Source organism: Neomonachus schauinslandi, chromosome 2, assembly GCF_002201575.2.
Source record: "Neomonachus schauinslandi chromosome 2, ASM220157v2, whole genome shotgun sequence".
In the NCBI taxonomy this organism is placed as follows: domain Eukaryota; kingdom Metazoa; phylum Chordata; class Mammalia; order Carnivora; family Phocidae; genus Neomonachus; species Neomonachus schauinslandi.
In genome coordinates, this window is record NC_058404.1 from 93,802,394 (window position 1) to 93,874,482 (window position 72,089).

Below are 72,089 nucleotides of genomic sequence, written 5' to 3' on the forward strand. Positions count from 1 at the left end.
GCCACATCTAAAATGAATCTTTTTGGGGTGCCTGGGTGGCTCAGTCATTAAGCATCTGCCTTCGGCTCAGGTCATGATCCCAGAGTCCTGGGATCGAGCCCCACATCGGGCTCCCTGCTCCACGGGAAGCCTGCTTCTCCCTCTACCACTCCCCCTGCTTGTGTTCCTGCTCTCACTATGTCTCTCTCTGTCAAATAAATAAATAAAATCTTAAAAATAAAATAAAATGGATCTTTTTACCATCCATCTGTTCTAAGGTCAATAATCTTTCTCTTAAATTCTTCAACTCTTCCCAAGCTTCATTTCAAAATCCTCCATGTTCGTTTTTCTATTGTTTCCTCTCATTTATTCATCTGCATTCATCAATTCCCTACCTTTTTAAATTAATTCTCAGTAAGAGGACCATCCATCCACGAGTAGCCAAAAAAGGAATATAGAAATAAAAATGCTTAGACCAGAAATCATTATCTGGGTTAGCCTGTGTAATTAGCCACCAGTATTAACATTTTCCATAGTAATATACCTCAAATACAAACGAACTGACCTGATTACCTTGAATATCTAATTATTAGACATATATATTAATTACATTACAAAGAGTTTTTTGGCATCATATTTATTTTGTTGTCATTAAAATAACATTATATAACATATATTTAGTTAAAAATTTTGAGGAAAGGTGTGCTGGGTGGCTCAGTCGTTAAGCTTCTGCCTTCGGCTCAGGTCATGATCCCAGGGTCCTGGGATTATGTACCGCATCGGACTCCTTGCTCAGCTGGGAGGCTGCTTCTCCCTCTGCCTGCCCCTCCCCCTGCCTGTTTTCTCTCTCTCACTCACTCTCTCTCTCAAATAAATAAAATCTTTAAAAAAGATAAAAATTTTGAGGAGAAGACAAAATATGGGAAAATAAAGCTTTAATTAACAAATTAATTTAGTTCTGTTTAATGTGGTCATAGTTGTAATACACAACATACATGTGCATTTCAAAAATGTGTCATCAGTGTTTGTTGAATTTAGGAACAGATACTTGAAGCTACAAAGTTCCAAAAAAAGATGTAAGTTCTGTTGAGCTGATTTCTAATATGAAAATAGGAATCAGCATGTTGGATTTCACAGCTTTTACTATTGATACTAAATAATAGGCATAGTTCCTAAGTAATATATTTGTATGATGCTTATGAGCTCTTCAATTTACTTGAAGCATAATACTTCTCACAGCAAATAACAGCCCCGTCTAGTTGCACAGTATGCACTCAGAAATCTCCAAGTTGTAATACCTTCTGTTAAATGTATCTGTAGGTGTTAAGCCTTTTTACTTCCTTTTAGTATTATGTTCTCAGCTGTCAGCTAAGATGTCTTTTATGTTGCATTTTGTAATCTCTTTAAATCATTAGTCATTTTAATTGGCAGATATTAAAAATCTTTTAAAAATCTGATTAGAGTCATCTCTGTTTCATAAAGATTTTTCTTCAGTGTTCATTTTCAAGCCTAACATCTGCAAATAGAATCTAACATAATGGCCTTCAGGATGTTCCCTTTATGCTTGCAAATAGTATTGCTGTTAATAAATATGTAGGGATTATTTTGTATAGAATTTACCATGGTTATTGCTTTATCAAAATATAAAATTTGTTATGAATAATGACTTTAAGAATTGTGTTAATTAATTATAAAAATAGCAAACAATCCCCAATTAATAAGACTGCCCTAACTATAAGTACAGGCTTGCTTATGGCCAATTATTATTATTTTTTTTTTAGTTTTTTCTCCAGAATTTAAACTTAGTACAGTCTCCATAGCTAAATTCTAACTAAAGAATACTCTTTTCAAAAAGTACAAAATAATCCTTGTAACTAAGAAAGCTAATAGTTGCAAATAGTTCATATAATCTCATATTTTTCCATTTCTTTAAAAGGTTCTCAAAACCTTTTATTGTGATGTCAGTTGCAATGTTTCCCTGTCTTGGTGAGGATAATAATAAATGTCTGCTCCATTGTTGTTTGTTGTTTTTTGTTGTCCGATTTTATACATTATCATCCTATTTTTATGAAGTTCCAAAACTGATCTACCATTATATGCATTTAATATCATACATTACTATTATTCACCAAAATATCTGGATCTATTCCTTATTCAGAGACACGGAGTCTTATACTCCTTGTCCCTTTGAAGATAAGCATGACCAAATAACTTCCTTTAATTTAAACCTAATTTTCAGAAATAGATACTTAAGAGGGGGAATTAAGTTCTTCATGCTCTTTTTCCTCAAAGTGGTAATTATAATATTTGTTGATTTTGAGATCACTCAAGAATTAAACTAAATGCTGAATCACTATATAGAGGACAGCTACATTGGACAGACACCTAAACCTGGAATGGATTTTATGTAAGAAATAAGTTTTGTTTTGAAAAGCCATTGAGTAGCACTTATTCATGGTAAAAACTCTAAGTAAACTAGAAATAGAGGTGACTTACACAGCTTGATCAAGAACAACTACAAAAAGCCTACGGCTACTATCAGACTTAATAGTGAGAAACTTGATGCTTTGCTACTAAGATCAGGTACTAAACAAGGATATTCCCTCTCACTACTCCTTTTCACCATCATACTGGAAGTTCTAGCTAATTCAATAAGACAAGGAAAGGAAATAAAAGTTATATGGTTAGAGAGGGAAGAACTAATATTGGGTGTAGGGAAGGAAGAACTAATAATAGAAGTAGGGAAGGAAGAATAGACAAGTATTTTTAAGGCATGGAAAATATTCTGGTATCAGAATGATGAATACATGCCGGTATGCATTTGTCCAAATTCATAGAATGTACAACACCACCAGTGAACCATAATGTAAACAATAGACTTTGGGTGATAATGATATGTCAATATGGGTTCATCGCTTGTAACAAATGTAACATGCTGGTGGAGGATGTTGGTTATGGAGAGGCTATGCATGTATAGAGACAGAGGGTATATAGGAAATCTCTGTATCTTTCCCACAATTATGCCATTAACCTAAGCTGCTCTAAAAAAAAAAAATCTTAATTAAAAAAAAAAAATGAAAAAACAAACAAAAGCCACTGGGCCACTTGTTTACATAATAGTGATACATTTTCATAACAAGAATGCCTTCTTTACTTAGACCATTCTACCTCATGTCTTCCCGTCATACTTTTGGTGCTTATTGCTAAATGTTCTTCAAGTACTGTTTCATTTCTCACCAGTATTAAAGTTATACCAAATTCATTTATGCCCAGTTCTGTCATCCTGTTCTTTAGATGTTCCCTATTATGCTAGAATTCATCTATCCTTCCTACCTATTCCTATTCCTTCTATAACCTATGTAACTGGTTTCCAAAATGGTGACTATATGTTTTAGTTGTTGCAAAAGTAACTTACAGAAAGGAAATATTATGAGTTCAATTCATATGTGTTTTTTATGAGAAAAGAGAAAATAAATTTTACACATTTTCTTATGACTTCACATATTCTATATCCAGATACTCAGTTGCTCTGCATCTCACATAGTAAATGATAAAATCCTAAGAAAGTAATGAGAGGTCCTGTGTGTGGAGAAGTTGAATGTGGGATCTTTCGGCTCTTATTCTCTTTCAGTGCATGAAACATATTGAGTTAAAATGTATTTTGAGTTCATCATGTTGAAGATAATACTACTAAGAACTACAAAAACAGAGGACTTCTAGAGAAGATAGAAGAGTAAGAGGATCCTAAACTCACCTCGTTCCATGAATACAACTAGATAATACCCACATCAGTGTAAATAACCAGAAAACAACCCAAAGACTGGCAAAACACTCTCCACAGCTAAACATAGAGAAGAAGCCACATCAAAAATGGAAGGAAGAGAGGAGACATGTTCTAGAACCAAGCTGACCTACAATACTGTCTGGGGGAGAGTGGGCCACCTCAAGCACAGAGAAGGGAGAGGAGCAGACTCCAAACCAGGCATCCCAGGCACAGGACCTGAACTGGGAAGACAAATCTCAATAACGTTTGGCTTTGAGAACCAGAGGGGTTTAACATCACAGGATTTTACAATCAGTGAAACTTAATGCCTGGAACTTTAAAAATCAGCAGCTCCACTCTGGGAAACCACAGGGCAAGATAGAACTGAGTCCCTGCCCTTATAGCACAACAGCTCCACTAACATACAGCTAAGATACAAGCAGCTGTTTGAAAAATGCCTAGCATATATGGGACACAGATTTGTTTACTAATCTCAGAGCATGTGCTGGAGGGGTACGGATCTTTGAGAGACTTCTCCAAGAACAAAAGAGCTGGTGGGCACCATTTTCTTTTCTCTCCCCCAGCCTAGATACACTGACACCTGCAGGAACCAGCACAATGCCAACACTCTCCACATAGCTTGCAAACAGTATGCCTTACCCTGCAATCTCCTACAGACCCACCCCTCCAACATGTTCTCAGCAGTTTTCCACATCAGCACCAGGTCTCCTCCCACAGAAGACCTGTGCAAACCTTGCCAACACCATATACCCTGTTTTCTGTGGGCGCACCCCCTCTAGCCCAGCCTCAGCAATAGTACATCCAAAGTGGCACCACCAGCATGGCACTGTGCAAACAGCCCCAATGGGGGCCAGCACCACTCCAGATGACTCCTGTCTGGGGAAAAGGGGAAAGTAACCACACAAAACTGTTCCACTGCAGCCCCAGTAATGGGCTGCAGATAGAATTCTGGTCTGACTACAGGCCTGCCTACTAATGAAAGCCACATGGGTGGCTCAGTCAGTTGAGCATCTGCCTTCGGCTCGGGTCATGATCCCAGGGACCTCAGATTGAGCCCTGCATTGGGCTCTCTGCTCTGTGGAGAGCCTGTTTCTCCCTCTGCTGCTCCCCCTGCTTGTGTTCTCTCACTTTTTCTCTCTGTCAAATAAATAAATAAAATCTTGAAAGAAAGAAAGAAAGAGAGAGAAAGAAAAAGAAAAAAGAAAGCCTCCCAGGGTACAAAACAGGGAGGGTGCCCTACAGTTCAGCACTACCACAGCTCTGGCAAGCACCTGATCTGATTCAACTCAAGATCAAGGTGGCCCCATACTGGCCCATTTACAATACAAGGACCACACCCTACCCATAACAGGCAGAGAGCCATGGTAGATGATGGGACTGGAAGCAAAAGTGGCTCAGCCACAATAGTAGAGCACACACAACACACGTAAGAGATACCCCTGAAGTGCCCGGTTCTGGTGAACAAGGGATGTTGTATTTCAGGGCACTACTGGACCTCTTCTTCATAAGGCCACTACTTGCAAAAACAGGAGATGTAGCTATCCTTCCTAACACATAGAAACAGACACAGAGAGGTAGACAAAATGAGGGGAGAGAGGACTATGCCTCAGATGAAAGAACAGGACGAAATCACAGCAAGATAGCTAAATGAAATGAAGATAATATTTCTGACAGAATTTAAAGTAGTGGACATAAAGATACTCACTGGACTTGAGAAAAGAGTGAATCTCAGTAAAACCCTCAACAAAGAAATAGAAAACAAAAAAGAACCAATTAGAGATGAAGAACTCAATAACTGAAATTAAAAATACAGAAGAGGGAATACATGGTGGACTAGAAGAAGCAGAACAAATCAGCAACCTGGAGAACACAGTAATGGAAATCAATCAGGCTGAACCAGAGAAAGAGAAAAGATTGATAAAGAATGAGAATAAAGGAACTCAATGACACCATCAAATGTAACAACATTTGCATTATAGAGATCCCAACAGAAGAGAGAGAAGAGGGGGCAAAAAATTTATTTGAAGAAATAATAGCTGAAAACTTCCCTAATCTGGAGAGGAAACAAATCCAGATCCAGGAGGTACAGAGAGCCCCCAACAAAATCTGTTTAAGGAGGTCCATATCAAAACACATGGTAATTAAAATGGCAAAAAGTAGTGATAAGGAGAGAATTTTTTTTTATTCTTTTTTTTTTAATTTTTTTTATTCTTATGTTAATCCCCATACATTACATCATTAGTTTTAGATGAAGTGTTCCATGATTCATTGTTTGTGCATAACACCCAGTGCTCCATGCAGAATGTGCCCTCCTCAATACCCACCACCAGGCTAACCCATCCTCCCACCCCCCTCCCCTCTAGAACCCTGTTTGTTTTTCAGAGTCCATCGTCAAGGAGAGAATTTTAAAAGCAGCAGAAGAGTTACATAAAACAGAAAACCCATAAGACTATCAGCTGATTTTTCAGCAGAAACTTTGCAGGCCAGAAAGCAGTGGCACTTTCAAAGTGCTGAAAGAAGAAAAAAAATCTGCAGCCAAGAACACTCTATCCAGCAAGGCTTCATTCAGAATAGAAGGAGATATAAAGAGTTTCCCAGACAAACAAAAGTTAAAGGAATTTATCACCACTAAACCAGCCCTACAAGAAATAGTAAGGGGGACTCTTAGTGGAAAGGAAAGACCATAAGTAATCATAAGAAAAGTAGGAAGTACAAAAGCAATAAAAATAAGTATATCTATAAAAATCAGAAAAGAGACTCATAAAATAAAAGGATGCAAAGTATGACACCATGTATCTGAAACATGGGGGTATAGCAATAAGAATGGTTTCAAACTTAAGTGACCATCAACTTAATATAGACTGCTTTATGCAGAAGATATTATATACAAACACAAAGGTAACCACAAATCAAAAACCAGTAATAGATATACAAAATTAAAGACAAAGGAATCCAAGTATATCACTAAGGAAAACCAACCGATCGTAAGAGAGGAGAGCAAGGGAGGAAAGAAACAGAGAAGAACTACAAAAACACTCATAAAACAAGAAACAAAATGGCAGTAAATACATACCTATCAATAATTTTGGAATATAAATGGACTAAACAGTCCAATCAAAACATTTCGGGTGATGGAATGGATTAGAAAGAAAAAACTATCCATATGCTGCCTACAAGAGACTCATTTCAGACACCTTCAGATTGAAAGTGAAGGGATATAGAAGCATTTATCATGCAAATGGATATGAAAAGAAAGCCAGGGTAGCAATACTTATATTGGACAAAATAAACTTTAAAGCAAAGACTGTAGCAAGAGACAAAGAAGAACATTATAATTTTAAAGGGGACAATCCAACAAGAAGATATAACAATTGTAAATATTTATGCACCCAACATGGAGCACCCAGTTAAAAACAAACATAAAGGAGCTAAACAATAATAATACAATAATAGTAGGAACTCTAATACCCCACTTACATTAATGGACAGATCATCTAAACAGAAAATCAACAAAGAAGTGGTGGCTTTGAATGACACCTTGGGCTAGATGGATTTAACAGATATACGCAGAACATTCCATCCTAAAAGAGCAGAATACACATTCTTTTCAAGTACACAAGGAGCATTCTCCAGAATAGATCACATATTAGGCCACAAAACAAGTCTCAATAAATTTAAAAAGATTGAAAGCATACATGCATCTTTTCTGACCACAATGCTATGAAACTAGAAATCAACCACCAAAAAAAATCTGCAAAGAACAGAAACACATGGAGATCAAATAACATGCTACTGAGCAATGAATGAAGAACCAAGAAATCAAAGAGGAAATAAAAAAATACATGGAGACAAATGAAAATGAAAACACAATGGTCCACATTCTTTGGGATGCAGCAAAAATTATTCTAAGGAGGAAGTTTATAACAATATGGGCCTACGTCAAGAAGCAAGACAAATCTCAAATAAACAACCTAACCTTTTACCTAAAGGAGCTAGGAAAAGAACAAACAAAACCCCAAACCAGTAGAAGGAAAAAAAATAATAAAGATTAGGGCTGAAATAATGAAATAGAAACTAAAAAAACAAACAAATAAAACAATAGGACAGTACAATAAAACCAGGAACTGGTTGTTTGAAAGATCAACAAAATTGATAAACCTTTTTTTTTATTTATTATTTTGTTTTTTGTTTTTTTATTATTTTTTTAAATTCATAAACTTTTAGCCAGACTGATAAAAAGAGAGAGAGAGGGAATAAGAGAGGGAGGACTCAAACAAAATCAGAAATGAAAGAGGAGCAATAAAAACCAACACCACAGAAATACAAAGGATGGTAAGAAAATATAATGAAAAATTATGTCAATATATAGGACAACCCAGAAGAAATGGATAAATTCCCAGAAACATATAACCTGGGACATATAACCCAAAAATGAATCAGGAAGAAATAGAAAATTAGAACATTGTTTACCAGCAGTGAAATTGAATCAATAATCAAAAAACTCCCACAAACAAAAAGCCAGAAACAGATGGCTTCACAGATGAATTCTACCAAATAGTTAAAGAAGAGTTAATACCTATTCTCAAACTATTCCAAAAAGTAGAAGAGGAAGGAAACCTAAATTCATTCTGAGGCCAGCATTATTCTGATACCAAAACCATACAAATAAACTACAAAAAAGGAGAATTATAGGCCAATATCTCTGGAGAATATAGATGCAGAAATCCTCAACAAAATATAAGGAAACCAAATCCAACAATACATTAACAAAAATCATTCACCATGATCAAGTGGAATTAATTCCCAGGATGCAAGGATGGTTCAATATTTACAAATCAATCAATGTGATACATTATATCAAGAAGAGAAAGGGTTAAAACCATATGATCATTTCAATAGATGCAGAAAAAACATTTAACACAAGTACAACACCCATTCATGATAAAAACCCCCAACAAATTAGATTTAGAGAGAACATATCTCAACACAATAAAGGCCATATATGAAAAACCCACAGTAAACATACTCAGTGGCAATAAACTGAGTTTTTCCCCTAAGGTCAGGAACAAGACAAGGATGTCCACTCTCACCACTTTTATTCAATATAGTACTGGAGTCCTAGCCACAGCAATCAGATAAGAAAAAGGAATAATGGCATCCAAATTAGTGAGGAAGAAGTAAAACTTTCACTGTTCATAGATGGCATGATACTCTATATAGAAAACCCTAAAGACTCCACCAAAAAAAACTACTAAAACTGATAAATGAATTCAATAAGGTCACAGAATACAGAATCAACGTAAAGAAATCCATTGCATTTCTATACACTAATAATGAAGGAGCAGAAAGAGAAATCAAGAAAACAATCCCATTTACAATTGACCCCAAAATAATAAAATATCTAGGAATAAACTTAACCAAGGAGTGAAAGACCTGTACTCTGAAAACTATAAAACACTGATGAAAGAAACTGAAAACAACACGAACAAATGGAAAGATATTCCATGCTCATGGATTAGATGAATAAATATTGTTAAAATGCCCATACTATCCAAAGCATTCTATACATTTAATGCAATTCTTGTCAAAATACCAGAAGCATTTTTCACAGAACTAGAACTATCCTAAAATTTGTATGGAACCACAAAAGACCTCAAATAGCCAAAGCAATCTTGAAAAAGAAGAACAAAACTGGAGGTATTATAGTCCCAGGTTCCAAGATATACCATGAAGCTGTAGTGATCGAAACAGTATGGTACTGGCACAAAAACAATCCCCAAACAACAACAACAAAACCCATATAGAACAATAGAACAGAAAAGAGAGCCCAGAAATAAAACCACAATTATATGGCCAATTAATCTCAACATAGGGGGCAAGAATATTCTAGATATGTCTCCTCAGGCAAGAAAAACAAAACCAAAAATAAACTGTTGGGACTTCACCAAAATAAAAAACCTGCACAACAAAGGAAGCCATCAACAAAACTAGAAGGCAACCTACTGAGTGGGAGAAGATATTTGTAAATGACCTATTTAATAAAGGGTTAGTATCCAAAGTATATAACAAACATATAACTCAGCATCAAAGAAACTCACAAATAATCCAATTAAAAATGGGCAGAAGACATGAACAGACATTTTTCCAAAGAAGACATACAGATGGCCAACCGACACATGAAAAGATGCTCAATATCACTAATCATCAGGGAAATGAAAATCAAAATGAGCTATCACCTCACACATGTCAGAATGACTAAAATCAAAAACACAAGAAACAAGTGTTGCTGAAGATGTGGAGAAAAAGGAACCTTTGTGCATGCATTGTTGGTGGGGTTGCAAACCGATGCAGCCCCTGTGGAAAACAGTATGAAGGCTCCTTAAAAAACTAAAAATAGAATTACCATATGATCCAGTAATTCCACTACTGAGTAATTACCCAAAGAATACAAACACATTAATTTGAAAAGATATATGCATCCCTATGTTTATTGAAGAATTATTTATAATAGCCAAAATGTGGAAGCAACCCAAGTGTCTCTCAATAGATGAATGGATAAAGATGTGGTGTATATATATACAACACAATATTATTAGCCATAAAAAAATAATGAAATCTTGCCATTTGCAACAATATGGATGGATTTAGATGTATAATGCTAAATGAAATAAGTCAGTCAGAGAAAGACAAATACCAGGATTTCACTCACATGTGGAATTTAAAACAAAACAATCAAAGAATAAAAAGACAAAAGAACCAAATGAACTGTAGAGAACAAACTGGTGGTTATCAGAGGGGAGGTGGTAGGGGTTAAGTGAAATAGGTGAAGAGGATTAAGAGTATACTTATTGTGATGAGTACTGAATAACGTATAGAATAGTTGTATCAGGTATATTGTACACCTGAAACTAATATAACACTGTTCATTAATTATACTGGAATTAAAAAAACAAATAAATAAATTTAAATAAATAAATAACAATAAAAACTATAAAAAAAATACAAAAGCAAGCCACCAGAAGATATACTTGATATAATTTTCTTTAATTATACTTAAAGGTTAAAATAGGAGATCTGTGAAGAAGACTGACAAAAAATTATCAAGCCTACATGAAATAGGCCCCCAAGTTTGAAATAATCATCATATTATGCAATAAGGATCTACTTCAAGAAGTGCATAATAACTTAAATGTGTATATACATTTTTACAGTTAATTTATTGTATTTTTATCTTTTCTTTCCAATTTCTAATTTGTATGCCTTTTATGAAACTTAAGTTAATAAAATTTTGTATGTATAGACCTTATAAACAAATACATAAATGTGCATGTTAAATATTTCTTTGATAGGGATGCACAAAAAATTTGAAACTATTGGGTGCTAAAACAAACTGTGTACTTTTTCAGTGTGTTTTTCCATTATTTTGACATCCGTTAGTATAATATGTAAATGATATTTTATGTATCCTGAGAACAAAAGAAAAAAAAGCTGTCTTATTTTTCTTTTATGTTCCCTACCAAATGTAGGACTGTGTTCTGCATAAAATAAACAGTCAAAATATATATGATTATGGTAATTTGGAGGCAAAATGTGAACATGCTTCAGCAATAAATGACATTTAATAGATTGCATTTCTGGTAACAGCACTGTCATACCATTATCAACAATCAGCTTTTGGATTACTATATCCAGGCAGAAGGATTAACGGAAAAAAATGTGTTTATGCACAATGAGGTTTGCATGTCTATTTAGAAGAATAAATAATCCACTCCACTGTTGATGCTGATTCATAATAGAATTCCTGATCTATACTTCTTTCAAATGGATCAAAATTAAGAAAACATCAATCCAATCTATTTCTAAGATTTTTTTCCATTATGGAATTAAAATAAAATCTCCAAGAACCTAAAACTTAAAAATGCCTGTTTTGGGGTGCCTGGCTGGCTCAGTCATTAAGCGTCTGCCTTCGGCTCAGGTCATGATCCCAGGGTCCTGGGATGGAGCCCCGCATCAAGCTCCCTGCTCCACGTGAAGCCTGCTTCTCCCTCTCCCACTCCACCTGCTTGCGTTCCCTCTCTTTTGCTATGTCTCTCTCTGTCAAATAAATAAATAAAATCTTTTTTAAAATTGCCTGTTTTATTTTACTGAGAATTGATTTGCTCTCTATTTCTAAAAGAGAAGCTAGAACATCTAATATTAAAATAACTGTAGCTCCAGGAAAACATTGGATTTTATTGTCTGGGGGATGGGGAGGCTTTTTCTCTAATGTGCCCCCATTGGAATTTCCAATTTTCTGGCTTCTTTACCTCCAAGTCTGGGATGTATGCGTTTATAAGAAAACCAAGATAACTTACCACCATGTGGTTCCATGGATCTTGGCTATTTAGTCTTCTCTCCAACTCTCACATTGTTCTTATGTTTATTTTATATGTAATTTAAAGGGTTTTTAGTTGTATGAGTGGGAGTGAAGGGGGAAAGTATGTTTACTGAGAATGCAAGCATGATAAATATTATTGTCATAAGATGCATTTTTTTTTAAGATTTTATTTATTTATTTGAGAGAGAGAATGAGAGAGAGAGCACATGAGAGGGGGGAGGGTCAGAGGGAGAAGCAGACTCCTTGCTGAGCAAGGAGCCCGATATGGGACTCGATCCCGGGACTCCAGGATCATGACCTGAGCCGAAGGCAGTCGCTTAAACGACTGAGCCACCCAGGCGCCCATGTCATAAGATGCATTTTAAACAATGGATACAGAAAAGTTAAAACAAATGTTGAGTGAAGGCATAATTTAAAGATTGAAATTTTATTATCAGACAAGTTTTTACTCAGGAGAAAAATATCATTCATAGAAGGGTTTTTTTTATAATAATAAAGTATTCACCTCACAAAGAATATTTGTTTTATAAAAATTATAATGTCAGAAAATATATAACACATAATAGAGCCTCTACACTCTGAAATGAAATCCTCAGAAAACACAAGAGATTAGAAATACATCATTGGTAGGTGATTAGCCCATGAAAGATCAGGTAAAAAAAAGATGACCTCAGGAAACCTAAACAAGGAAATTAATAAGAAATTATTTTACATATATAATATCTATTATCTATCAATCATCTATTTATCTATCCATCCATCCATACATACATACATACATCTATCCATCTATCATCCATCTATCTAGAAAAAGACATCAGAGAATATACTCATTTATTGGCATTCTTAAGAGATTTTCCAATAGATTAGTCTATAGAGAAAAACAGTAAAATTTAAAGTTAACTGATGGGGGACACTGGGTGGCTCAGTCGGTTAAGTATCTGCCTTTGGCTCAGGTCATGATCCCAGGGTCCTGGGATCTAGCTTCACACTGGGCTCCCTGCTCAGCAGGGAGCCTGCTTCTCCCTCTGCCTGCTGCTCCCCCTGCTTGTGCTCTTTCTCTCTGTCAAATAAATAAATAAAATCTTCAAAAAAATAAAGTTAACTGATGAAAAGCTCATAAATAAAAGGGAAAGGGGAACAAGTGAGGGAAACAAGTCGTTTATGAACTAAGTTACTTATATTTATTCATGGGCGTTCCTAGAAAATGCTGTCATATGATAAATTAAGCAATAGAGATATAAACAGAGCTGGTTCTCAGGAGACAAATATTGGCATATCTTCAAGACTTGAGCCTTCATTCAGACAAGGAGGGAATGTGCTTTTGCTGCACTAGTCGTTAAGAATATTCAATATTACCCCTGAGTATGAATGCATTGTTTAGAGTTACAAAGAACTGACTAGAATAGCTAAATAGAAAGAAAGCCCAAAGTGATTACCTCTACAGAATGTTACTTATAATTTTGCATACTTTACAATCAGTAGTTTTCCATAGCACTTCAATTTTTATAATCTTGTGGTTAGGTTGCTATAATAATTTTTAAAAAATCACCGCTCCAATAACCAAACTTGAGCAGTCCTTCCCCCTTCTATACCTACCACACAACCTTCTTTATACTTTTCCTTAACATGCTTCCTCTTCCCATAATTGTTTATAATATCTATTCTCTTCTCAAATTATATTAATCTCTTTAACATTTACTATTAACTATTTACACTTAATAGTACTTTTTATTAAGTCTTATTAAAATACTAGCTTCCATAAGTCTGCTTTTTCATAAACTCTAGAGAATTTTTATTTACTTTTGTAAATAATTCTGAACATTAATAAATAAAATTCTATTTATATTCGAAACGAGCTGGAAAAAGGAATGAAGTACTTGGGTAGAAGATGATCTGGGTTTGGCTCTGGATCTTACCCATAAAGTCACCTTACTGTCACTTTAACTCTGTATCTTAGCTTCTACTGTGTAGTAGTAATAATAATAATAATTAATAATAGTTATATCACATGATGTTATTATAAAGATCAGATATTTCTGTTCTTTGACATCACTTGTAAAACAAAATATTCGGTGTCTTCTTATGACAAGATGCATGTTATTTGCTTGGGACACACAGGTTAACATGATGCAGCACATCTTTGGAGGAACATATCCATATACAAAATCAAACACTTTAGAAAGCCCTTCTATGACTTGCATCTATATTTTTTTTTTACTTTGCCAGTTTTGTTGGTAGCCAATATATTTAATTTCAGCTAGTTGTACTCCTGACAGCAGTCACATCACATTACAGAATCTTCCAGACTTTGTTGGCACCTCCATCTCATTTTCTATGAAAAAAATAAGCCTGTTTCCTTCATCATGCAATCCATAATCATCTGAAAATCAGCAGCCTGCTGTTGATGCTAGCAAAGGAAATGAGGAAAGAGTAATCTTTTCTTCACACATGCCTGGACACTCTTCAGAGACATCTGATGTAATTGTCAGTAATAATCTTACACTGATGCTCTTTTACACATCTATGGCTTAAGCCTTTACATTTTTTTAATCCTCCCTGAAAGAATCAGCTTATTCATGCATATATTAAAGACTGCACGGTCCTTTATTCTGTTCAACAGAGATGATGTAAATTATTAAATGATTGTTAGGCCAACTGTTTTTGGTGGGGTTAGATATTTCTTTTTAAGTGGGTATATATGTGTATCTGCTTTGAAAATGGAATTGAGAATTTAGTAATTATGCATTCTTCTCAATATCAAAATGGATTTCTAGTCATGAGCCTTACAAAATCATCACCTAGGAAATCATATCTGGGAAAACTGTTTTAGTAACCTAAGACTTACTTGAATTGCACCAGTCAACCTAATTTTTAACTAAAGGAGTTACCAAGTTGGGGAAAAGCAAGTTGTTTTTGTGAACTAAGAATCATAAAAGTTCTACCCTCTTAGCAACTTTCAAACACAATCATGTAATAAGTGTTTGCTATGGGAAACTATTATATCATCCTTCTATATTTATAATATGCAGGTTTTACATGGACCCTCCTCTTTCTTTCACATAGAAATAGGAGATCATCATCCTCACTTTTGACTGCTTTTAGTAAATTCTAAAATGGCTCTAAATCTTTTACTTAACTTTTTTACTGCAATTCCTTCATGTCATCATTAAATTTTAACACCATATTTCACATTAACACATTTAAATATTTGGAGTTTTGAGTGCCTCAAAAAAATTGTCAGTTGTATACTTGTGTATTCTCCATACCCCAGAGAAAATATTCTCCTGTTCATTGTGTTTTTAGCAGCTGATTTTTTTTTAAAGATTTCATTTATTTATTACAGAGAGAAAGAAAGAGAGATCATGAGAGGGGGGAGGGTCAGAGGGAAAAGCAGACTCCCCTCGTGGGACTTGATCCCAGGACCCTGGGACCATGACCCGAGACAAAGATAGACGCTTAGCCAACTGAGCCACCCAGGCACCCGGCAGCTGAAGTTATATCTTTTATTTCATATCCTCTGTAGTGTTTTGAGTTTTATGAAAAATGGTAGCCAGAATTAATTATGTATTAAAATTTGCAATGCTGTATTTTTTCTAGCGCTAATTAACAAATATTTAAAATTCATACACAAAAGGTTCTGAAAGGACCAATGCATGAAATTCATGTATTGAATGCATAAAAGTTATGCAAGATTTTAAAATTTTGTCCCTCTAACATTTTTCAAGCATTGCTCTAGAACAAAGTGGTTTATTTGAGATACATATTCTCAGACTATGAGCAAGGAACTAGTGTTCATACTACAGGCATATCTTATAGTAATAAGCCTCATGCATACATTGCATCAGCAGTAATAAGCCTCTACTAAGATGATGTCCATGACCTTTGACCAAACTATAGGTTAAGAACATTGCCCAAAGAGGCATCTCCTATAGTCAACAAGTTTGTTTTTCTTTTTTCTTTTTTCCCCATGGGAAGATTTTTCTTTTAGACCCAGTGTCTTCTTGCAAGGTGACTCATATAATAAATTATATAAAAATGAGATAACCAATTTTCACTTTTTGAATTCTTGAAAGAGTTAATAAAAGAAAGGTTGTTTTAAAACTCTAAACTACTGGGCGCCTGGGTGGCTCAGTTGGTTAAGCGACTGCCTTTGGCTCAGGTTATGATCCTGAAGTCCCTGGATCGAGCCCCTGCATCGGGCTCCCTGCTCAGCAGGGAGTCTGCTTCTCCCTCTGACCCTCCCCCCTCTCATGTGCTCTCTCTCATTCTCTCTCTCTCAAATAAATAAAATCTTAAAAAAAAAAAAACTCCAAACTACTTTTGTAACTGCTATAAAGTTATTTCCTTTTAATCCTATACCCTGAGGATAAAATTTTCATATAGTTTTCTTTAAATAGTACGTTAATACAATTTCTCTGATCTCTAAGTAACTGGTAGGCATGCATGTTGATACCATGTGAATGATCATGTGGGTGAATCATAGAAACATGTGCTCAGAGGAAAATCTGTTAGAAGCACAGCCAATATTAATGTGTATAATTTTATTGCTTCCAGATATCTTAATCTATTCTTTCTATTGTGTTTCTTGTGATGTTTTACTAGTTTCATTTATTTAGTAACTCAAATTTGGATGTAATTATTGTCATTGTTTAATTTTTCCTTCTTCATATTTAAAAATAAATCATGTTGGAACTAATATGCAATTGGCTGTGCATTTTGGATTTGGGCTTGAAAATGTACATCAAGATGAGTAGTTTTGAAAAATCCTTAGAGGATTTTTATTAATTCCACAATGTTCTGGACATATTAACATGACATCATAATATCTGCTTCCTCTTATTCACCTAGATTATCTTAATTATATAAAGAGATATGAGAATCAGCGTTTATGTGTACAAAAATGTGCCATAAACTTTTTTTTTTTAGATTTTATTTATTTATTTGACAGAGAGAGACACAGCGAGAGAGGGAACACAAGCAGGGGGAGTGGGAGAGGGAGAAGCAGGCTTCCTGCGGAGCAGAAAGCCCGATGTGGGGCTCGATCCCAGGACCCTGGGATCATGACCTTAGCTGAAGACAGACGCTTAACGACTGAGCCACCCAGGTGTCCCTGCCATAAATATTTATTAAATTATTTCTAGTCAAATCAAATTTTTTATATTCATAGAGCCAGGGCTTTAAGGCCATTTTTATTCATGCTATATTTCACACAAAAGTGTAAGTAAGTACAATAATAAGGGAACACTTCATATGCCCTTTCAACCCTTTGAAGATTTGTGTGTAGAGACACAAAGGCAATTTCTTATAGAAGGAAGTAAAGAATGATCTAATTTAAACCTCTTCATGTGCACTAATGCTTTGAATGTTTGAAAACTATTATTCCATATGATTACTAAAATAAAGTAGCTATTTCATTATTAAACATTAAAGAAAATGTGATGTATCTATTCTAGTGCAATCTTAAACAACTGTTATAGTCTCTATATAGTCTATTGTTTCATCATATAAAATAAAGTAAAATCCCTAAATCACCAAGTCTCCCAGCAACACACATAAAAAACATATTTGTGCTGCAATTTAAATGGACTAGTAAAGAGAACATTCAACCATTTGGAACTGAAATATTCATGAGAGAACAATGAAACTAAATATCTTCAGATGTCCTAGAGGAACAAGAGTCAAGGAAACACAAGAATAACAAGAGACTATTCTATTTTAAACTTTCTTCTTTTTTCCTCTTTTTTTTCCCCATTAGATGATAATATACAATTTAATCTTGTTACATTATGAATAGGATGTGACATGCTCACCATTCTGCACTAAAAATCATCTTAAAGGTTTTGACATGGTTAATTCCACACTTTTAGGGATATTGGGACTTAAGTTGGCTTTAAAGTATTTAATCAGGTAATTAGAATTATGGATAAAATTTTCTTTAACTAGCTAAACACTAAAGAATATTTCATGGCATATCTTTAGCTAAAGAAAAAAGTCAACATCTACCCTAAGTTCTACTAATGCAATAATATCTTAATAAGATAAAGACCCAGATTTTTGGAAATTATAACTCCCATAATCTCTACAAACATTCTTCTGCAAATAATAATTACTCTTTATTTGAGTTATTTCTACATGGTTCCATTTTCCCATTTTTAATTTTAAGTCATTCTGCACAACTTTAAAGAGTATCTATTATACATAACGGACATAAAAAAGAAAGTTTAAAAAGAACATTTGATTATTTGGGAGTTTTAATCAGATTGTAATTCTCAAAAAGGATGATTTTTTAAATGAAAATTGGTCTGTTTAGTAACAGGATGACTTTAATTTTTTATATGTTCAGTGACATTTAGAAAAAGCATATGCATGTAAAACTTTTAAATTATATCATTATTAAAGCTAAATTCATAAGTCTTAATTCCTCACACCCACCCTCTTTTAAATCCACCTTTGTTCCTGTGACTTCTTTCTATTACTTTCAATTCTACTACCTTCTCCAAGTTCTCCAGATAGGAGCCTATGTGCGGTCTTAATAATGCTAAATCCTTATTCCACTTACTTGGATAAGCCACCATCATCTTCTCTGTGGGTTCCATGCAGCAGTCACAATCACTATTCACACAGAGCTCATGGGCCTCCAAACTGATCTCTCCATCACCACTTTTGTCCTCCAACAATCTAATTAATCCCTTCACACAGGAAGTGCTCACTTAAAAAGATAGATAGATGATAGATAGATATAGATGTAGATATATTGTCTCTTATAACTCACCTAATTAAAATAGCCTGCAATGTATCATGAACAGTTCTCGATGATATTTCTGCAGGTCTCCTACTATCTTTTGTTCCTAAAGAACTTTTCAAAGATGTGTGTATAGCAAACAGCCTTGGATGATGGTGTGTTTTCTTCTGGGAGAAGAGGAAAGATTTATTTTCTCTCCTGACTCACCTGTGGCAAAGATGAGTCAGGTTTGTTAGTATCCTCCTTTACAAAATCGGGGTTTCCTAAACTTGGGGATCCTTAGCTGTGACAGAAACCCACTGTGTGGGCAGTGTCCACCTGACCTGCTTCTTCGTTGCCCCTGGGGACTTGAGAGGCAAAGAAGAATGAAGCGAATGCTGCCTTCTGTGCTGTAAGCAAATCTTTTGTCTCAGATCCAGGAGCTTCGTATCTTCTGCCAGCATCCATGGAACTTCAGCAGTCTCACTTGTTAGTTCGAAAGAAGAATGTAGTCTCAGACCTTTCACAAATTTGGTCAGCACTTAGAGTAAATTCCAATTCCTGATTTGACCCTTATTATTTTAGAATCATTTGTTTCTTCCTCTGATGGAGCCCCACCAACCTTATTTCAGTTTTTTGAAATTACTGTTTTCCAGTATCACTGAAGTTCTTCAATATGTGTCTTCTGTCTCAAAAATCTCTTCATTCTAAATGGTACCTGAATATTCTTGTTTTACTCGTCTGCTATTCCTTGACTCTCCAATATATGCGAATAACCTGCCTCTACCCAGATATTATCTTTTCAAGTATTTTATTCTTTTTCCTTTATGGTGCTTTTCACTTTTTTCCCTATGTATTAAAGAAAAGCAACAGAGGATATTCCAGGGTTCTGCTCATAGGAAAATCCCTTACAGGTTTTTTCTTGGAACACCGGGGCCTGAGGATACTATTGTCTGGCAACTACACACATAGTTTTTAAGTTGAGACTTTGTGTTTCACAGAGGCGTACAAGTTTCCAGTACCCTCTGATAGTAGGTTGTTCACTGGTGACAGGTTATGTAGTAGATGAAGAGGTGGGGGAGGAATCAGAGACACATTGGAACATACTTTGTCCTTTGGTCTTCTCTACTCTGCTTCTGTTTTCTCTTTGATAGATGGTCACCTTTATCATCTGCCTCCTCTCCTTTTACCCTTTGTTTTTATTTCTCTTTCTTTTTCTTCTAAAACTTGATTTATCTGTCCTTTCCAAGGCAAAAACAATTTTAAAAAGCTAGTTTCTTGGTCTTAAACTTTGCAGTTTTGACCTTACTTTCCATCACCTAGTATGGACTGATGGAGGGAAAATATCATTGTGTTACAAGTGTGAGAGGTGGGGGAACATCAGAGATAGTATTTGCTTACTACTTAGTGATATAACCCAGCCATATATGTTTGTGTTTTCATTTTTGCTTAATGTTTATTGCACTGATGTAGTGTAAGCTTCTGAGGGAATGTACTGTTTTCAACTCTATGCTTAGTGCTAAGCACAATATCAAACACAAAGAATATCTATTATGTATATTTTGAATGAAATGAATTATTGCAGAGTTCCCTGAGTGGTTTCTCTGCCACAGACCCTGTTCATCTTCAGCTCATGGAGAATACTTCATACACAATGTTCTTTCTGAATGAAAATATATTATTAGGCATCTACTTCAAACATGTATAAGATTTCATACTGCTATGAGAAATTCCAGTATTTTCCATAATTTTAGAAATTATTCCTCAACTGCTTTCTCCATGTATTGAAGAGAATCCTCCTTCAATGCTAGTCACCCCCTGTAGCACCGTGAATGTATTTTATCATTGTATTTATTCAGCTGATTATAATTGCTTAGTTTTGCATTTTCTCTATAAGGACATATGTCTATATAAGATTATATCCCCAGCACCTACCTCAGTCTGACAAATAAATATTTCTTGATGAACTAATAAATCAATACAGTTGTTCTCTTGCACTGTCTTTCATAAAACAGCATTAGATTTTCTATGGTAGAATTAATTTGTCCGCCCATTTGTTTATCATGTAATGGTATATAACTTGAATTTTATTTCCCAAAGACTGTGCTAGTGACAGTTGTCATTTACTTACTGCTTTTATCTAAACTCTGTATATTGCATATTTAACATATTCTATGTTGCTCATGTAATTCAAATCATCGACTATATTCTTTCTTTTCTGCCTAATTGGAATTTGTGAGAAGGCACCATGTGCTATACAACATGGGGTCATATTATGATAATCAGGTTGTACAATGAGGATTAATCATTCATCATGCACTTACGATATCATAGGCTATCATAACAACATATTTGATTTTTATTGCCTAAATATTCAGAAGAGTAAAGAAATAACAGTGTCTGTTATTATAACTTAGACTACAATAAATATTTTATATGTTCAGCTACTCTGTTTTTTCTACTTTGTTGGATGCTAACAGAATGCCATTGGCTTATCTGGAAATATATCAGGAAAAATTTCAGTTGAAATTCAATGTTTCATTGGGAAACTCCTGGAACCGCTTTCATACTGAAATTGGGCAAACCATTTTTTTTTGTTTCTAATAAAAAATCTCTATTACAGACACACGATTCTTTACTCACCTAGGAGAATATTTATGGCATACAGACTGATGTCTACAGAAATAAGCTCCTAAGAAACATCATTGCAATAAAATATACAAATATCTTGCAGACTAAATAAAAGTTATTTGATTTTTTAAATCTCCATTTTAGTCAATCTTCCCATTAGCATATTTTTACCATTGCACTGAGGCTATGAAGAAAATGAAATAATCTGAGTCTTTTTAAAAACATTATGTCTAATCATGATCACCTTCTCTCAATTATGATAAATTAAACAAAATAACACAACCCAACAACCTGGCAAAATTAGTAGCCTGGGGTGAGCTACTGCAAGTGATCACATCTTGCCAGTATGGTCTAAGCTACAGTTATGACTAACTTTAAGACTTGAGAATAGCTGATATGTCCCTTCACTTCCTAGTGTCAGTGGAAAATAAGTAATGAGAGGTTTGAATATATGTGGAGGACTCTCAGGTTGTGGGAAGGTAACACATTTTTCTCATTTGCTTTGTTTACTCTAGTGTTTCCTTCCACTTAGTAATAGAGTCAGTCGGCACATGAGGCAATGTGTACCCACACGTGCTTGTTTATGCGTACTCACCACAACCGAAGCCTGTGGCTCTGTGATAGGCTTACAGACCTCACAGAACTCTAGAGCATTCTGGCTCAATGCATTCCCTTTGGAGATTGGACAATTTATTTTTCTTCTTTTATTTAACTCTTTTATTCAGAATCCAACATTTTCCTCTGATTTAATCTTTATTCTGCTACGTAAATAACTCCACATGCCTCCCCAGTTCTTTTTCCCTAAGCTGGAATTAAATCATGTATTGTTCTATCCCTGCATGTTCTTTACTCATTGTCATGTTTCTAATTTAACTATAATTTTATTAACGTGAAGAGAGGGTCTCATTTCCATGGCAACCAGGACAAGGGCCTGGGTAGTATAATCTCATTTATATTATATAATCCATTTTAATCATACTTAAGCTCTAAAACTCTGTTCATGGCTCATCTTATTCTTGTAATGACAACAGTGCAGACATTCTGCAGTGAGCAATGTTCTTGCACTGGTTTTATTTGGTGAGGGCGAGAGTAAAAGTGGGAATTAAGCAGAAACATAATTATATATATTTCTGATATATATAGATAACAGAAAATTTTTATATTTTACATATCTTTATCTTGCCTTATTTTTATGTGTGTGCATCCAGTATAATAATAATATGTTAATATCAGGAATAGTGGGTATGCTTGTTTACTCCTACTTATAATAGGAATGACTTTGGCACTTCCATTTTCAGGATTATCCTGGTTTGGGGATTGACGTTGATATATTTTCTCAAATTAAGTAACTATGTGTAGGAGGGTTCCCCTTTCTCTGCATCCCCGCCAACATCTGTGGTTTCCTGACTTGTTAATTTTACCCATTCCGACTGGTGTGAGGTGGTATCTCATTGAGGTTTTGATTTGGATTTCCCTGATGCCGAGAGATGTTGAGCACTTTTTCATGTGTCTGTTGGCCATTTGGATGTCTTCTTTGGAAAAATGTGTGTTCATGTCTTCTGCCCATTTCTTGATTGGATTATTTGTTCTTTGGGTGTTGAGTTTGATAAGTTCTTTATAGATTTTGGATACTAGCCCTTTATCTGATATGTCATTTGCAAATATCTTCTCCCATTCTGTCGGTTGTCTTTTGGTTTTGTTGGGTGGGAAGGATAGGGTGGCTGGGTGATAGACATTGGGGAGGGTATGTGCTATGGTGAGCACTGTGAATTGTGTAAGACTGTTGAATCACAGACCTGTACCTCTGAAACAAATAATACATTTTATGTTAAAAAAAGAAGAAGATAGTAGGAAGGGAAAAATGAAGGGGGGGGAATCGGAGGGGGAGATGAACCATGAGAGACTATGGACTCTGAGAAACAAACTGAGGGTTCTAGAGGGGAGAGGGGTGGGGGGATGGGTTAGCGTGGTGATGGGTATTAAAGAGGGCACGTATTGAATGGAGCACTGGGTGTTATATGCAGACAATGAATCATGGAACACTACATCAAAAACTAATGATGTAATGTATGGTGATTAACATAACATAATAAAATTTAAAAAAAGCACTTGAAAAGAAAAAAAATCTTAAAGAAAATGAAATGTATTATTTATAAATCTTTCTAAAATAATAAGTAATGAAATGCTATAAAATTATCATAATGTATATCTGTAATTTGAATACCAGTATTAAAATGAAAATTTCGGGCGCCTGGATGGCTCAGTTGGTTAAGTGACTGCCTTCGGCTCAGGTCATGATCCTGGAGTCCCGGGATCGAGTCCCGCATCGGGCTCCCTGCTCGGTGGGGAGTCTGCTTCTCTCTCTCCCACTCCCCGTTTGTGTTCCCTCTCTTGCTGTGTCTTTCTCTGTCAAATAAATAAATAAAATCTTTAAAAATAAATAAATAAAATAAAATGAAAATTTCATTCAGTTAAAAAAATTAAGTAACTATTTAATCATGATAAATCAAGTGTTTTAAGCAAGATTGATTATTGAATTAGGTCAAATCCCATTTCAGTATCCCTGGAGATGATAATACCATAGTGTTAGAATACAGGGACTTTGGAGCCAGCCATGTTAGATTCAAAACTCAACTTCACCATCTACTAGCTACACAATCATTGTGCAGTTAAACCTTGCTTTACTTTATATTTTTTTCAGTTTCCTATTATAAAATAGAAATAATATAAACCTACCTCATAAGATAATAATCATAACAATGATTATCAACTGTAAAGTACTTTGAATACAGCTAGGTATTATGTACATGTTTCTTTGTATTATTATTATTATATGTTTTCCTTAAAATATGAAAATAATGACTATATAAATCCATTTTCTAATATTTTACCATCTTTACGTTCATATAACGAATAGTATTTGGCTATGATGAATTCTCTTTTTAATCAAGTGATAAGTTCTGCTGTTAATATTTTAGTTAAAATACTTATGTCAACATTCATAACATATGACCACAAACTGAATGGCTTAACAGAAATGTAATCTTTCACTGTTCAGGAGGCTAAAAGTCTGAAATCAAGATATTGGCTTGGCCACACTCCCTCCAGAAATTCTAGAAGAGATTCCAGTCCTTGCCTCTTCTTCTGGTGGCTGGAGGCATTCCTTGGCTTCTGGCTGCATACGATAATCTCTATATCTGTTTTACCATGGTCTTCTCCTCTGTGTCTCAAACATTTCTCTTCCTTTCTCTCGTAAGCATTTAGGAAAAACTGAAGAAATCCAAGATGATTTCATATCACTATCCTTTAATGAATTACACCTGCAAACGTCCTCTTTCTTTTTTTTTTTCTTTTAAGGTTTATTTATTTTAGAGAGAGAGAGAGAGCAGGAGCACAGGGAGAGGCAAAGGGAGAAGAACAAGCAGGCTCCCCATTAAGCAAGGAGCCTGACGTGGGACTGGATCCCAAGAACCCTGGGATCATGACCTGAACCGAAGGCAGACACTTAACCAGCTGAACCACCCAGGTGCCCACAAAGGCCCTCTTTCTAAATGAGGTCACATTCACAGTTGTGGGGTAGAAATATCTTTTGAGAGGTCACTACAATATTCATAACCAAGATTATAATTGTATTTATTTGGGTAATATTTGTTTTGGTTTCAAAAATGTACTTGCTTTAAAAATCTGAGTTTTGGTTTCAAAAATGTACTTGCTTTAAAAATCTGAGTGAATTTTTCTTTCACTGTTTCTAACAGTTTAAATAACATTTCAATGAGCTCTCAGTAAGGAGAATCCTTCTATGAGATGGTTTATGGTTTATGAATTTTATTATTTTTTTTAGGGAATCTCTTGCACAACTTTTTCTAATTTTTTTACATAAATCTCACCCAGGCCATTTCTTCTGTTAAATTTTTGGTAAATCATGGTTTCCCAGGAAATTTTCCAATTTGCCCAAGTTATTTGAATTTATTTATACTGAGTGAGCAAAATAATATATTTTAATATTTATTTTTAAATCTTTTCTGATTGTCTATTTCTCTCTTATACTTTCATATTTTATCTGAACATATTTCCTTTTAAAGTTGATAGAATAAACTATTTTATAGGTCTTTTTTTTCTCCCCAAAAGATCCATACACAAAAGATCCAAACTACCATTTATAGCATGAAGGGCATATAGGTAGATCTTGATGAGAATCAGTATTTTAGTAAAAGTTACAATCTGAGGTGAGGGCCCTAAAGGGTCTTCACGCATGCATAAAGTGATTCTAGTCTTTTTGTTTTCAAAACACAGTGGTAATTGGGATCCAAATGATAATATCACTTCAGAGACAGTATCAGTAATTCCTGAAAACTCTGGCTATTTCCCTTTCCACAGCATTTATTCATCACGATAACGAACTAGAAGTCCCCTTTGGAAGGGAGAGTAGAAAAAACCTGAAGTACATATTTCTTAGCTATGGTTTAGAGCTCAAGAGGCTCTGAGTCTGTTAGCTGCTTAGGTCTAGAAAATCAGAGAGAACTACTAACATTCTATTGAGGATAAAGTAGACAAGATGTTTAACAGATCTAAATTGCCTTTCCCATTTTGTTTGTTCATTTTAAGATCATTTAAAAAATATATTAAGACCTTAGTAAACTCAATTATAATCCAGTACTTGGGACATCATGATGATCCTTACCAGTTAAGTCATTCTTTTTATCACTTAGTCTCTGTAGACCATTTGAATATCATACTCATCATGGCTCAGGTATTTAAGAACAGACATTTGACTATTGCTACTTTGGGAACTAATTCTCCTAAATATATAAAATTTATAAGGGTGCGCCTAAATAATTTTTAAATGAGGTAAACCATTGATTTTATGTCCCCCACTTAAGGCAAATACTTCATGGTCCTTGTGTGAGATATCAAAGTTAATACATGAAGATATGGTATAAAATGATATGCCCAACTTGCTTATTGCAGCCATTTAATGGGAAAAGCAAATGGATTGTGTTTAAAATGAATCATTTACTAATGAACCACAGAATATTAGTTATTTGGCCATTATAAATAAGACAGTGGTTCCTTATAAAACATATATCATCAACAAACTAAATCTTAAATATACTCATTCATGTGCAGTTGTGCAAGAAGTCAGATATCATTGGTTCAAATAATCCCTGTGAAGCTGAGGAGTTAAGATGGCAGAGTAGTAGGAGAACCTTATATTTGCCTTGTGCCTAGAACACAGCTAGATAAATATCAAATCATTCTGAACATCGAGGAAATTGATCTGAGGACTGAGAAAACAAACTGCACATTTAGAGGGAGAAGAGACCACATCGTGGAAGGAAGATGTGAAGACATGATTTGGAGAAAAAAAGAATCACTGATTCTTAGAGGAGAGGGAGCTCTGATAGGGAGAGAGGAGAGAAAGAGAGAGAATGAACAGAGCACAGGGCATTGCACAAGAAAAACACTTCCCCAAAACAATGGAGAGGGGAAAAAGAGAAAGGCTGATTATTGCGTTTTTACAAGCAACGGAGCTCAAAGACTGAAGTTTTAGAAGTCCATGCTATCACTGGGTGGGGCCTGGCAGGCATAGAGGTGCTCCTCTGGAGAAGGAGGGCAGAGGCTGGGAGCAGACAGTGCGGTGTGAGGATCACCTGGGTCGCACTGAGAGAGACAGTTCCCCTTTCTTTGAATGCGTGTGGGAGAGATGGCCCTACCTCTCCAGGGACAAAAGAGTTGGCAGGTGCCATTGAGCTTCCCCGTTCATTAGCATATAAGCAGAGATGCCTGCTGAGGGTAGCTAACCTGGACACTGACTTTTTGCTGTGCATTACCATGAACTCCAAGACCCTGTGCATTCCTGCAGCTGGCTTTCTGGGATAAACCAGAACCAGTCACAAAGTGGCAAGACCCTCCCCCAGAGGATCAGCCTGGTCCGTGCGGAGTACCTAAATTTAGAGTTTTGAAACCCACCTGGCATTCCTGAGATAAAACACTAGAGCACAGTGCCGGCAAGCAGGCAGGCAGACGGCGCAGACACAGACAGGGTGAAAGCAGGGCTCTGAGGGATGCCTGGGACTAATGAGGAGAAATTGTCCACTCATCTGTGAAGGCTTCCAGAACAGGGGAGACTGCAAACTTCCCTCACCAGTGAGAGAGCGAGCTGACACCATTTTTCCCTGGCCCATCTGCCCTGATGGCCCTCAGTGAGCAGCACAGCACCCCACAGTGCTTAAACCAAGCCCTGCCTCCCTGAACTCTGCAGGTGCTTCTGAGCTAGGGCAAGTGTGCCTGAGAGTCAGCGCAGCAGCAGGCCCTTCCCCCAAAAGACCAGCCCAACCCTCCTCATCCACAAAGTCTAGTGACCATAGAATGCTGCAGTGCTTAAGCTTTAAGGGAAATAGGATCTAGCCTCTCTCTCTTTTTTTTTTAATTCATATAAATCCAATTTGAGTAACATTTATTTCTTCGTCATCTCTGTGCTTTTTTTGTATGCTTTCCTGGTGTTAAAAATTACAGTTCAACCAAGGAGACGGTTATCATCATCTCCAGTCTATTACAGCAACTGTGGTAATTGATTTGGGTTGTGGATGGTGATTCTGGGTTTCTCAGTGCTACTTCTAGAAAAATCTACCAAAATACAGGTGAACAAGCCAAATCCCCCCCCGCCTTTTTTTTTTTCCTAGCCTCTCTTTTAATAAGCAGACCAAAACACACCTAGTTAAAACTCGCCACACACTGGACAAGATCCAAACACTCTCCATTGCAGGCAAGGAGGAACTCTGTAGAAGACTGACCTGTGGAAAAGAGCATCCAAAACACCACAGCAGAGTGCACATGGCATACACCAGAGACACTTCCTGAAGTGCCAGGCCCTGGACAGTGTAGGACCTCTTCTTAATATAGCCATTACTCTCAGGAGCAGGAAACATAATAGGCTTTACTATCACACAGAAGACAGAGACCTAGACAAAATGCCAAGATGAAGGAATTCACCCCCAAAGAAAGAACAACAACAAGTCCTGGCCAGGGTTCTAATCAAAACAGATATAAGCAATTTGCCTGAACCAGATTTTATAGTAACAATCATAAGGTGACTAGCTGGGCTTGAGAAAGCATAGAAGACACCAGGGAGTCCCTTACCACAGAGATAAAAGTACTAAAAAGTAGTCAGGCTGAAATAAAAAACGCTATAATCAAGATGAAAAAAAACAACTGGATATAATGACTGCAAGTAATATAAGGGCACTAAATTCATAACTATCATTAATCACTCTGAATGTAAATGGACTAAATGCTCCAATCAAAAGACATAAGGTATCAGAATGGATAAAAAAAAAAAAAAAACATGATCCATCTATATGCTGCCTATAAGAGACTCATTTTAGACCTAAAGACACCTACATATTGAAAGTGAAGGGATGGAAAAGCATTTATCATGCTAATGGACACCAAAAGAAAGCCAGAGTAGTCATACTTATATTAGACAAAGTAGATTTTAAACAAAAGACTGTAACAAGAGATGAAGAAGGGCACTATATCATAATAAAGGGGTCTACCCAACAAGAAGATCTAACAATTGCAAAATTTTTATGACCCCCAATTGGGAGCACCCAAATATATAAATCATATATAAAGAAACATAAAGAAATTCATTGATAACAATAGAATAATAGTAGGGGACTTTAACACCCAACTTACAGCCATAGACAGATTATCTAAGCAAAAAATCAACAAGGAAACTGGGGCTTTGAATGACATACTGGACCAGATGTACTTAACAGATATATTCAGAGCGTCTCCTCCTAAAGCAGCAGAATACACATTCTTCTCCATTGCACACTGAACATCCTCCAGAATAGATCACAAACTGGGTCACAAATCATACCTCAATAAGTACAAAAAGATTGAGATCATACCATGCTTATTTTCAGACTATAATACTGTGAAACTTGAAGTCAGCCACAAGAAAAACTTTGGAAAGGCCACAAATACATGGAGATTAAAGAATATCCTACTAAAGAATGAATGAGTTAACCAGGAAATTAAAGACAAAATAAAAAAAAAAATGCATGGAAGCCAATGAAAATGAAAACAGGATAGTCCAAAACCTTTGGGATGCATCAAAAGTGGTCATTAAGAGGGAAGTATACTGAAATGCAGGCCTACCTCAAGAAGCAAGAAAAGTCTCAAATATGCAAATTAAACTTATACCTAAAGGAGCTAGAAAAGGAACAGCAAATAGAGACTAAAGCCAGCAGAAGGGAAATAATAAAGATTAGAGCAGAAGTAAATGACATACAAACAACAACAAAAGAAACAAAAAACAGTAGAACAGATCGATGAAACTAGGAGCCGGTCCTTTGAAAGAATTAATAAAATTGATAAGCCCCTAGCCAGACTTATCAAAAAGAAAAGAGAAAGGACCCAAATAAATAAAATCACAAAAAAAAAGAGGAGAGATCACAACCAACACTGCAGACATACAAGTAATTATAAGAGAATATTAATATGCCAACAAGTTAGGCAATCTGGAAGAAAATGGATAACTTCCTAGAAACACATAAACTACCAAAACTGAAATAGGAAGATATAGAAAATTTGGTCAGAACCATAACCAGCAAAGAAATTGAATCACTAATAAAAAATCTCCCAACAAACAAAAGTCCAGGTCCAGATGGTTTCCCAGGGCAATTCTACCAAATATTTAAAGAAGAGTTAATACCTATTCTTCTCAAACTGTTCCAAAAAATAGAGATGGAAGGAAAACTTCTGAATTCATTCTACAAAGCCAGCATTACCTGGATTACAAAATCAGACAAAGATGCCACTAAAAAGGAGAATTATAGGCCAATATCCCTGAGGATCATGGATGCAAAAATTCTCAACAAGATACCAGCAAATGAAATCCAAAGTACGCTAAAAGAATCATTCACCACAATCAAGTGGGATTTATTCCTGAGCTGCAAGGTTGGTTCAATATGAACAAACCAATCAGTGTGATACACCACATTAATAAAAGAAAGGATATGATCCTTTCAATAGATGCAGAAAAAGCATTTGACAAATACAACATCTATTCTTGATAAAAACCCTCAACAAGTAGGGATGGAAGAACATATTTCAACATCATAAAGGCCATATATGAAAGACTCATAGCTAATATCCCCTCAATAGGTAAAAACTAAGAGCTTTTCCTCTAAAAAGTCAGGAACAAGAGAGGGATGTCCACTCTCACAATTGTTATTCAACAGTACTAGAGGTCTTAGCTTCAGCAAACAGACAACAAAATGAAATAAAAGGCATCCAAATCAGCAAGGAAGAAGTCAAACTTTCATGATTTGCAGAGGACATGATACTCTATGTAGAAAACACAAAAGACTTAAAAAAATGCTGGAATTTATACATGCATTCAGCAGAGTCACAGGATACAAAATCAATGTACAGAAATCTATTGCATTTCTATACACCAATAATGAAGCAGCAGAACGAGAAATCAAGGAATCAATCCCATTTACAATTACACCCCAAACCATAAGATACCTAGGACCAAAAAGGTAAAAGATCTGTACTCTGAAAACTATAGAACATTTATGAAAGAAATTTAAGATGACACAAACATCTGATGTTCATGAATTGGAAGAACAAATATTGTTAAAATGTCCATACTACCAAAGCAAACTACACATTTAATGCAATCCCTATCAAAATACCACCAGCATTTTTCATAGAGCTAGAACAATCCTAAAATGTGTATGGAATCACAAAAGATCCCAAATAGCCAAAGTAATCCTGAAAAAGAAAAGCAAAGCTGGAGGCATCACAATTCCTGGTTTCAAGCTATATTACAAAGCTGTAGTCGTCAAGACAGTATGCTACTGGCACAAAAAAAAACAGACGCACAGATGAATGGAACAAAACAAAAAACCCAGAAGTAGACCCACAACTATATGGTCAACTAATCTTCCACAAAGCAGGAAAGAATATCCAGTGAAAAAAGACAGTCTTTCCAATAAATGGTGTTGGGAAAACTGGACAGCTACATGCCAAAGAATGAAACTGGACCACTTTCTTACACTGTATACAAAAATAAATTCAAAATGGATCAAAGACCTAAATGTGAAGTGGGAAACCATCAAAATCATAGAGCAGAACACGGGTAGTAACCTTTTTGACATCAGCTGTAGCAACTTCTTACTAGACATGCTGCTGGAAGCAAGGGAAACAAAAGCAAAAATGAACTGTTGGGACATCATCAAGATAGAAAGCTTCTGTGCAGTGAAGGAAACAATGAACAAAACTAAAAGGAAATTTTCAGAATGGGAGAGGATATTTGTAAATGACATATCTGATAAAGGGTTAGTGTCCAAAATCTATAAAGAACTTATCAAACTCAACACCCAAAAAACAAATAACCCAGTTAGGGAATGGACAGAACACATGAATAGACATTTTTCCAAAGAAGACATACAAATAGCTAACAGACACATAAAAAGATGCTCAATATCACTCATCATTCAGGGAAATACAAGTCCAAACCACAATGAGATACCACCTCACACCTGTCAGAATGGCTAAAATTAACACAGGAAACAACAGATATTGGTGAGGTTGTGGAGAAAGGGGAACTCTCTTATAATGTTGGTGGGAATGCAAACTGGTGCAGCCACTCTGGAAAGAAGTATGTAGGTTCCTCAAAAAGTTAAGAATAGAACTACCCTACAACCCAACCATTGCACTACTAAGTATTTACCCAACAGATACAAAAATACTGATTTGAAGGGATACATACACTCTGATATTTATAGCAGCATTATCAACAATAGCCAATTATGGAAAGAGACCAAACATGCATCAACTGATGAATGGATAAAGAAGAGGTGATATATATCTATATATCTATATATCTATTTCATATATAGTAATGGAATATTACTCAGCCATCAAAAAGAATGAAATATTGCCATTTGCAACAACGTGGCTGGAGCTAGAGAGTATTATGTTAAGTGAAATAAGTCAGTCAGAGAAAGACAAATACCGTATGATTTCACTCATATGTGGAATGTAAGAAACAAAACAGATGAATATAGGGGAAGGGGAGAAAAAAAAAGAGGGGGAGGCAAACCATAAGTGACTCTTAACTATAGAGAACAAACTGAGGGTTGCTGGAAGGCAGGTGGTCAGAGGATAGGCTAAATGGGTGGTGCGGATTAGGAGGGCACTGGGTGTTATATGTAAGTGATGAATCACTAAATTCTACTCCTGAAACCAATATTACACTATATGTTAACTAAGTAGAATTTAAATAAAAACTTTAAAAAGTCCAGTTGAAGCTTAATATTGCACTTCATTTAGATCAATAATCAGAAATATGGACTGAAATTTTAAGTACTATCACTGCTACTAATTAATATTTCTACTGAAAATGCCTTAAAATTTATATATGTTACATAGCAGTAACCTGAAAGAGCAAAGGTTATCCACAAAAATACTGCTACAATTAATTCAGGCAGCCACTAAAGCTTTAATAGTGGCACATATTCAGGGAGGATAAAACTAACCATAATGTTTCATTACCAACTGAACTTTAGAGCACAAAAGTCTGAGTTGAAACCTGAATATATTCATTTACTGTGTAACTTTGGACAAGCTGTTTACGCTTCAGGCACTTCACTTTTTTCATATAAAATAGGTATGTGTATGTTATTTACTTCATATTGCTTATGTGAGAATTAAATGAGTTAACACATGAAAATGGTTACAACATTGCTTAGTGTGTAATAAGCTCTCAGTACATGTTACTTATTTTATTAGGTGGCAGTACCAAAGGAAGAGTAGTATGTTGTGCCTATTGTTTTCATAACAAAATTTCTCTATGAATGGAAACATCTATGTTACCTGCACTGAGAAAAATCCCACTAAAAATTGATGCCCTGAAGCTGAGTTTCTGCTAAACAGGTAGGCTAGTCCCATCAATCTAAGGAACTTACGAATCGTTTCTTCTAAATCTGAAATATAATAGACCTGTCAAGCTGGACTGAAAAAGTTTACATTTCCTTTTCAAAATCTCAACTTTTCTCCAAGCAATAAACTCACTGGAAGCAAACAAATTCTTCACAAGTCTATTCAACCTAAAAAGTGTGTTTGAGTATATAAGGGAAACAGAAAGAGGAAGAGATAGAGTATGACAATAACATAGACTAAAACAAAGAAAAAGAGACAAAGAGAATAATGTTTCCAACATTCAGTTCTTTGGAAGATTTTAGCATGAGGTTTATAATGTGTGTTTTTATCTTCTTTAGGTTAGAACTAGCTCTTCTTCACTGTATATACATAATAGAAAAGATTTGATATTTCCATAAAGCAGATCTTATGATTTTACTATCCTAATATCATATGCTTAAAATGTTATTCATTCTTAGAAATTTTCATGTAATTATAAGCATGACACTGAAACTGATTTATAGCAAATATTGAGAGATTAATGTGAGTTAAATAGTCCAGAAATAAAGGGAAAATTGTGATTAAAGTTCATCAACCAGCCCAACACACAGCAGTTCAGCGATCCTTTGTTTGATCCACTTCATCATCATCTTTAAATACTTTTTAAGTTTGAGCATGTATACTATACTTCCTGGGAAGTTCACTAAGAAAACATAAAAACACAAAATTCACTGTTCTTCTCTAAAAATAATAGCACACAATAACACCAAATGTAGAAGCAAAAACTTTCATTGTCATTATGTTTGCTTTCTAACTTACTTTCCAGGGACCATAACTCTCTACACCCACAGAAATTCCCTTAGGTCAGAAACTATTTGTTGACCTCAAATTACTCTAACAGCAACTTGACTCATTCCCCTCTCAGTTAAGAATGTGTGTCAGGGAACTCGGAGTTTTTCTTTGAATTCCTCCTGCTCACCCAACTTCTAAACATTATGTCTTATAACAAGTCCTAGAAGAGGGAGAAGCATAAAATATTTGAATAAATAATGGACAAAGTCTTATGAAATCTGATAAGATTTGACCTCCCAAAAAGGATGATACAAAGATCAAGAGTCATAGAAAATGAAGTAGAAAGCAAATTAACAATGGAGAAAATCAGTGGCATCAAATTTTAGAAAGATCTAAAATTGCTAAACACGTGGATGGACTAATGAAGATAAAAGGGAACAAAAATTATAAAAATTAGAAATGAAAGAAGGAACATAACTGCTGATTCCATGTCTGTTATGAAATCAATATGGGAATATGCAGTATTACTGGTCACTGAGTTTTTGTCCCAGATGCACCAAAGAATTGGAGGCCTGAGACCAGAAAGGGGAGATAGAGTTTATTGAAGAGATAAGTATACTACACTTTCAAGAGTGAAAGGGGGCCGCTGCCTGAGCAAGCATGGCAAAGGCACTGAGAAGCTCTAGCCTGCTTTGTGCATATGTAAATTTGGCTTTGATTGACATTTTTGATTGACAGCTGGTGGTTATATTACATTTTGGCTTCTGCGCATGTGCCTACCCATAATGCATTTTGTTATAATTGTATTTATTTATGTATTGTATACTTATGAGTGCCTAATGAGCTTTTGTTGTGACCCTTTAAAAGTAGGTAAGGACAAGCTGCAATCTGTGCTCATGCTCAGCTCCTAGAAATCCCCTTGTGACTTTTGGAGCAGCTCTGTGGCTAGGCCTTTCCTGTTCTGGAAACAAAAACTTTTCAACTTATTCTGTGAAACCAGTATTACTTTGATTTCCAAACTAGATAAGGACATCATAGGTCAAAAAAAATTACATACTAATATACTTCTTGAACACAGACACAAATAGAGATGAAATTTCTATCTAGCTATCTCCCCATTCCCTGTAAAAGATCATGAAACTTAAACGTGTAATGAACATTTGCTTTCATACCAAATGCTTTCTTATTGACACCGGAGACTGGGGGAATTCTCGGCCCCAAGACCTCAACCACCGGCAGATGCCAGGTTCTTGACTGTGCCACAAGAAACAATCAAGGCCAAGTCAGAGTAAAGCATAGCAGAAGTTTTATTGAAAAGCAAAAGTGCACAGGGCGCCTGGGTGGCTCAATTGTTTAGGCTTCTGCCTTCGGCTCAGGTCATGATCCCAGGGTCCTGGGATTGAGCCCTGCCTAGGGCTCCCTGCTCAGCGGGAAGCCTGCTTTTCCCTCTCCCTCTGCTGCTCCCCCTGCTTGTGCTCTCTCTCTCTCTCAAATGAATAAATAAAATCTTTAAAAAAAAGAAAAGCAAAAGTCCAGAAGTACACACTCCAGGTTAGGGACGGCGGTGCAGACACACTCAGAGGATCTGAGTCGCCTGAGATAAATGCAAGATTCTGATTCTTATAGGCAGTTATAATTAAGGGGTGGAATATTTATGTAGGGTTTGGGGAACAGGCAGACTTCCAAGAACTTTGCGTATCATTAGGCCTGCTCTAGGGTAGTCACTGCACAGGCGCAGTCTGAGTTTTCTCTTGGCTGGATCTACTGGAAGTCCTGTAGCGCCCCCAGTGGAGGGATGATGATGCGCATTTGTGTTGCAGTTGCACAACCTTGTAGCTTCTCCTAGCAACAAGTATTCTGTTACTCAACAGGTGTCAGGTCAGTTCCCTGTTCCTTGTCTTTCCTTCTGCAGTTACCCAACATTTCCCTATTCTACCTACCTCATTCTGAAGATTTATATGTATATGACTTTCTTTATTTTTTTAATTTTTATTATTTTTGAAAAGATTTTATTTATTTGAGAGAGAGAGAGTGGGAGTGGGAGGGAGAGGGAGAGAGAATCTGAAGCAGACTCTGCGCTGAGCGCAGAGCCCGTGGGTCTTGATCCCATAACAGGGAGATCACGACCTGAGCCAAAAACAAGAGTAGGTCGCTTAACTGACGGCCACCCAGGCGCCCCTGTAGATTCCTTTTTTAGAGATTATATTTTATATATTCATTTTGCCTCACAATTATTTATTTAGAGATTAGCTCTAAATTCTACTGACTTTATTTATCATGAATTGAACTATGTCTTTTATGTCATCAACTATGTATCACCTAATAGAGGCTCTCATTTCCAAATATGAATAATTGCTAATTTTTAGTCACCGATTGCTTTTTGAGCCTCATGTTACTGGAACTGAATGGTGGTATTAAACTATATTCTGAGAAAAGAATTCCTAATATTATTTTGGAAATCAAATCAAAATATTTCAATGATTAAATGAATAATAAAACATTTAAAAGCCAGTTTATGGATAAAAATCACTTGATATTAGTAAAAATAGTATCAAGTTATGTAATTACAACTCTTGAATAGATGTCAGATTTTCCCAGAAGGAAAACCTAATACTGATAGCATGCATTTGATGTATTTATTACCTCTGAGAACTAGGAAAAAAATCCCAGTAAAATCACTTTGTTATATCTGCGTGCTGATAAATCATATGTAAGAAAGAAGCTATAGTAATAAATGCTATTTTCATTTTCCAAACTTTGAACATTTGGACTGTCCTACTAAGGACTTAGAGGAAGTTTTCTACAGTAAATATAAGCATAATGAGCAAGACTTTCTACCTTGAACAAGTCGTAACAACACCTTGGCAACATTGTAAACTTCCAACATATGGTTCATTTACATGAAAAGCATCTTGGCAGAAAGTTTTTAAGTATCTAAGCCTCAAAGATGAGAAGACAAACATCCTGGCCCACGAGGTGATTAATGCCATTGTAGACAACCATGATTGATTGCCCAGAACACGTTCTTCTGTCAAATTTCTCCTGGTAAAAACTCAGTGCAAATGAAACTTTTTTTTTTTAGTCATTTTGAATATTTTAACAGCTTCATTTCCTTGGGTAAAATGATTAGTGCATTATAATTAGCAGATATCCTTGGGTTGACTATCATGAAAATAAAGTTTGTGCACACTTGCAGAATGTAAACTACTATAATTTAATTCTATTTTGTTTCTTTTATTTAGTACCTTACAGAGATGTATTCTTATGTCGAAATGTAGAAGACAGTGTAAAAGCTAGCAAATACACAGATTCACCAATAAAAATCTTGAAAAATGTATATGTTCTAATTAAGAAATTTATCTGAATCATGGTTAGAAATTACTAATTGTCATTGACAAATAAATCCCTGATTTCTATATGATATAGTAACTTAACTTTCACTATACTTTAAACTTCTGAACAACATTAATTATACATTTGCTTATGGCATTGAATATATCAGATCTTTCAGTTATATCTGCAGAAGTGCATTTGTTTCAATTTTATAATGCTAAAATCACAAGGGCGCCTGGGTGGCTCAGTCAGTTAAGCGTCTGCCTTCGGCTCAGGTCATGATCCCAAGGTTCTGGGATCAAGTCCTGCATCAGGCTCCCTGCTCAGCTGGGGGCTGCTTCTCCTTCTGCCTGCCGCTCCCCCATTTGTGCGTGCACTCTATTTCTCTCTCAAATATATAAATAAAATCTTCTAAAACATTTTTAAGTCAGTTGTTAAAGATGTAGAAAAGTCAACATTTTTGTTTGTCTTTGTCAGTCAATGTGCTTGCAAGATATGACAGGGGTAAAAGAAATGATCTAGAAAAATGACAGAGCATGTAGTCTTAACTTACAGTACATAATAAGATTCCATGAAATAGCTTGCATTTAAAAAGGATATTTGGATACTAATACTTTCAATGGACTAGTGCCCATTGTTTCATCAGATTCAGGAATAGTTATAACCCCCAAATGTTTAAAAAAATCTCTCTCTAGAATTCCATTTGTGTAATATGAGTATATATTAACTTTTGCTGCTTCTGAAACAAAGCTAGTGCGATGCATTTGTATTAGAAATACAACTGGGGGGCGCCTGGGTGGCTCAGTTGGTTAAGCGACTGCCTTCGGCTCAGGTCATGATCCTGGAGTCCCGGGATCGAGTCCCACATCAGGCTCCCTGCTCAGCAGGGAGTCTGCTTCTCCCTCTAACCCTCCTCCCTCTCATGTTCTCTGTCTCTCATTCTCTCTCTCTCAAATAAATAAAATCTTAAAAAAAAAAAAAAGAAATACAATTGGGGCAGAGGTGGAATACATAGAAGTGTGATTCTGAAGTGTTGTGCTAAACTTTCTACAAACTCAGGTATGTAATTATGAGCAGCTAAAGCCTCTCAAGGCAGGCATAACCATGTTGTGCTTTTCTAGTTCTCACTTAATGGATCACTGAATGTGATAACAGGGTGCCCAGTGCAGTGCTAATTGGATGTGATGTTCTCAGTGGTGCATTGACATTTTTGGGAAAAGGTGTGTAATAAAGGTGTCTGCTTAGACTTGAGACTTTCTGCTCGGGAAGACACATGATTTCGGAGCCCTTTCTTTTCTCATGTAATACATGTTTGATTTTTATCTTATGTGTGTATGTTTGGTACCCAGGATTATTTGATAAACTTCTTTCTTCCACTTTTCTGTTTTTTTCCCTTAATTTACTTAAAGCTTTTATTAAAACCAAAACAGAAATCAGAACAAGGACATCTCCTCTGCCAATTCCTTTTGGAAAAAAATTATTATCCTTTAAATTGCTTCTAGAAGGCCTCACTGAACAGGGAGGTAAGTTCATGAATGACGGATTAATGTGGAAGCTGGTACTCTGGAGAACATATTGTAATACCAAGCAGATCGGAAAATGTGTGCTGAATTATTGTTATGGTAATTACCCTCCACTGAAGTTATCTTGGAGTTAAAAAGTAATAAAATCTTGAATAGGTAGAATAATTACACTTAACTGCTGTAATTAATAAATTAATTTTAGAAAATGATTCATATCAGGAATGAATTATAATGACTGAAATTTAAAACCTCTGTGCTAACACTTTCTACAAAGTTTTAACAAATTGTGCTTAAATTATTATTAAAAAATATTTTTCTGGCTTAACATTTTATGTATCTTAGTTTTGATTCTTCTAACTACCCAATTTTAATATGTAATCAATGTCTTCATATTATAAGGATGTGCAAAACAAATACATTTTTAGGAACAGTTACCCTCATTCACAGGGATAGTTGTGATTTACTATATGTCCACACACACACACACACACACAGACACACACACACACACGTGTCAATGAAAGCACATGCACAGGCTACACTATATATGCCACATAAAACCACTTCCATAGATGGATTTGATTACTTATCACTAAAGCTTATAAAAACTTCATGAAGACTGCTCTAACTATAACTTAATACTAATCTGTATGCTTATTATCCAAAATTCCATGGTAATTTTGGATAGAATTCATAAACTATTTAAGAAGGCATTATAGTCCATTGCTTTTGACTCAAAAATTTATTTAAGAATTTTTTTTTAGAACTTTTATGTAACTTGCTTTAAACATTCATTTGTACATATTTCTTAAAATTTCACCAAGTTCTGTGGGAATTTGAGCTGGACAACTGCTAAGAAGGCCACCAGATATAATAGGTGCTGCACTGGTGAGGAATGAGAAAGTTCTGTTCTGCATCTATCATCAGGTTTCTCCGAATCATCATGGTGTTTCTATAAAATCTATCAAAATGCATACTGCATAAATTTTTTATTATGTTATAATAAAACACATAATAATTTGTGAACAGATATTTTAAAAATATTAAAGTATATTAAAAATTTAAGCAACATTATCATGTTATTATACTCACATATTTCTAAATTTGACATGTGAAACAGGTACCATCTCAGGAACAATGGAAAAGAGCATATATTGAAGAAAGTCCAAGTACTGCTTCAGTGTAATTTTAATCCAGTAAATAAGGGTCCCATTATTTATGTCCATGGCCGAACAGTGTCTGGATTATCAACACAGGTTTTCTCTCTTCTTTCCTCCCTCCTTTCTTCTCTTTTTTTCCTGTTGCTGTATTTGTTCTTTCTTTTTTTTTTTAAGATTTTATTTATTTATTTTTCGGAGAGAGAGAGAGCACGAGCAGGGGGAGCGGCAGGCAGAGGGAGAGGGAGAAGCAGGCTCTGCGCTGAGCAAGGAGCCCAATGCGGCGCTCGATCCCAGGACCCTGGGATCATGACCCGAGCCGAAGGCAGATGCTTTACCAACTGAGCCACCAAGGTGTTCCTGTATTTTTTCTTTCATTCACCTTTTCTCCTGCCAATTACAATTCCAACACTACGGTGTGTTCTATTGTTCACTGTTGAGATCTGGTAAGTTTATGTATCCCAGAATAACGAACACTGAACTGAAAATGGAAATATGCTAAATACCAGTTAAATTTCCATTTAAAATAAAGCCCTTCCCCTTGCCTTTAAGAAAGATAACTCTCTTTCTTTCCTTGATGATATATATTTTCAATTAGACATGAAAATGAATGTAAAATTGGAAAAAAAGCTTACAGAGAAGAGTATCGAATGGAAAACTAACAACTATATAATTAGTGGATCTCTATTTAACACAACTTCATGTATTTTATTTATTTACATTCATTCCTAACATGGATGGGCACTAAATATCCACAGTGTTAAGGAAGGAAATTAGCCTTATTTGAGAAGATTCCATTTGATGTTAATCTAATTGTTTATTTCATAACAGGCATAAATTAATGTAACCCTGTTCTTGGTCTTCCCTCTCTTGTGTGCATAACATGAGTGGCAGTGCATGCCAAGTACAGACGGACTTAGGCGCCTCCATCCGTAATCTAGGCATAGAGACCAACTATCCTCATCGTTAAGTTATTTCTTTAAAAAATACATTTGGCATGGCTAAATTCAAGAGCATGCACTATTTGCTCTTTGTTTTATTAAAAGTATTGCTGGACACATAGCCAACCTTTCTAGCTTTTGTTTATATTGAGTAAATTGCTAAGATTCCAGATTCACACTAAAGCAAATGCTGATCATGGTGAGTAAACTTCACATCCTATTTCTCCAGGGCTAATTTTACTGTTTGTGCTTTTCCATTCTGAACATAAAAGGTTTATCATCATCAAAACATACTTTTTTAACTCATGCTAAACTTCTCAACTGTCACCTTACTGTGTTTATAATAGCTATTTTAACCAAAGACACTGGGAAATTATTTCCTGTATTTCATATTTCCTGTCTACCTTTAACTGATCTTTTTGCCCCGAAGTTCAAATAAGGCACAATATATTCCATTTGGGAGCCCAAAAAAATTAAGCATCATATTTTTAAAGATCCTTTATATAGGCAAATTTTGTCAAATAACATTAAAATAGAGAGCACCATTTATAGTGATTCTGATGTTTGACAATTGACAAAGTTGTCTGATTTGTCTAGTGGCTTTAAATAGAAGATGTTACCTTCCTGAATGCATGCACACCCAAACAAATGAAGGCACCTGGGAAGGCAGAATAGTATAGTTATAATTGTAAGCAATCTAGAAAATTATCAGTCTGACATTTCTTCCATTCCATTCCAGAATGTACCATAATTGAAAATAGAATCCTAAGACATCCTTTGACTGTTTGCCAATGAAAGATTTACGCAACTTGATCATTTCAACTTAGTGCCTAGTGATGGGGTGGGAGTGGGGGGTAATACTTTCAGCCTTTGTTTAATTTTCTCATAACAGGATTTTATCTTATCCTCCTACTTAGAATCTTAGCTCCTGCTTCAAAGGAAAGTGGGATTTACAATATGATAGTTTAAATTCAGAGAAATGACTTAGGACACGTTCACTTCGATGAGGCACTATGTATTCAAAGACACAATGTGCCTGCCCTTTGTTGGATCAACTTTCTCTTACCTACTATTGAGGGGCTGGCTGACCACAGTACCTCTCCAGCAGTCTCTTAAAGTTCTTTCTCCCATATGACTAGCTAGATGGTGATAAAGTCCTCAGAAATTATTTGTTGTGATGGAAATCCAAACAATATTTGCTTCAGTTAAAAAAAAATTTTTTTTAAAGAATTTATTGGTTTATGTAACCAAAATTAGTGCTTTTAGATACAGCAAGTCCAAAGTCCCAATGATGTTCTAAGAGTTCTGTCATGGATACATTGCCTCTTTGTTTCCTAGATTGACACACTCAGTTTGATTAATCAGCTCATCAAAAAGAGAAAGACTTTGCTAAAAACTGTGGTGAAAGATCTCTGGTAAAATGCTGGCCCAGCTTTGGTCTATTTCTAAAGTACTTAGACTGGGTGTTGGGGTACTGTGGTTGACCATGCCTAGATGTGATGTTCACCACTTCACTAGAGGTCATACAAAGCAGCCTCAGCCATATCCTGTGTGATAAGTAGTACAAATGAATGAGGAATTAAGCATCCAACTGTATCATTTAATTATTTCTGTGTAATAAAGCATGTGAATACCTATTATCATAAAAAAACAAGTCTTTATTATTTCTTATAAGGTTATGTATATTTAGGTGATTCTACTAGTCTCAGCTGGATTCAGCTGATCTTAACTAGGCTTATTCTTACATCTGCACTTACCATTTGGACTGTGTGGAGCTGGGTCATGTAAAATGGACTTAGGTGTTAGGACTTGGCTCTGCTCCACGTTGTATCTTCCAAAGTCTGCATTTGTTCTCATGGCAGAGGCAGGGGTTTAAAGTTTGAGAGTGGGAAGCACACAAGACTTTTGAGATCTAGGTTCAGAATTGACTTGATAGATATATTGCATTCTATTGGCCAGGCCTAGATTCAAGATTGGAGATTTTTCGTCTTTTGATGGGAGGAGCTTCAAAGTCACAGTGCAAAGGTCATGAATGGAGGAGTTGCTGGAAAAATGGGAAGATCAGTGCAACTAATCTTAAGTATCAATAAAGGGAGAAAAAGTAATGCTGCGCAGGCAATTTAATAAAGTTTGAAAATGTCTTTATTTTGTCTTCATTTTTGGATTGTAGCTTTAGTGTCAAAGATCATGCCTGAGCCTTTGGTCTCAGGCTCATGGCCAGCCCAGCTTTATGAAGCCTCACACTGAATTCTTCCTACAAAAATAATGACACCTCAAAGATTATAAAACAGCATCTCATTTCTCATTTGTTTTCTTTTTCTTACCTATATCTCCCTCAAGAATCCCACTAGGAGTATGTATTTTTCAGAGAAGATGTGGACATTCCTGTGTCACAGGCCATTAGTAATCAAAACCCAAGTCTAATTTCTAACAACGGTTGAAATATGAATCCCTGACACTGTTGAGACTCTATAATTCATCTGAGGCTTTTTTAAAAAGTGGCTCTTTTAATCCTCAAACAACTCAGTAAATTGTGAATTTATTTTTGATCATCCCTTTTTTCAAGCAAGAAAATGAATCTTTCCAATTAATCTAAGTAAATTGTGGAATACTTTGGGAAGAGTCAGCTTACCAACTCTTCTCTGTGAAACAGAGTGAGTGACCACTAACATATGGGAGAATAAGAACAATGGTATTGAGGTGAAAAAGTCTAAAGAAGTTTTTCTCTCCATGACTTAAAATAGAGTTAGTGTCAGTGGAATCTAAGCACCTCAGGAAAAGTGAGATCCAAAGAGCATCTGTTTTGGGGCGCCTGGGTGGCTCAGTTGGTTAAGCAACTGCCTTCGGCTCAAAGAGCATCTGTTTTAAGTTTATGAAATTTCCTTCCAACATTGTTGCTAACATGACTATAAATTAGGGTAATAAGTTCATTTGACCAATAAGTTCATTTGTTCATATTTTATGTTCACATATTCATATTTCTTGTTTTTACTTTTTTTTTTTTAAGAGAGAGAGAGGGGTGGGAGGGGCAGAGGGAGAGAAAGACTCTCAAGCAGGTTCCATTCCCAGCACAGAGCCTGACATGGGGCTCAATCTCACAGCCCTGAGATCATGACCTGAGCTGAAATTAAGTCTAACACTTAATAGACTGAACCACTCAGGTGCCCCTGCGTGTTCATATATTTTCTTTCTTTCTTTTTTTTATTATGTTAAGTTAGCCACTGTATATTACATCATTAGTTTTAGATGTAGTATTCAATGATTCACTAGTTTCATATAACTCCCAGTGCTTATCACAACACGTGCCCTCCTTAGGGGTGGAGGACTACCCTGCCCTAGGCATGTGGGGTGGGTCTTGTGGGGTGGGTGTCTTTATGATAATCACCTGTGACCAACAAAGAATAACCAGACCCTAAAAAGGAAGTACGCCATTGAAGATGTTATCAATAGAGATGTTAAAAAGGATTTAAGTTCCCTGGTTAGCTTTCTATAAAAGATAAACCCTAAAGGCCCTCATTGGCAACCCTGTGGGGACCCCTCTCACTCTTGAGAGCTTTTTCTGTATCTTCACTTAATAAACTTCTATCCCTTTACTCATGAAAAAATAAAATATGTATATATATATATATATTTTAATGGTCTGGAAATGTGATGCAATTAAGATTCTTATTAATTTAGAAACTAATTATTAAATAATATTAATTTAGAAAATAGAATTTGGGGGCGCCTGGGTGGCTCAGTTGGTTAAGCGACTGCCTTCGGCTCAGGTCATGATTCTGGAGTCCCGGGATCGAGTCCCGCATCGGGCTCCCTGCTCGGCGGGGAGCCTGCTTCTCCCTCTTACCCTCCCCCCTCTCATGTACTCTCTCTCTCTCATTCTCGCTCTCTCAAATAAATAAATCTTTAAAAAAAAAATAGAATTTGTTTCAATATATCACTGTATTTCTTCTTTGAACAAAGTAAACAGTGTCCTATTTAATTATATAAGAACAGAGGAAGCACTGAGTATCCGTGACTTTTTATGTTATGTTTTAGTGTTTATGCTTTAGTGTTATGCATTTTTTTACTACTTTAAAAGGTTATTAAGAAAATCCATTAATCGGGGCACCTGGGTGGCTCAGTCGTTGAGCGTCTGCCTTCGGCTCAGGTCGTGATCTCAGGGTCCTGGGATCGAGCCCCGCATCGGGCTCCCTGCTCCATGGAAAGCCTGCTTCTCCCTCTCCCCTCCCCCTGCTTGTGTCTCTCTCTGTCAAATAAATGAATAAAATCTTTAAAAAAAAAAAAAAAGAAAATCCATTAATGTGTTCATTAGAAGAGGGTGATACCTTAAAGGCCGTGATGTTGGTCATTCCAGCTTCTGCTTCAACTCTTTCTGTGGAGTAACTATTTGATTTATGCTGATATCCAGAAGTACAAAAGAAAATGCTTAATAATTTTAATTCTTAAATGCTTTGTTTTGTATGTTTAATCCAACAAATAAATTATTATTTGTAGTAACTTCATTTATCTTAACATCCCAACTGAATATGTTAATGACATTTTCCCCACTAAAGAAGATAATAATTAGTAAATTTAGGAAACAAATACCATTGGAGGAAACCTTGTGTTTTTCCTTACTCGACATCATAATATAATCCAAACAGACCGCCATTCTCTTTATAGAGCACTAACAAGTAAAAATTGACTTCTTGGATGATTCTTCATTACTAACATGCTAGCTAGTGTGCAAAAGAGATGACCTAAATCCCTCCTTGTACAAAGAGGAGCTCTTATCCTAGCAGCAAAGAGTACTACAAGAAAGCCATTTTATAGTGGCTTTAATTCACTCTCTATCCGTATTATTCTATAAACTAGAGGGGTGATTTGCTCTGTGGAATAAATTTGCTCACCGAAAGATTCAGGTCCATAAATTTATTAAATTATGTTTACATATTTCCATTGAGGCGTAAATGGTCTATTACATTAAAAGTTGAGACAACCCATACTTCTGCCTAAAAATTTAAAATAAATTACTTAATTCATGAAGCCCAAAATGTAATAGAGTAATTAAAATAGAAAAAAAACACAAGAATAACAGATTTAAAGATTTAAATAATGATGGGATTAAAAAGTTACTAATTATTTCTTATGTAATTTATTATTTATCTGTATGTATGTATTTTATTTTATATTCTGAGTAATTTGGTATCCTGAAAATATTTTTTATTTTCTTAAACATACCTGGTAATTCAGACATCACTACAATGTTTCTGAACACTTTTTGATATGGAAAAAGAGATGCAGGAAAGAACAAAATGTTTTGCATCCATTTTTCCATTAAACAGATTTACTTTTATTTTTGATGGGGAAACTTTTATTAATTGCATAGACTTTGACATCTCATATGTAGATAGACCGAAAGACACACTTCATGTAAGGCTGAAATTACTACTGCATGGTAAAAAAACAGAGAAATAGATTCACCCTTTGCAGCTACTAAATTACTACTGAGTATACTTGATAAGAAGTATACTGAGCTCCCTCAGCTTTCTGAACTCTTGTTCGTCTAGTTGATTAACAAGTTGGTGTCAACTCAAACCTTTGCCGACACATTATGATATAATGTCCCCTACAGTACTTAGGAGTATAGAGACTTTCGTGTTTTTAGTTTTGATTAAAATCTGAAAATGTGTCATTCAATATTGCTATCTGGGGATAGGAATAAGTTTGAGTTATTTCTGGCCGGGAAAAATGTATGTTAATTGCTTCTAAAAGCATCTTTTGAATGTTTATTGGCTAGTTTATTTAAACCATTTATTACAAGAAACCGTCAGGATAAGCACGCTTTACTTGAAGTTGAGTTAAACTTAATTTTGTTTTAAAACCAGCTTAGTGGGAGCCTGGGTGGCTCAGTCGGTTAAGCGACTGCCTTCGGCTCAGGTCATGATCCCAGGGTCCTGGGATCAAGTCCCGCATCGGGCTCCCTGCTCTGCGGGGAGCCTGCTTCTCCCTCTCCCACTCCCCCTGCTTGTGTTCCCTCTCTCTCTGTGTCTCTCTCTGTCAAATAAATAAATAAAATTTTTAAAAATAAAAAAAGCTTAGTGCCCCTAAGTATTGATATATTCAGTGTTGAAATAATAAAATGAAATGTGTTTATCATTTCTCAGGCAAGTTTAAACAAAATGGAACATTTTAATTGTACTTGATTTTATCATTGTTAAGCTGATCAGCCTTTCTCATCATATAGAGACATAATGTTATGTTCACTTTTTGAGTAATGAGAAGAAAAAGATCACAAAGGAGGAGGAAGGTGAAGGGGAGGAGGACGAGGCTAAAGAGGATAGTGGGAAGTAGGAGAGGAGAAAGAAAGAACAGCTATAAAGGATTAAGATGATTTAAAAGCCATCACTTAGCTATCAGTATATTTAACACTAAATCTATACAACATGACATTAAGTTAACACTGATAATTAGATAATTTTTTGAGTGTAGAAGATTATTCAGAATTTACATCTCAATGAACTGTTTTGATATCTGAGATTTTCCACTTTGTGTTTTCTTTTTAAACCAATGAATATTTACTTCACCTTGTGTACACAGATTCTGCCCTTAGTGCTTCACAGTTTATAAATGTGTATGCAATGGAAATGGAAAAGCTAGTCTATTATTAAGCTAACTTATCTCCAACACTATGTCCCACACCTCAATTTGACTGTATTATTTTTAAATGAGTTTCATAGTTTTTTCCCTTCACTTGTCATAAGTTAAATATAAAGTTATGCTATATGTCACTGGAGAGATAACATGATATCAATTTTTTGTAGCACCTGTATAAAATATTATATTTATATATATTGCATGCAGGTGGAAAGATATATATATGTACAATTATATTGATATCTGGACATTTTTATAATTTATGTGAAAGTCAGATCATTCTGACATTTGTGATAAGGGTCAAAAAAATTGAAATGCCATTTCACTGAGATTATTTCACATATACAGACATAGTTTCAGTCCTGTGCAGCTTTTCATTTTACAAAATAATAAAGACAGACTACCTAATGTGCAGACTTAATCTGGAATTAAGACTGATGACTTTACAAACTAAGAAAGATAATTTATGTCCTTAAAAAGTTACCGGTATTTACTTTTCGCCCCCATTGTCACAATTTCATGACATCTCACATGCTTGAGATTTTCTGGAGAAAGCTTCTACCCAAGTATATTTTAAACAGATGTAAAGTTTTTATTTTTTCTTATTTTGAGCCCTTGAAGTACTATATCTGAACTCTGTTTTTGCCAAGTGTAGCAAAACATGCAGCTCATTAGGTTATCCAGACCAAAGCAAAGCTGCAAATGCAACAAATTGACGAGAAGATATTAATTATCTACAGAAATTTTAAGTTTCTATTAGTAGTTCTTTCTATCAAAATTCTGGTTTGTGCATTGCCAAACCCCTTTCATCAAAAGCAATTATGAGCATCCATTCCACCATGACACTACAGAACCTAGGGAATAGGATCAAGCTTTTCAACCCATTCATACTGTGCAATAATTCACTCTTTACATTATAATTGCATAGGAGATTGGAAAATGTGTGGCTAAATCTAACCTGACTCAAAAGCAGACCATAAAATTGATTTTTAAGTAGTATAAATTTAGAATCCCATACATAGATTTTTAAAAATGGTTTAACTGACGTTTCTGCAAATCTAAAATTGTTGCTTGTAAATTTAGTATATTTCACAAATATGTGAAAAGTTTTATCAAAATATATGAAATTTGAATTTTAGTATACATCTGGGGCACACACCAAATGTTAACCTTTACATATAGCTTCTGATAAAGTAAAGCTTGTTATGATCTGAGAGTTGGATTCTCCTACAGTATGATGAATAATATATAAAATCTGCCCGACTAAAAAGAATATGTGGTACTTTATTATTATCAGGGCTTTGGCAGATGATTTCTATTATGATATGGATTATACGTATTTCAGAGACAAGTAGGGTCTCTGTTTATTGACTACTGCTCATAGTTTTCCACCTAGTTTTCTGCTTTCTCCAGAGCAGTTGTTAATGCATACTTATGTCTGGATACATATATCTATATTATTTCTGCAAAGGAAATAAGCTCACCCCCTTGCTGACCAAGAAAGGCCTTAAAGTTTCCCGCAGCTTAACTAAACTTAAGCCAAGCTTTTTTCTAACTATGGGTCCCTGACCTCCCTTTGCTTGGAGCATTTACTTTAGAAAACTTGCAATTATAGATTCTTTTTCTGCTTCTTAGAGAAGTAGATCTTCTATAACCCAGGAATATCTCTGTCAAGGTCCTGGGAGCCATCCCTTTGAAATGCAGTTATTGAAAGAGATACTACCTCTATCTCTGATTCTTTGTGGGAGGGTAGGAGCCTAACTTCAATAAACTACAATTAACAAACAGGGATGGCCTAATCACATTGACCACCCTTCCTCCGATGTCCTCCAGTACTCTCCCATTGGCTCACCATGGCATTTAAAAATCTTCCTGCCTTTTGTTTCAGTGGAGTTGGGTTTAATCTCTCTCCCCTATTGCGATAGTCTTGACTCCTATTGTAATAGTCTTGAATAAAATCTTCCTTGCCATTTTTAACAAGTGTCGAGTGCAATTTTTTCTTTTATAGTTCCCTTAATTCTTAACCTACATAATTCATGTACATTATAAAATAATTATTTTATGCCATTAAGTTGTAGGGGTATTTTATTAAACAGCAATAGTAGCTAGAAAACTCCGCTGCAAAAATTACCAATGCAGCCTTTAGTTGAAATAAAATATAAATCCAAAACTTAGGAAACAATACTGTTTCAATGAAAGTAATTAGAAAAAGAAAAAGTAAGATTGAAAAATTTAAATGACCTTATTTACATTATACCATCATAGTTTTCCCCATTAACCTTTAGCTACATGAATCTAGCATCATTCATTCCTGAATGAAGGAAACTTTTCACCTTCTCTTGGTCAGCCATTGACTGATGGTTACTGATAGAGAACATGCCTACCCAAGAAGATCAGAACTACCAGGATCCTCCATCACAACTATTAATAGGAGCTGATCCTTAGTTGTTACTTAGTTCCCCTGGTACCCCAGTCATAATCTCACTTTCTCAGTCAGAATTTCAAAATCCTCCACTCTCTCCAAGTTTTCCATTTTCAATTTTCTTCTACTTCTCAGAGTAAATAGAAGCCATATAACCACCATAGTGAATGTTCATCTGTTATTTCATTTCTCTAGTTGCAATGAAAGAGATGTCATTCTTTCTGTCTTAGGCCAGTTCCTTTAGCTATCCTCTGAATCCCAACTCATCCCACCTTCTCAGTGGGAGCTGAAACTGTAATAGACTATAGCAGACACCAAGATACCTATGGACACTATGTCACTAAATGTAATGGATTTTTTTCCCCTCTCATATTGCTTAACCTCTTATCAGCCTTTGAAAGTGTATATCTGAACTATTACTCTGACTTTTCAGACTTTTACATGTTTGGCTACTTCTGTTCACTCGAAGGCTCTTACTTTGCCACCATATTTACACTATCCACCCTCATGGCTTTGGTTACCAATTGTGTGCCTATGTCTCCTGAAGCTACATCTTCAGAAACACCTCTGTTCAAAACACCAGAAATCCATAACCAATTGTCTACTGAATGTGTGCATTTTGATGTCTTCTGGCAAGTGAAAAGCTGAAGACAAAGAAGCTTCTAGGACTAGCAAATAAATGATTAGAAAACAAAGAAAAAGAAGGAAAAGTATTAAAATGACATACATGACCTGTTAGGATAGAAGCTCCCTGAACGGGAATGAACTGCAGTGCCAAACCAATAAAGGAAAGAAAATAAACATAATATATAATATGGCTCCTCAAGGGACAAGTTGGGGATGATAGAAAACAAGAATGGAGGCCAATTTCCGGTAAGTATTACTCAGGGAAGTAGACCTAGGACATATGTGGTGCTATCAAAAACTGAAAGAATGATATGGGGATAATCTGGAATAGGAAAAACAATAAAAATAGGTTGTCTTATGAAATGTTATGTATTATATTACACTTACTAAGTGGAAGATTCTATACTAAACTTTGGAATATATTAACTCATTAATTCTAACACAGTTCTATTAACTAGTAACTCTTATTGTCCTCATCTTTTTTCTAAGATTTTATTTATTTTAGAGAGAGAGCATGCGTGAGCGTGGGGGGAGGAGGAGCAGAGGGAGAGAGAGAGAGAGAATTGTAAACAGACTAGTGCTGAGCATGGAGCCTGATGCAGGACTGGATCTCACAACCCTGAGATCATGACCTGAGCTGAAATCAAGAGATCAATGCGTAACCGACTGAGCCACCCAGGCGCCCTAGTCCTCATCTTATAGTAAAGTATTGGTGAAGAGGTACTATACCATGCCCACATTCATGAAAGTAATAAAAACTAAGGCTGGGATTTAAACGCAGACACTCTGATTCCAGATTCCATGCTTCATTGTATACTTAAAACTTTATATTTGAAGTTAAAACTGTATATTTAAAATAGTTTTAGAACTTTGGGCATATTCCATGTGCATATCACTTCACTTCAGTACAAAGAAATGAGGGAGTTTGAGATCAAATAAAAAGCCAAAGCAAGGTAAAAAGACGGGAGAGTAGAGAAAAAAAGGAGGAAAAGAGGGAAGAAAGGAAAGTAAACAATACAACTCTTTATTTGGGAGATCACATAAAATGTAACTTCCTATTAGTTTTATCTAAGGCAATTTCCACCTTCTCCAGAAACCATATGGTGTTGTACAAGTAAAAGCTTGAGTTTAGGCTTCAGGCCACTTTTTGTTCAGATTATCTTGTGTGAATACTGCCTTTGAAGAAGACAAGCTGAACTAACTAAGCCATGCTCCTTAGACTCCAATGATATTCAGGAAGAGGATGAATGAGAAACCTTATGGAATTCATCCAGAATATTGTCTGGCAATAGGAATTCAGGAAGAGTATGTTTTCTTATCTACTGTGCAAACCATTCTCTACCCAAATTCATTTATTCCTGAACCTTCCTTCGGTGTCCCCCAATGACTCAGGCTGCACCGCTGAACCTATGTCTTTGCTGTGGTTCTTCCTATGTTGGAATGCAGGATCCAGTAAGGAGCAAAGAAGTCTTAGAGAATATTTCGGTTCATTTCAAATATGTGTGCAGCCCAACAAATACAAATACATTGGGTATGAAATACTTCTGAAAGAGACAGTAAATAATATTTTGTAGTGCCTCTGTTTCTTTCACATGGTGGCAAAAAGAAAGGTTATTAGCTTGCTCAGGCAAAGAATGTACTATTCAGTAAATCATTCCATAATTGTGTTAAGTTGTATCCAAGACTGCTATCCATCAAAGGACAGGTAAATTTCCTTTTTTTTACATCTTAGCTAATTTCAGAGCCTGATTTATTTAAATCTGATTGAACTGAAGGCTGAGATTTCCTACCATATTATTCTGTATCCAATTGTCTTCTTTTTTCAAAAAAAAAAAAAAATTAAATGCAAAGAACACCAAAGCTAAAAAGATAGGGAGACAGAGTAAAAACAACTGTTCTATGATAAATGAAATAGGTTATTACTAATATTATAAAAGTTAAAAAAATCTTAAAGAGTTCTCTACAGGTGCTAATTTTACTACTTGAGTGAAATTAATAAGACTCTCTATAAAACAGCAGGAGATCCTTAGATTACATGAGTAATCAGCAAGAAAATTTATTGTGGTTTCATGAAGCATAAAATGTTTGTGTAATATATGCAAAAGTGGTACTTTATTCTCTGCAGTGAACAATTCTCTATCCTTATAATAGAAAAATATTTAATAGTTTGACACCTCTTGAGCCATAGTTTTTAAAAGTTGTTCAAGCATGATTAATTTGACTCAATACAAAATAACAGTGCAGCAATGCTGAGTCATGTAAAAGTAATACGGGAGAATTTTATACATTAATATAATTACATATATAAGGGAAGATGTAAAAGGACATCTGGATTTTCTCTTTGAGATACAAAGTCTAGAACAATCCAGAGCACACATTTCTGTCTCAGAAAAAATGCATATAGTAAATAATGAGGAAAAAATAAATAATCAGAAACTAACTAGAAAATAATTGATTTGAGACCTGGGAAGGAACTAATACCTAGAATATCATCTTTTCAAGGAGGATTAAAGCAGATAATAACTGACTTTAGACTGTAAACTTCAGATTATATATTTTGCACTTAACTGAATTTAATCAGGTGTTATATTGTATTTTGTTTCATATTGCCGGGAAAAATAACATATATTTTTAATTAGGGTCTTTCTCCCCCATATTTTCCTTGATTCAATGCACTCGTATACATAAATGTTCCTTGGATTGCATATACTTAGGCTTTGGGTATGGCTGTCTTCAGAGAGGACCCTAAGCAGGTACTGGCACAGTCACATATCCAGTTCAATGCTGAGTAAGTACTGCACGGTGAGTTTTGTTTTTAGGTCCTCTTTCTTATGAAGACAACCAAGATCCTTCAAGAAAGATTTCACTGTAAATGGTATACAAGTGAGTACCAGCATTGGTAATCCAATCTGGGACTCCTCTTGCAGCTATAGTTTCATAATAATTCTTAAGAATATAAAAAATAGAGAATATGGATGGACAAGAAAAAAGCATGGTCATGGCAAAATTTATAAACATTTTTAAAAATTAAAATACTCTATATATGCTGAAAGGAATATATACTGTTTGCAGACAACTGCTAAGAACACACTACATGCCAAGCACTTTTCTAAGACATTTTCATAGGAACTTACATAATTAAAACAATAATAACTGCATGATGTAGTTATGGTTATTAGCCTCGTTTAATAAAGAAACTGAAGCACAAAGAATCAGATTGCCCAACATGTGTTTTGTTATGGTCAGGATTTCAACCTGGAGTGTAGTGGCTTTAAACACTGGCCTCTTTTTTTTTTTTAAAGATTTTATTTATTTATTTGACAGAGTGAGACACAGTGAGAGAGAACACAAGCAGGGGGAATGGGAAAGGGAGAAGCAGGCCTCCCGCAGAGTGGGGAGCCCAATGTGGGGCTCGATCCCAGGACCCTGAGACCGTGACCTGAGCCGAAGGCAGACGCTTAACGACTGAGCCACCCAGGCACCCCTAAACCCTGGCCTCTTAACCAATATAATACACTGCCTTTTATACAGTTCAGCAAAGATATGGACGCTGACTTCATTTAAAACATGTCTTGTGAACCAATTATGTTCCTGTATCTATCTGTGACGTATTTTGAAACTTCTCAGATTCCTTTTTCCCTCCCTACTGCAAAATATTTTGTTTTGTCTCTTCGTATTTTTCCAAGTGCCCCCACTCTGATGCCCAATAAAATACATCATGTTACAGAGAGTATTTGCTGATCTAAATTGTTAAATGATGCTAAAATTGGATACTTTCAAGTAAGCCCGGAAGAGAATGTACCTGAGAGAGAATGGAAGTATGAGTCATATAAGAACAAGTTATGACAATCAAATAGATATTTATTCTGGACTGAACTTCAAAATGCTTCTGATGAAGAAGGATGAAATAAAATGAAAAATTGCCCTAATAACCTATCAATCATTTGTGCTTCTCTGAGTTAAACTTCTATCTTTTTAATGTGCATAATAGTACTGCTGACTAATAAAAAATAGTCTGCTATTAGATATTCATAAGATAGATATGCCAAGTCTGTTTTTAATAATCATGAAAATTTTAGTGTCCAACTTCTTTGTTATTCATAAATATAGATTTTGAATTTATGAATATTTGCACTTTGGGAGCATTTAACATTCATTGATTTGAGACATTAAAGGCAATTTTCTACATTTATTATTTTAATTAAGTGACTAAAAGTATCAATATAAAATAGTTGAGAATTTGAAGTTGAACTAAAGCTAAGCCAAAAAATTATTGAAAAAATGCAAATTCTTTTTTTTTTAAAGATTATTTATTTATTTATTTATTAGAGAGTGAGCAGGAGAGAAACAGCATGAGAGGGGAGAGGGTCAGAGGGAGAAGCAGGCTCCCCGCTGAGCCGGGAGCCCGATGTGGGACTCGATCCCAGGACCCTGGGATCATGACCTGAGCTGAAGGCAGTCGCTTAACCAACTGAGCCACCCAGGCGCCCGAAAAAATGCAAATTCTAATACAATCCTCTAATCCAACTTCTTTCTCTAAAGTCATTTTTCATTTCTATGTTAGAAACAGAGCTACCAGATATTTTTAATTGATGAATAACAGTGGACATTTTTTTAAAGATAGATTTATTTATTTATTTATTTATTTATTTGACAGGGAGAGAGAGAAAGAGCACAGCAGGGGGAGAGGGAGAGGGAGAAGCAGACTCCCTGCTGAGAAGGGAGCCTGGATGTGGGCTTGATCCCAGGACCCTGGGATCATGATCTGAGCCGAAAGCAGAACTTAACCAACTGAGCCACCCAGGTACCCCCAGTAGATATTTTTCTATGATCAAACTTATTATCTTATTGTGACTAAACTCAACCAAAGATAGTCATAAGCTGATGACAGCATGCCATATATATATATATATAAATTAGTATATACATATATATCAATACTGAATTATATAACATCCATCTTTTGTTCAGCCATACTGTAAGAACTATCTTCATCTATTTTCTTTCAGTTCAGTTGAAGTGTATTATATTTGGGAGATAGTTTGCTACTCAGGCTGGACCCTTAATAGTGAATTACGTGTACTCATCAACTCTGCAATTCCAGACCCACAATTTTATCAGTCCACCTATGAATGATCATACTCTCATATCAATGCATTTATTCAAAATGGGATATAATTCCAGCATGGTAAATGAGTATTTTTACTCATAGCCCTCCCTTCTATTGTATGACTCCACTCAAAGGACATATTTCTGAGTCAGAAAGAAACTTAGAATAAATATAGACAAGATTTAAATATTATTAGGAATATCACACAAATTTTATAGTTACTTAGTTAATTCAATATAAATTTTCCTAATCTTTTGCCAAATAATTAACTGTGTGTCTTTCAGGTTCCAGACATTGTCCCTGGTGCTAAAATACAAAGGTGAAATATGTAAAATCCTTGCTCTTACAGTGTTTACATTCTTATAGGGAAGCCAGATTATATATAAATGCACCCTAAGTGATGTAAAGTTGCAGTAGATATTTTAGATTGAGTGGTAAGGGAAGGTTTCCTCTGAGAAGATGTCCACTAATCAAAGAACTAAATGGGGGAGTAGGAAATGTCAGGTACATATAAGCAAGAAGAGGGTTCCTAGCAGGAGAATCAGCAATAGCAAATGCCTTAAGGTGGAAATGAGGACTAGGCTGAGGGAGAGTAGAGCTAAATGAAAGGGAGTGAGGGAGGAAGTGTTAGAGAAATACATGAGAGCCAGATCACATGGGCCCATTAGCCATGTTAGGCATTCGAATTTGATTTTGAATGATCAGAATTCATTTAAGAGTTGTAAGCAGGAGCGTGATATGACTTGATTTAAATTTATAAAATATGCTAACTGCTATGTGGACAAATCATTGTATGGGAGCAGTGTAGAAGTAGGAGCACCAAAGGTGAGGTTATTATTATAGTCCAGGTGAGAGACTACAAGTGGCTTGAACCAGAGGAACAGTGAGGAGATGATGAGAAGTAATAAGGCTATTCGGTTAACCCAAGAGGATGTACTGGTATAAAGGATGTAGAGTATGATTAAAAGGATGAATCAGTAATAAATCTTAGGATTTTGGCCTGAGCAATCAGGTGAATAGTGGTGACATTTAGTGAGATGGTAAAGAAAGTCAGAAACAGATTTGAAAGGAAAATCAAATGTTCTGTTTTATCTCATTAACTTTGATATATTTATTAAAAATCTAAATGGAAATGGCGAGTAGGCAGTTGGATGCATGACTTCATCATACATTAGGCAACATAACATACAAATATAAATGAGATAAAATGTTGGTGCCATCAGCATAGAGAATTTATCTGAAGATATGAGACCTGATAAAATTATCTAGGGCACAAATAAAGTGAGAAGGAAGATATTAAAAGTATTTTGCTAAAGGCAGAAAAATAATGAATGTTGCACATCCAGAGAAGAGATAGATTTGAGTGGACAGTGAAGATAAATGTGAAAATATAAGATGCCATTAACAAAACTAGAGAATGTGGGCGCCTGGGTGGCTCAGATGGTTAAGCGTCTGCCTTCGGCTCAGGTCATGATCCCAGGGTCCTGGGATCGAGTCCCGCATCGGGCTCCCTGCTCCTTGGGAGCCTGCTTCTCCCTCTGCCTCTCTCTCTCTCTCTCTCTGTCTCTCATGAATAAATACATAAAATCTTTAAAAAAAAAAACAAAACAAAACTAGAGAATGTGAGAGTGCTAAAATGTTTGGAAGACAAAGGTAGAATTTGGGAGTGAACTGATAGATTGTGGATGTATTCCTTTTAATTCTTGATTTCAATAAACAATAAAACATGATAGTAGTGTTATCTCAAAGGCAACTAAGAATAGAAGGCTGTGTATAGAACATCTGGGGAGTACCTACAGATTTGGAATTCATCTTCATGGCATGGGTAAATTCCAGAGCATGAATACACCACTAGAGGTGAAAAGTAGAATTTTTCTTTTTATTTGTACGTTTTAGATTTTTGTTGCTTTTGTTGTTATTGGGGTTGAGGGGCAATCTCACAGAGATAGCAGGACCCTCAGGGTGAATTGTTAAATAACCGAGGTATAGTACCCATAATTTTGTTTAGCATTTAAAACTACAAAAGTTCGCACTAGGAATAACCAACAGGACAAGAAGAAGTAATATTCAAGCTGGTTTAATCTTATAATGTTCCTAAAATCACTTATATGTCTGTATTATAAATAGTAAAATAGGAGAATAAAACAAAAATCTAAACAAAACAAAACAAAAAACATACAAACCAACCACAAAGCTTTGAGGAATCCTCTTGGAAATTGTAATATCTTATAAATATTTTACCTTAAAGATTATTTCCTTCATCTCACTATTAATAGATACACTTACATATCTTTTGTTATCATGTGTTCTGCTAAGCTTAATTGCATGATTATCTTTACTATTTTACATAATTTCTAAGTTACTTTGGTGGATTGTCTTTGTAAGAGGAGCAGTCCTGAACCTCTGAAGTCACAGTGTGGGAAGAGGAAGGAACCTTCTAACTGAAGGGAAAGTTTTAATAATGAATTGATTTTCTACAATGGTCAAAGTTGAGGAGAATTACATGGACAGGGTTAATGCTTGAATTTGTATGTTTTATGTCTCCTTTTAGAGACAGAGTTAAGGTAAGAGTACCAGATGAGATATTTATGCACCCATTACCTTTTGGAAGGCTTAATGTATTTCCACAGATTAAAAACAGATTTCACTCGTTGTGATGAGCACTGGGTGTTGTATGTAAGTGATGAATCACTAAATTCTACTCCTGAAACCAATATTACACTATATGTTAACCCACTAGAATTTAAATAAAAACTTAAACAAACAAATAAAAACAAATTTAACTACATCCCCCCCTCTGTTAATATGCAGTATCTTTAAAATGCCATGAGCAACTGAGAGAATTTTACCTGTAAATGTAATGGGTAAAATCACAGTATATTTACATAATTATTAGTGACTGTTGACAATTTATCTGTCACTTTGTTGCTGATGGACAAGCAGTATGCTAGGATAGTTCCATATCTAGGGCTCTGTTAGCCATATCAACTGCAGAATAATTTATTCTCAAACAGTAGTATCAAAATTAAATATTTACAGGAAGAGAAGAGAAGGGGTAATATATGGCTAAATTTCATTCATAAAATTGAATTTTATGACATGTATTAGTTTCATATTGCTGCTATAACAAATGACCACAAATACAGTGGCTTAAAGCAACACAAATTTATTATATTAAAGTTCTAGAGATCTATATTTGGTAATGATACTCAATATGCTGAAATCAAGGTACCAGAAGGGGTGTGTTTCTTCTGGAAGCTCTAGGGGAGAATTTATTTCCTTATTTTTTCCAACTTCTAGAGGCCACCTGCATTCTTTGGTTCCTAGCAGCTTCACTCCAAAATTCTGCTTCCCTCATTACATCTCCTTCTCTGACTCTAACCTTTCTGCTTCCTTCTTATAATGACCCTTGTGATTACACTGGACCTACCCAAATAATCCAGGTTAATCTCCCCATTTCAGGTCTTTAACTGAATTACATATTCAAAGTCCCTTTTGCTATGTCATGTGACATATTCACAGATTCTGGAGATTAGGACATGGATATCTTTGGGACAACATTATTCAGCCTCCCACAGTGATCATTAATCCTTAGTTTGGAACTTATGACTTCTTGAGATGAGAATCATTCCACTACTCTTGATATAGTATAAGATTGAAACATTATACAAATACAAACAAAACCAAAATCATTCCATAATTTTTAAACTGGATTAAAATACCCTGTGATTATAAATTGATCTAGGAAATAATGTCATTAAAGCTACTATTTGGAAATTCTCAGGTAATTTACATGTATTTCAAAATAGTGTAAAAATATTTCATAATGACAAATCAATATTGAAAGGTCATGGGACTTAAAGAGTATTTTCACAAATGTTATCACATATCCAAAAGATTTTCAAAGGAAATATAGATCTTACATTTCTTTTCTTCTTTCAGAAGCCAGAATCTAGAATATGTGTAATCATGAAAAAAACATCCTAGTACTTGAGATAGAAAAGAAAAAAAAGTATGTGTGAGTTCATAATTCAAGTTTACTTAATAAAGTTTGAATTTCATCTTCATATGTCTATGAAATAAGTGACAAGAAAGGATGCACATTTTTTAAAAGAGAAGTTATTTAAAACAGCCATTAATAAATGCAATCTTTTTTTAAACAGAGGCCATTCCAATAAGCCTTTTACACAAGTCATTCTAATAATACAATTGGTGAAAAACATCATTATTCTGGTTGTTATAAACCAGACCCCACCTCCAAAAGGAAACGTAGCAATGTTCCTAAAAAAATTCACTCTTAGCCTAATTCTGTATGCTTACTAGGGGAATGGTAGATTCACGGTTCAAAATCGTCTGAAGAAAAGAAAGTGAGGAAGAGGATATGACCACATAGCGATGAGCCACATTGCAACACAGATATGTTGTAAAGTTACTAAAAAGTTTTCTTATGATTTCTCAGCATTATATCTATACATAGTACTGGAGAAAAACCTCAAAATGTGTGAGGAAAATTTATCATCAATATGACTCTTAATATACAGCTATACTCCGAATTTTGAGCATAAGTAATATTGACCTTAACTGAATGAATTTATGCTCCTCAGGGCTGTGCTGCAGTGATGTCAGATGGGTGGGTCTGACTCTGGTTTTCCTCAAACCTGGCAACTGTAGCAGTTGACAAAACCTAGCCCTCAGGGACATTTTATAGATCTATGATTGCCTCTGGAGAACTCTGAGTCAATAAGCCCATGAACAGATAGGCATGAATATGAGGCATGAATATAATATTTTCATCACCAAGGGATGAAATCCAGCTCTGGAATTGCTCATGTTTGCTAGGAGAATATTTCGCCTATTTTCTTTAGACCAATACTCCAAAATGTCAGGGAAAAGAGCAGATTATACCTCACTGCTGAAAATGAGCATTGTATATGCCTTTAAACTGTCCATTGTTCTGTGAGGTAGATAACCTGTGCTTCTGGAAAATGGTCTCACAAATCAATATGAGTGAAAAAGAATAATTTATGGGATTCTTGAATGATTCCTAGCAGGCGGCAGGTGGAGTTTATAACAGAAGTTAGAAGAAGATTTTGCGTGCTTTCCTGTTTACAGTAGACAAGGCTGTATCATGGGCCAATTTAGAGAACCTTTTGGAAGACAGACTTTGCTGTCTTGTTTGTCATGTATCACTAGGTGCCAGGCTACACCTTGCATGTCAATGTCACCATAGTTGATGCAGCGTGTCCTGCTATGCTAGAAAAAATGAAGAGCTCAACATCAGACAAGAGACCTTGGCAGAGCAGAGATGAAAGCAGAGGGTCTGGTTGCTTCCAGCTTGAATGATATATCTGGGAATAAATATTATGATTTTTGATCTCTGACCCCCAGGGGAATAACTATAACCCATAAGCATTTTGCATTATTTTGCATTGATAAGAGGGACTTTACAAATGTTGAGATTGAAGACCCATAATTCATATATATGCCTCTCCTGACTCATTTTTTTTATTGTTCCTATTTCTCCCATAGATCGTGTAGGTAGCACTAAGTCTAGTGCATAATTACCTATTTTGTTCTGTTTGCTAATTACTTCATAAACATTACTCTTAGAGGGCATGGACTACATATTATCCTTGACCACCTTCATAAAAATGGCCTGTTAATAGAACTATAATAAGAAATAAAGTAGTAGTCTTCCACTTTCATCTATTACACAGGAGCATGTAAAATTTGACCAGTATGAATATTTTGCAAGTCCAGTTTTTTTGCTCTATAAAATTTGTGTTTTGAAAAAATGTTAATGACTTACCTTAAGAACAATTTAAGTGAAAATATTCTGTGACTGCGATTTGAACAAACACAAATATGAGTGTGATTAAATTGTTATTTTATGAAATGCATATTCTTAATGTCAACAAAATCCTACTTATATAATCATAAAATATACATCCTTGAGACCAGAATGGCTAAAGCCATCTTAAAACAAAACTGCTTTTACAGTTTTAAAAATCAATGTGCTTATTGGTTGAAGAGTGATCAATTTTGCATACGTGTGTACACATTTGAAATTAAATACTTCCTACATTCTACAAATACATTATAAAGATGACTTAACAAAAAATTAGAAATTGCAATTCCTATTCATGTCTCTGTGCCCTTACACCTCTTCAACAAAGCTACTAATCATTTTAATAAATATTATGGCATGATATTACTCCCTTTTAAAGTCTTACTTTTTTCTGATTGTTTTCCTTCTGATAAATGTTACCACCAGATAGGTCCCATTCCTTACCTTATAGGGGGCCAGATTTTACTTCTCATTCTCTTCCATGAAGATTTATTTTCCATAATCAATTATACTTTATTGTTTGCCAAAATTGTTACTTCAAAACAAATGGCTAAGGATATAGATTTTGTTTATACTAAAGCTATGCATTAAATGATTACAAAGAAACTTGAACAACATTTTGAGATACAGGTTTCTCTCGCTTTTCTAAAGTCCACGCTAAGCCAGTTTGCTCTTATGAAAGACCCACAGTAGCCTCTGTTTTCGCTAACTAAACGAAATTCGAAGAGTTTTTGCCTTTATGGAGTGGGGGATCTATAGAAAGTGAAAATAGAGTTCAGCGCTTGGTTTGCAGGGAGCAGACCAGTGAGAGTGGTGCTGCCACACTCTTTCCCTGGGAACTACACTCAACATCTCACATAAAGTGGCCCTAGCTTTGAACTGTGTCTGTGAACATCTGTGCTTTATCTTGATTTATTTTGTTCATCCGTTAGCAAGATAGCCCTAATGTATCAGAAAAGTCTAAGACAGGTTACTCTTTGGGTCTGGAACTGCTCAAAAATTTTTCCGTATGAATTAATTGTAATTGCTTCTTCGCTTTACGGCATTTTGGCTAACCAAAGGTTTAATAGGAATGCTCTACTTTTGGATAGCAAAGGAAACCCGTATATCTAAAATATTAAAGTGCATTATTATCCCATACAAAATTTATTTTCTACAGATAGAAATAGTGTGCAACATTTGGAAATGCCAAACACCATAGAACAGAAACAAATTCTAGATAAAACTACTTAAGATTACTTTAACATGCATAGGATTTCCCCTTTAGAACTTTCACATTAGCATGCATTTTAAGCAGTTAATCTCTTAATGAGACATCCCCAGCAATGAGAAGTAAGTTGCAGGACTGAACATGGCTCTAAGGCCTGCATCTGGAAAGGACTACGTTTGGTATTTTAAAAACTATTTCATTCGGAAAAGAAAGTGCTACACTGCCACCTTCTGACCATGACTTTCTCCCTGACCAGAAAAATTTCTGGTCTAAATGAGGTATGCATTGCTGATATGTTTTTGGTATCATTAATCCTTGTAAGGCATAGAAGATTAGAATATCTTATATTTGTCTTTAAAAAATTATCCGTGCTGTTATGCACATACAAAATAATTTAAGCTGCAGGTATGTAAATTATGCAAAATAATAATAAACAACCATGTACCCACCATCCAAATGAAGAATTAAACATTAGCAACGACGTTGAAGCTGCCTGTATGCATCTCTCCTATCCTAAATTTAAAATTTAACTCTGAAAAAAAATAAACATAAAATTTCCTTCTGAAAATATAATCTTTTTTTTAACAGCTGCCATTAGAGTGACATTCATGCATGTAATAATTTTTAGCCTATTTACTTAGCATTTCTGTGATTTTCTGTTACTCCTGACCTATCTGCATGCATGGGGTTGAAAATGCCTGTTTTCATAGATAGAATACCTTTCTTTTTTTATCTTTTACTATGTTGGGGAAAAATACTTCATTTACTTAACAAAGATTTATTGGACACCTACTATGTGTCAGTTTCAATAGCAAGTAGAATAGAGCTAATGGACAACAAGATGAAATAATTGGTTGCCCACCGGACAAGTTTTATAAGGATCTCTGGGAAACAACCAAACAATTAAAATCCAGATAGATAAGTGCCATAGTTAAACTAATACACAGTTCTTTTTCTCAATCTGGCTGATTTTCAAGAACCTGAAGGTAATGCACACACTGACAGAAGACCTGGCCAGCATAGAAGCTTAATTAAATAATGGATTGGTTCAGGACACTGTCATCAGGTCAGTAATGTGATTGAACCCAGGATTTTAAATCAAATGTCCTGTGAGGAATTCTTTTTTCTCACAATTCACTTAGTAAAGTAATAGATGTCCTGTAATACACAATATTGTTCCTCTAGTAAAATTGGCAAATACCGCTGACTATAAGATTCATAAAAATGAAATACTTGGAAGAGATATACAAATGACCCTTGAACAACACAAGTTTGAACTGTGTGGGTCCACTCATGCGTGGATTTTTAAAAAATAAATACAAGACGGTACTGTAAATGTATTTTCCCTTTTTTATGAATTTCTTAATAACAATTTATTTTCTCTAGCTTAACTTTATTGTAAGAATAGAGTATATAATATATATAACATACAAAATACGTGTTAATTGACTGTTTATGTTACCAGTAAGGCTAATGGTCAACAGTAGGGTATTAATAGTTATTCTGGGGGGTGTTTGAAGTTACACGTGGATTTTTAACTGCATGAGAGGTCAGTGCCCCAAACTCCTGCATTATTCAAGGGTCAACTATAGATGAAAGTAGTATTAGCTTCCTTTCATAAGGAAATAATCTTAAAGGTTGAAATGATAAATGATAAAGTTTGCTTAAAATGTCCAGGCAAAAATGGTAGTCACTTATTGTTCATTGTCATTTTCCTTACAATTTTAAAATTATAAAATGAAACATAATCAAAAATATGTTCAAAAGTAAAAAGCTTTTCAGATGAACATTAATTGAAATAACTTATCTTCACTGTTTAGAATTTCTTATTAATAATAAGCTATATTTAAAAACATCTGATTTTACTGGTGACCACAAATCATACAATGTGCTAAGAAAAGTAAGTTCCTGTACTTTCAGTAGGTAAGCATGTAAAATGGGTTAAGTTTGGAAATGACTACAAATTTCTCTTTTAGTTTTGTGCTTTTAGCTCTACATCAGTTTTAAAACTTATACACAGATGTTTTCTGATGCCACATTGCCTTGGGTAGAAAAATTATTTTTATGGCTTTCCATAAAGGGCACTGAGCAAAGTCATCTTGTACCTCATGCTTTCATTAGGCCAATCCTACCAGAGCTGCTCTACCATGATTTTTTTTTATTTAAGCGTTTCTAAATGACATCATTCTTAATTGTTCATAATCTTTAGCAAGCCTGGATTTAGAGCATATAAATATCAATTGTTTTTTTTTTTCCAAGGGGATTGCTATCACATTACCTTCATGAAATCCATTGTCTAAACAATAACTGGATCACCTTCATTAATGCACATTAAACATCATTTTTAATTGTTTAAGCAATGAAATTAAATTGTATCTTACACAAATATGATTGCCCTATGCTTCAGTATTTTTCTCTTCTGTTTATATGTAGCCTTTACAAAACATCAGTTTACCTTTTCTACTTATGTCCCTTTTTTATTATTGCTATTCATCTTCATTTCTTTTAAAAGTACAGTTCTCTTAAAAGTACAGTTCTTTAATTTACAATATACTCACTTGGAATTCTGTTTCCCCTTCTATTTATTCTTCTATTTCCTCTTTATTACTTGTCATCTGTTTCTTCCCCCTAACCCTTGGTAGAACTTATAAAAGCATGTCATTTTTAAAGACCAGACCAAGCATAAGGAAGGCATTTATATTTGAATTATTTAGTGCTTGAAATATTTTTCAGGGAAGATAATAGCACGTATTGCTCCTTCCAGACAATTAGTAATCTCTATTTGAAAGACAAGTCTGTACCAAGGTGCATATTGCCAGTTTACTTATTGTGGTATTTGGACAGATTACTGACAGGGCACCAAACCATCTACGCACTCAGACATCAGAGAGAAAATGAGAGCATGATTTACTCCATGTGGATACATGATTGTTAGTTCCTGTGCTTATGAATATATAATTTAGGATGGAAAACATGGCTGGAGTAAAATTTTAATAAAATGATTTGGGAAAGAAAATTTTCCCGATACTTGATCAAAGCCATTTACAGAGACTGAAATAAAAGCAACTTTGAAATATTATCAAGTCTCTCATTTTCCTTTTACTCAAACAGGATTGGCATTGCACAAGGTTAAATTATGCACCTAACCACATCGTGAATTTTGTTTTACTGTGAATTAAATTGCCAGTGCCTCACCTTGCAATATTAGAATTGTTTTCCTTTAAGCCCTAAAGGTTTTTCAATCTTCAGTAGTTCCTTATTAAAATGTAAATACTTTAGGATTGGAAAGCCCTTAACTCAAAAGTATTTAACGCTTTAGGAAGCAGAAGGGGGTGATGACCTCTAACTGAGAGTAAGTCACTGATGTCAGGGTTCGTAAAGGGGGGAGTGTGCTGGTGAAGACCAGAGCAGCCACTTGGAATTGTCAATATTGCCTCTCTACAGCTTAAATATGTTATATTCTTGATGTATTTAATCATTTCTGTTTAATCTATCTTTTCTTTAATACATGGGGGGTGGAGTTTTTCCTCGCATTTTCTACAGGGTCCAGCAGGGAGCAAAATCAGGCCAATCAAAAATTTTTTTAAGATTTTATTTATTTATTTGAGAGAGAGGGGCTGAGGAGGGAGGGAGAGAAAGAGAGAGCACAAGGCGGGGGGAGAGGCAGACAGAGGGAGAGAGAGAAGCAGGCTCCCCGCTGAGCAGGGAGCCTAATTTGGGGATGATCCCAGGACCCTGGGATCATGACCTGAGCTGAAGGCAGAAACTTAACTGACTGAGCCACCCAGGTGCCCCCAGACCAATCAAATTTAAGCCCCTGCCAGTCGAGCTAGAAGGGATATACCTCTTCCTCAAACAGGCTACAGAACAATTGTTCTGATCAGTGTCCACAGATGAATAGAATCTTATTTACTTTCCAAAGCATTTCCTTCAGTGGCACATTGATTTGCTAAAAGCATATGATTAAGAAATATTAAGTGCTTCTTTAAGTATTAGTACATCTATAATTTCTATTTCATAGAATTACATTTTGGCCAATGTACCTGTAGAAAACTAAATTTATTTTAAGTTTATTACCAAAGATTTGGGGAGTTTATTAGCCAAAACTATAACATGTTTGTTTAAATATCTCTTATTCATCATAATATGACAGCATGTGGCCCCACATAGGTACTGCTTTGTTACAATGTAAAACAAGAAGCATGAAAATCATGTTTAAGACTCTAAGTCTGTTTGTGTATGATATATAGTTTGTGAAGATCTCTTTAAATAAATGAATGAATTAGCTAGTGAATCCTGAATTATTATGGAGAATTGAAATATATCTGTATCTGCTAAGATACACTGATATTAAATAGAATGACCCCCCAGGTCTATTTTAACTTTGAAATATATGCTTTTGTACAATGTTTATATCATATTATATGCTTATACAAAGTAAAATTCTTAGTGGCTCTTTTGAAATAGCGGCAATTCTTTTTTTTTTTTTGTGGTAATTCTCATTCTTGAATACTATCAAAACAATAATTTTTTTAAGAATAAAAACAAATTATTTTTTTAAATAACATTTTAAAGGGGCACCTCGGTGGTTCAGTGGGTTAAGCATCAGACTCTTGATTTCAGCTCAGGTCATGATCTCAGGGTCCTGGGATTGAGCCCTGCATCAGGCTCCACACTCAGTGGGGAGTCTGCCTGAAGCTTTCTCTCCCTCTCCTTCTGCCCACCTCCTGATCATACTCTCTCTCTCTTTCTCCTTCTCCTTCTCTCTAAAATGAATAAATAAATCTTTAAAAAGTAATAAAATAAAATAGCATTTTAAGCATTTGAAAATGTGTCAAAGAGAAGTTTCTGAATCTATCCTATAAAATGAATATGATATTCTGTAACCTGGTTTAGTTAACTTTTTTAGCAAAAGGGTAGATAATAAATATTTTTCACTGGGCATGCCATGTGGTCACTGTTGATATTATAGTACAAAACCAGCGATAGCCAATATGCAAATGAATGAACTTGTTATGTTTTTAATAAAACTTTATTTCAAAAATAGGCAGCAGGCCAGATTTGGTCTGTAGGTGGAAGTTTGCCTACCCCTGTTATATGAAATCATGAATTTATCCAAACTAAAATAATTAAATTTAGATGTATTGCTCATTCATTTTTAAAGTAATACATATATTTGAGATGGATATCTAGTAAGAATAAGCTTATTTCATCTAATGGTGGTGAAAAATATAATTTACAGATGTCAATCCAAGAGATACATAGATTCATTCATGTAAATATGCTTAGTCTTGCCTAATTCTTTTTTTTTTTTTTTTTAAAGATTTTATTTATTTATTTGAGAGAGAGAGAATGAGAGACAGAGAGCATGAGAGGGAGGAGGGTCAGAGGGAGAAGCAGGCTCCCCGCCGAGCAGGGAGCCCGATGCGGGACTCGATCCCGGGACTCCAGGATCATGACCTGAGCCGAAGGCAGTCGCTTAACCAACTGAGCCACCCAGGCGCCCTTGCCTAATTCTTTTAAGATAATTTTGTTACCTTGTGATCACAAAGACAGATTTCTCACAAACTACACAGTTATTGTTACTTAGTAAGAATTGTGTGTATTTCTGGTTCATAAAGAATTTCACTCATTTCTGAATAATTAAATATATAGCAAAACCTAATTAATTTATGAAAATTTGGAGATTTTGAATAAAAAAATATGTTAAAAAAAAAAGGAAACAAAAGAGTCTAAGCAAGCAAACTGAATCGTGCCAATGGGAACATCCATAGAACTCCACTATTACAAATAATGGGCAACACTTTTTTTTCCTTGCCCCCTTTAGTGAATCTGTGATGTGCCAAGTGGCCACTCCAGAGATGAGCAAACACATGACCATGACAACAATTACAGAGAGAATATCCAGCCACGTTCAGTAAAGTTACCTAGCTAGATTCTTTTTTAATCACTAACAATTCAGAAGAAGTATTCATCAGAGTTTAAATTATGTCACTGTAAAATCAAAGGGACATGGTAGGTATTGATTAGATAAAAATTGCTGTAGGTGAGGGAAAGTATAGTTTAGGAATAGATGAATCAAACAGAAATTTAGGCTTTGCATTATGTGACTTCATTAAATTGAAGAACTCTTCAAAATCCATTTCAGGAAATTATATTCTGGAAATGAATTTTTCTGCAACTTTCTGTGGACCTTCATTGCAATTAAGAGTCTTGTTTAGAATTCAAAGAAATTTGGTGATGGGTATTGAACTTCAGAGATTTTGCCTTGTTCTAAAGACTCAAACTAGAGCTTCAAGATACTAGATTGCTATTGTGCAATGCACTACAAAGAAAGATTTGACACTGCAAAATAGAGAGAGAGAAACAAAAGAGGACCACAGAAAAATTTAGCCATAAAAATATTATAAAGTTAGAAGTCCCCAAAGTCTGAGAATTCCATTGCTTGTAAGAGAGTCTATAGAGTCTAGTGTTGGGAATTGTCAAGTGATCCTAATTTATAGGAAATGTTCTTTTCTGTTGTTGTCATAGACAAGGTTGAGGTATTGAAAAAACAAAACAAAATACATGTGGCAGGGTGAATAGTTGATGGGATTTCTGGCAGAAATACTTAATGCTCAGCGAATTTGCCATGCTAGGCTTTATTCTTCCAGCCTCCCTTGCAGTTAGGTAGGAGTCCTGTGACTGGTTCTGAGTGACTAAGAGACTAGTTATATATATTATTTCTGGGCAAAAGAAGTGAGAGTTGATAGGCAAGCTCCATCTGTTTCCTATAGTTCCATGGAAAATTTAAAAGCCAGATATTCCAGTTGTTGCACTTTCTGATGAAGGACTACATCAGACTTTATGAATATATAAATCTGCTAGGTAGGCCACTGAAATTTCAGGGTTTATTTATTGTGCCTGCTCCTATTAGTTACTCTGACTAATATAGGGTGTGTAAGTTAACTGGACAACTACTTGTCGACAGGGAAATGAGAAACTATCTGTCTAGAAGAGAAATTTTTTGCAGGTGACAATCTAAGGGGGTGGCAAAGAGCTGTTTTGGAGATGCGTATACTCCAGAACTGAATCACTGCAGCAGAGTTCATGGCAAAGAGTTGTGGAAAACCTTAAGTTGCCTGACTTCTATTGGTGAGGACAATTTGAGAAGAAGCACAGTAAGGATGTGATCTGAATACAGAGGTCAGATACCAAATCAGAGTATGTTTCCAGCTCCTAAATCTAATCTCCTACCAGCAAGTTTCCAGGGAAAAGCAGAGATCATTTTAGAGCCTAGACAGCCTTCCAACCACCTCCACGCCCATATTTGAATCCAGAATGCCATTGTTGGCAATATACTGTGACTATCCTCGCAACACTTCCAGGGCATTTTGGGGACCTCTAAATGGATCGACCAAATTTATTAACAAGTTACAGCCTGGCCAGGATTTTGATGAAACTTGAGATGTTTTTGTTTAAGATCTGTAAGAAGTAAATCCAGGGATTAACTGCATCACGTGCTTTCATAGAAAAAAAAATGTCAAAGAAAGAACTGAATTCTGATGCTGACGTTTTCACCCTGACCTCAACAAATGTGTGTGTGTGTGTAGTTCTTAGGTTTTCTAAAAGTAACTTTTTTAGATGTAGCCTGGCTCAAGTAGGCAGAGACAAAGAAAGAGAAGGAGATAGGCAATATGAAGGAGAGGTTAGAAGTCATGGCAGATGGAGACTGCATAGCATATATCTAATCTGAGTGCCAGAAGGAGAAAAGAGAGGGAAGAAGACAGACAATGCCCATAATTTGAAAGAGACACCAATCCTCAGATTCAAATGGCCCAGTAAACCCAAAGCAATATTGAGAAAGAAAGGAAAGGAAAGGAAAGGAAAGGAAAGGAAAGGAAAGGAAAGGAAAGGAAAGGAAAGGAAAGGAAAGGAAAGGAAAGGAAAGGAAAGGAAAGGGAGGAGGGGGTAAGGAAGGAAGGAAGGAAGATAGGTCCCAACTTAGACACATCATAGCATCATAGGAAAACCACAGATGGGAAAGAAGACAATATATAACTAGATAATATCCCATGCCCTGGCAAACAGGAGAGGTAGTCTCATAGTAGCCAGAGCATAGAGGTATTTCTGCTCTGTTCCTGGGTCTTAATTTGTAAAGGAGATAGAGTGATAACACACAGAGGTCAATGCCATTGAAAGAAAAAGTCAGTGTTACTCATGGTTCCCCTGGAAACAAAAGGCACGGTCAGCCTCATAGGGCCCCAGGAGGAAGACCAGGTTTTGTTCAGGAAGCAAAAGTAGGAGCAGCAGGAGAGCTTAGCCCAGTAGCTTTAACTGGGGTTTCCTCAGGAAAGACACAGGCAGTAGGGTGAATAGTGGAGGACTGGCTAGTGTGAATAATTTCAGTGGGCTTTGGGCTATAGAAGTGGTCCTTAGTTGTCTGGTACATGGGTCTGGGATGACTAAAGTGAGGAACTCCCTGGGGTGATGGCCAGATGGAGGATGTATGCTCTGGATTAGCTAGTTTGCATGTCAGACATGCTCCTGGCTGGGCCCTTCGCCATCTCTAAGAATTGGCTAGTTCTGGGACGGGCAGTCTCTCCCCAGCCAGAAAGTTTTTTTTAAGCTGTCAAAAATTCAAAACAGACGGAAAATAAAAACATGATGAATACAGTTTATTTGCTGAATGTGTGAATAAATTACCAAAGGAAGGACCATTTCTACCCAGTCCACATCTCTTCTTGGGCTAACACCTGTGCAAGCTGCAAACCCTGGAGCTTTTGGCTGATACCCCAAATCCATCCAGACTGAGGAGGAAGGGGAGGCAAATGTGGGGCTTCCCCTCGCCCTCAACCTATGGCTTCTGTTTGTGCCAGTGGCTCTCTTCCACTTGCTGGCCTGGCCTTCTGCTCCTTCTCATGCGTGTCAGGGGAGGGAAAACAGGAGGGTGGTAGGATGGATCAGCCAGAAGTGTTGAGGGTCAGGTTCCCTCCGCCCAACTTTCCACTGGCCCAAGTCCACTGTGAAGGTACCTATTAAAATGCACAAAGGATTTTTGCATGCGTATGTCAAA